Raw genomic sequence first — 67,044 nt, 5'->3', positions numbered from 1 at the left:
AAAATAAAGAAGAACTTGGTGGTCATGCCGTATGTACATGGCATTTCTCATCGATTGAAAAAGATTGCGGCAAGAAATGACGTCAGTTTGGTTTGTTCTGCGCCTTGTAAGCTTGCAAAACTTTGCAGTAGGGTCTCACAGCACAGTTCGCGAAAGATAACGTGCAATACCAAGCATGTTGTGAAGCACCGCACGTGCGACACATGTGTAGTGTACAATATCCCTTTGACATGTGGTAGAAATTATATAGGACAAACCGGTCGCTGTGTCAATGATCGCATGCGTGAGCATGCAAATCTAATACCCACAGGCACAGGAGGTAATCTTCCGCTCCATTGTAAGGAGTGCGGTTGTGATCCTATCTTCAATGACGTTTCGATCTTGGCGAAGGCGAAGACTCAGCAAGACAGAGAACTGATTGAAGCCTATCGCATCTATAAACTTGGCCCCGAGAATTGTGTAAGCGCCCCATCTGTGTTCCTAACCAAGAAAGAGCTTTTATTTCTTGATAACTGTAGACGTGTATAGATAAGGTGTTGACCGTGTTTTTGTTTTGTTGTGCCTGCGCATGTTCAGTACGGACTTGGGGGACGTTGTTTTCATGAATAAAGTTCAGTTGTTAGTCCAGCCACCTTCCTGTCTCTTTGTCTTTGTCTGCCTCTCGATTTTTTCCTGCTCTAAAGTTTGCTGGCATTCTCCTAGCATAACCATGTACCAACTAGCCCAACAAGCCACTCTCATGCATTCTATAAACAAGTGCTTAAAGAATGTTGTTTCATATTCTTGGTTCAATGTTGGTTAGATGTTGGTTGTAGAATGTATAATTTATGCATTGCAATTTTTTATTGGCCTTCAAGGACCATATGTTGCGTGCGAAGCGTAAGAATTATACATGAAGTTATTTATTGGCAGCGAATGCTTAAGTTCGGTAATAAATCGCTGTTTGCGTATGTCATATCGCAGAACATCCTCGGACGAGAGAGCGGCAACCATACCGGTGAACCTGCTGTTCGTGATTCGATCGAAGCACTAGGAGGGAGCCAGAAGTCCTTCGTTGCTGCGTGTGGGAAATGGTGCAAGCTAAGCTGCCGTGGAGCTTCATTTTACCGATTGGCAGCGAGTTTTCCATCGCCGAAGGCATGCGGGTGAGCAGTTAGCAATTTGCAGCTGCGCTGCATGCCACGCTATTGTGACGCCTATGGCACCGCCTACTATATGATATTGCATTTTACTAATGCGACGGCAAGTTCCTTTTTCTGGTTAACTTCCCTGCCTTTCTCTGCATTATCTTATTTCTCTCTCTGTCTCTTACTTGGCCAACGAAGATGTCCTATGACAGCAGCCTAGCGTGCTTTCACAGCGGCTTCAGTTTTGTAAAACTGCGCTCTCTTGGGCGCCCCGGTAAGATTGTCGCTGACGAGATGGTGACATGCGAGTATGCCTGTATTCTCGTGTTATAGCAATGATGCTGCGCTTATTCGATGACCCGCCCATACATCGGTATGGGCGGGTCATCTCGCCAACGCCGCAAGGGGATAAAAACAGCACGGGACGTGCTGCTATGGCACTGTTCACGCTGAATATAGATTACCAATCACCTGACTCATCAACCTTACTAAAGACAGCTGGCGAATGATAATGAATTCTGGATTCTGTTCTAATCACGGGCTTCACGCTGCAACAGACGGGGTGCTTTAACGTAAAGCAATTACAATCCGCCTCTATTCTTTCCCTCTCATTAGTCCTTCCCATTGGGTCAAATACATTAGGATCTTGCCCACGTCTGTCACGCGATGTCACGAAAGCTACGAAGACAGTTTTCTTATATTATGTTTCAAAGTGATTAGGCATGATGAGGCCTGAGAAATGACAAAAGAATTTATTTTCAATTCGCATAAATTAGGCAAATTAGGGATCCGCTAGCACACACAGCACGGAGACAAATGGTACATACCCAAAAGGAAATAAGGACCAAACTCACGGTACCCCCCTTACCCAAAAATATGCATCCTATACACCACAAGGGCAGGAGAAAGAGCAGGGCAAAAAACATGGCGAGAAACTACGGAAGAAACAACGACGCGTTCTATGTAGACCCTGCACGTTACAAACACAAACGCAGCTTTGTCGCAGCAGTACTTAACAACCACAGACAATGCTGCACAAGCTCGACTATAAACACGACCCGCACCGAAACGGCGGAGGAAGTGGCTATAGCGTTAGCCATAGTACAAAGCAACGCATACTATATAATCAGCGATTCCCAGACGGCAGTACGCAACTTCGCGAGCGGCTGGATCCCAGCTGAGGCGCTATATATACTCAGAAAAAGCAAACCAACAAGGGAAGACAGATGCGTCGAAATCCTGTGGATACCAGCCCACACCGCCGACTCAACGGGAGAGGACAACCCTAACGCGGGGGCACACAACGTAGCTCGAGGACTCACTTTCCGAGCTGCGACAAACGTAGACCTCTCGACCGGGCCTTCCGAAGTATAGGAATGGGAAGACAGAATGGCCATACTCAACGATATCACCAACCATTACAACATGCAAAGATGCACTCATCCACCACCCCATCCAGAGCTCACTAGATCGCAAGCATGTCCAGTGGCGACAACTACAAACCAAATCATGCAAGCGTCCTATACTAGTGCACGCCATTTATCCAGACATATACATCGCAGTTAGGTGCCACGTGTGTGGCCACGGAGCCAGGCTAGAACACATGCGATGGGAATGCCAGGGAGTAACACAGGACAATGAGAGCGAAGCCTCCATCGACAGCCTACGCACGCGATTGTAGGCTGCGCTGCTGAACTCAAACCTGGAGGGCCAACTCCGGGCAGTACAGGTGGCCAAGGAAGCCGCCGAGAGGCAGGAACTCTTGGCCGTAACCTCGGCGCATGCCGCAGCCCACTAACTCGCCGGACGCGAATCGTTCTGATTCGAAATGAAGTTTTCTCACTCACTCACTCATTATATGCCTTTTACACTCTCAGCCTTCTGCAATAGGTCAAACATTATGTGGCTGCACCCAGTTCACCTGTTTGCCACGTGACGTCACAAAACCGCGAGGACTCCGCACGTCAAAGTGACTTGTATGCTGTAAAGATGCATTATATACCAAACAAAACTACAATATTTTTAAAATAGCGGGAGGTATACCCGTTCCAGGAAGGAGTTGAAGATGGCTGCCCTTTGATTGATCTGGCACCATATACAGCTGAAACTCGATTTAACGTAGTGATTGCCACGCTCGAACTATTTTGTTAAGTAGAGAAGTTTGTAAATACAGAACTTCACTTCACTTCATTTTATTACCTTAAAAACCCCATTAGAGGGGTATTACATAAGGGGTGGTTAATAAAATAAACATTAGAAACAGGCGTTCATCTTGAGATATGGGTGACAACAGCTTCAGTAAAGGCAGATGGGCTTGTAATGGCTGCGATGGCGTGTGGAAGGCCGTTCCAGTCCCTTGATGCTCGAATAAAAAATGATGCTTGAAAAGTGGTGGTCCGGGCACGTGCGCGTGCAACTTGAAGCGGATGACCGGTGCGATGAGATATGTATGAAGGGGGCGTGATATACGGTGGGTGATTTAGGGAGCTGAAAAAAAATGAGCGGAAGAGAGAGAGGGTGGCAACCCGTCGACGGAAAGAAAGCGTTTCCAAGCCGGTTTGCGCTTTCATCGATGAAATGCTGATATCGTATGAATATGAAGATTGAATGAACCTAGTAGCGCGATTTTGCACAGCCTCAAGTGCATTTATGATATAAATCTGATGCGGATTCCAGATGGGAGATGCATATTCAAGTTTCGATCTTACAAATGATTTATAGGCCAACGCTTTTACTTGTTGTGGGGTATGACGCAGATGTCGTCTAAGAAATCCCAGTGATCTATTAGCAGCTGAGATGATGTTAGTAGCGTGCAAGCGCCAGGACAGATCACAAGATAGGATGACACCGAGGTATTTGAATGATTGGACTGATTCTATTGGAACATCAGCAATGGAATAGGTAAATGTGTGGGGGTTACGGCTGCGAGTGAAAGACACGAGTTTACATTTGTTAGGATTTAGGTTCATTAGCCAGCGATTACACCATTCTTGTACGTTATTGAGATCGTTCTGGATGAGTGTGTGGTCAGATGTGTTAGTAACTTTGCGGTAGATTACGCAATCATCTGCAAACATGCGAATGTTACATAATACATGCGTTGGTAGATCGTTAATGTAAATTAAGAAAAGAAGTGGCCCCAAGACGGATCCCTGGGGGACGCCTGATGTTACGGGGAGTCTGCTAGAATAATGGTTATTAACACAAACAAACTGAGAGCGCTTAGTCAAGAATGCTTCTATCCATTTTAGTACGTCGGGGTGTAAATTTAACTGAGACAATTTTAGCAGCAAACGTTTATGGGGAACTGTGTCAAATGCTTTTGCAAAATCCAGGAATATGGCGTCAGTCTGAAGGTTACTGTCAAGGTTAACATGCAGGTCGTGAAGGAAAATTGCCAGCTGTGTTTCGCAAGAGTAGCCCTTTCGAAATCCATGCTGACAAGGGTGAAAAAAACAGATTGAGTCTAAAAAGTTTATGATATGGGAGTATATGACGTGTTCCATGATTTTGCAGGGGACACTAGTTAATGATATAGGGCGATAATTTAATGGGGTGTCTCTGTTGCCTGATTTGAAGACTAGAACGACCTTGCCCACTTTCCAGTCGGATGGTAAGATGCCTGTAGAGAGTTACTGTGAAAACAACAAAGTTAGGTACGCAGCAGATACATGGTTAATATTTTTAAGAGCTTGGAATTAATGTCATCTACACCTGCTGACGATGAAAGCTTGATGTTATCAATAATCGAAGTGATTCCATCTGCCGAGAATATAATTGGCGACATACGCGCAGTTATGTTAGTAGATGTGGGAAGATCTGGAGTTGAAGTCTCGTTAGTAAATACAGAGAAAAAGGCTGCGTTAAAAATGTCAGCACACTCGCTGTCGCTGACCACTTCGCCATGTGCATTTAACACGCTGATCATGCGCGCCTCCTGAGGGTTTATTATTTGCCAAAATTGACGAGGGCTGTTCGTAAGCATTTTAGGCAGTTCATCGTGGAAAAAGCAGAATTTAGCTTTCCGTATAGCCCTCAGATAATCGTCCTCGGCTACAAAATATTTCTCCCAAGCAGAGGGGTGTCCGTTTAGTTTGGCTGAGCGGAAGAGACGTTTCTTTTTGTTTTCAAGTCGCTTAAGCGTTTTAGTGAACCATGGTTTGTTACGATTTCCGCGAAATGTTATTCTTGGTATGAATTTATCAACGAGATTACCTAGTTTGTTTTTAAATATTGACCAGTTTTCATTAATAGAGCGCGTAGAACATAACCTCATGAACGTAGGAAGAAATGTGCTCAGATCACTATTAATTGCATCATAATTACCTTTATTGTACAGGCGGATTGTTTTGCTGACTAAATGGCGTTTCACGGGCTGAAACGAAAATGTGGCGTGAATTACTTTATGGTCGCTGACTTCAGGTAGATATGCTATTGATGATAAGCTTTCCGGATTACTGGTTAGGATGAGATCTAAGATGTTAGAAGTGCTCAGTGCAACGCGTGTAGGTTCTGATACAAATTGGGTTAAATTAAAATTAAGGCAGAAATCCACAAAATCTCTGGCAGGCTCACTGCCCATACTTATGGGGACGTCATTGCTCCAGTCTATTTGAGGAAAGTTAAAATCACCAAAAAGGAGGATTTCTGCTTGCGGGTGTTCATTAGTAAGGTCACTCAAACTGTTATTAAGTTTAAATGAGAAATCTGGAGTATTATGCGGAGGCCTGTAGCAAACACCTAGAATTATAGTATGGGGGGAAGCATGAATAATTAGCCATATTACTTCAAGATCAGAAGTGTTTTTGGCTACGGAGCACGATAACTGCTGATGAAATTGTTGTGATGAAATTGAAACAATTCCAGAAAGGAATTGTTTGGTCCTTTGAAATCTAAAACTGTAAGGCAGAGTCACGAAAAGGCTACCGAGGCATCGTATTTGCCGCGAATCCAGCCATCTGTTGCATAAACAATAACATAACAAAAGTAACTACCGCCACCCCTAACAAGGCGGTGTTTAGTCCGCCATTCCTTGCATGGGTGCGGCGCGCACCCCCGTCAAAATAAATGTAGGGCCGCCAATAGAACACCTAGATATTTTAACGTGTTAGCTTTAGAGCGCACGGTCGAAGAAAAACCCGTCTGTATCAAATATAGAAAGGAATCACCGCTTTTTTGCTCATTTATTTCAGGAAAAAGTTCCCTAAATAGAGTTCGGCCAAGTTATTTTGGTTATTTTGGGTTGATGACAATATTGAATCCTATGTGTACCTTCCGAGGAATGGAAACTTCTTGGTTAGATTGGGAACTTCGTAACATCTGGTTTCGTTAGGTCGAGATTTACCTGTATCCAGATAACTGCATCCTTCTTCTCTGATCAACGCGATTTCAGAAAATATTTATCTTACGACACGCAATTATTGGAATTTACCACTCACTTACACTTCAGCATGGATGCCAATAAACAAACTGACTGCTTGTTCCTTGATTTTTTTAAATCCTTTGATCGCGTAGCTCACGGTCGACAAATATCCAAATTATGAGCCCTTAGACTAGACTCACTTACATTAACGTGGATCCGGAATTGCCTTTTTCTCCGTCAAGAGTTCAAAGTGGTTAATAACTTTTCCTCCCGCCGTTGCTATGTATCTTTCGGTGTTCCTCAGGGAAGTGTCCTAGGGCCCCTTTTATTTTTGATCTATATTAATTATTTACCGCTTAACATATCATCAGGCATGCGCTTATTTGCGGGTCATTGTATCATATATGGTACAATTACGGATGTCGAAGATCACATTCCTCTGCAAAATGACCTTAACATTATTTCCCATTGGTGCGAAATCTGGCTTATTTCCCTTAACCTATCCAAATGCAGGCTCATAACCTTCAGTCGCAAATGCAATTATTCTAACTTTACATATGTCTTAGATACTATACCTGTACCCCAATTTCCATCATATAAGTACCTAGGCGTGCATCTAACACATGATCTTTCCTGGGCCTTGCACATCACCACCATTTGCGCCAAGGCTTCCAGAACTTCGGGTTACTTACGTCGTAATTTAAGAAACTGCCCAACCAATGTCCGTAAACTTGCCTACCTAACATACGTCCGTCCTCAGCTCGAGTTCGCATCATCAATCTGGTCTCCTCATCAAAAATATCTAATTTCCATGATCGAAGCGATACAAAACCATGCTGCTCATTTCATCTCTCAAAAATACAGCCGTCATCTCAGCATAACTCAAATAAAAGCTGATAATACTCTCGAATCCTTAGACACCCGTCGTTCTGTCGCTATCGTTTGTTTGCTACACAAGTATATAAACTGCGCTTATCTTTCACCTTTAGCCATAGAATCCCCTATGCGCATGTCCAATCGATTAAACTACCATCGCTCTTTCTAACGCATCTACGGCCACACGCAAGCATTCAACTCATCCACACTGCCCAGAGCAATAACATTATTGAGTGGTCTTCCCAACGAAATCTTTTCAGTAACCGATCACGCATCCTTCCGCAGCCAAGCGTATCAATTTTATGCATCTTAAATACTGTAACTATGTTTCGTTGTGATTACGTGTTGGTGCATTGTCGCCAATTTGTTCTTTTATTAACGTACCAGTTTTTGACGTGCGCTTATTGCCTGCCCATGGAACATGCTGTCTCCACCCCTAGTGAATCTTACATGCTTGCGTTATCGCGCCTTTGCAAACCATATCCTTTTTGTAACTATAGTGCCCTTGTGTCATGTTAACCTTTTTTTTATTTGTACTATATAACCACATTGTATTGTTTGATACTAAGTTGCTCCTGTTACACTTTTGTTTCAGTCGCCCCCTTACTCAACGTTCCTGACGGAACTTGAATGAATAAATAAATAAATAAATAAATAAATAAATATACTAAGGTACCACAGGACGACACTACAACTGCTCGTTTGCAGTTCCACCAGACATCGCTTTGGACTTGGTTTTAGTCATTCAATTAGTGAAAAGAAAGTACTCGATAAAACTATGAAAACAGGGGGCACGCTGATTATTATTTTAATGAGGTAGTGTCTATTTCAAGAACAGATCGTACTAAAAGGACGACAGCACTGCTCGCTCCAGGTGGTGGTTCCGCGATTCCGAGGCCACTTTTGGCGAGCAGCATGTCTCCCTGTTGGGGCAGCGGACGGTGAGGCGGGCGATCATGTTAGTCACGAGAGGAACCACGGGTACCACTTGCAACAGCGGCAACTCTCGGCGACACAAGGGCCAGCTTCGGGATCCGGGAGTCGTGCCAACTGCCAGCCAGCCATTGATGCAGATGGGGCAGAAGACGTGGCGGCAGGGGCATCCCACACACCAGCTCCTGCGGAGGCCTGGGCTCGAATTCCTCCACGGAGTAGACGGCCGGCTCACTCGGCATATCGGCACACTGGGTCGCACTCCGGCTACAACGTGGCGCGGCCGGCGCTTGAAGAGCTGAATTGCCGAACCAGTCCCGTTCAGATGAACCCATTGTCCAGGTGCTGCTACATGAATGGGAGCTGCTAGACGCCGAGTTGTGCAAAGATCTGCGTATCCAATACTGCGATGCAGAGCGCAACTTACGCGGCTCTTCGTTGCCGGCGTTCCGTGGTGAGGACGTGCTCATGCGTTGGAGAGGCGCGTCCGGTCTTCGGTCGGCTTGGCCAGTTGCGGGTGCTGCAGTGCACCGCTCGTTGGACACGCCTGGTCGGACCGAACATTCCATAACAGCTAGAGCTCAGAAACGTTGCGGCCTGAAGCAGCTCTTCGTCTTCTAACCTCGCAGCTTGCAGCACGAGGCACGAGACACACGTGCCGGGGTGTGCCGTGTATAAAAGCCGGCCGATGAAGATGGCGCTGGCTGCTAAAGTGCGTTTTCCAAAAATACCCGCATGCTGGCGAATTACATAGCATGCATGCCCTGGCGAACGTAGGTTCCCGTAAGAGCCAGAGGAACACCAGAAGAGCCCCGTCATCACGGCCGCAACCTGTTAGCGCTGGTAGCGCCGACGGTGAGAGCGCGCCCAAGAAACGCGCCGTCGCTCTCGCCCTGCCAGAACTGTAAACCGAGTTAGATTAAAAGTACGCTGTCGGGGGGCGATTACAGAGAGCCTCCGCTTTTTCGGAGAGAATATGGCACACGTACAGCCAACTCTCACGGCCCACGGTAATCAGTTGGCTACAGTCGAACATTATCTCGAAAGCGTCGTAGCCTCTGCCATTGCCGCTGGTTAGCCGGTCTCGCCCCAACACCCATGCACGCCCAATCCACCCCCACACGCGGCCGCTTTCCGCCCATAGGGAGCGAGCGCCGGCCCCCGGAAGCATCAAGATGGCCAGGCCAGACGAAGTGTTCCGTAAGTGGCAGTGGAACTGCAGGAGTTTCACTGCGCGGAAAGGCCTCCCTGCAGCAATACCTACGCAACCACGACACCGAACCCCACGTATTCCTCCTGCAAGGAACTCTCACGCGCACCGCCACTTTCAGCGGTTACCAGTGGCTACCCGGCCTAGCGGAAGGACGTGGTACCGCCATGCTGGTCTCTGAAAAGCTCACCTGCCTCACGCGCGACCTCCGCACGTGTGAGGTGGACAACGTGATGACGGAGATTCTCCCAAGCGACGCGTCGCGACAAAGTGTGTACGTGTACCTCAACGTGTACATCAGCCCCAGACAAAAGAGCCAACGTTTCCGGTGCCTATTCCTGACAGCCATCCGTCTTGCAGGCTCAAACCCACTCGTATATCTGGCGACTTTAACGCTGCGCATCGCACCTGCGATTACGTGTATGACACCCCCAAGGGTACTGCGCTGTGGCAGCATGCGAACGACCTGTATCTCACCCTAGTGACGGACAAGGCATTCCACATCGGCACGTCCACGCACGTATATCTGCTTCGTAAAGTACACAGCCGAATTTCTGTTTATTATTTGAAGATGCGTTTCCATTTTTCGCGCTATATAGAATGCCTGCATCGACGAATAATCCAGCTCAAATACAAGAAATGTGCTTTCTGGCATGGGATATTTTTAGACATTCCTGAAAACAAGACGATCAGCCTGTAGATTCCAGCATTTATGTTTGATGTGCTTAATTAGTTAATAATTACGTACGCTCTTTATGAGAAATAATAGCCGCAGTCTTTCAGTGCAGCTTAGCAGCAGCGTTGACTTTTTCTAGGATATACGTTTGCACTGTATTCCTGTAATTATTTTTTGGTTATGCAAGTGAACTTGAATCCGTTCAAACTGGTTTGAACCGTTATTTTTTGCTTCGGAGTTTGACTGGAAGTGAACTGTTATATGTGAAGCGAAACGAAAACCGGAACGAAAAAGTTTCACTTCGGCATTCTGCTGCCGAAGCCCCAAAACGCGTGCTTTTCGGCGTACATGAGGGAGGCGTTTGGCGCCCAGCATGCCTCCCTTCACATGGTGTCCATCACAAATACTGGAGATGTGCTCGATCCCATCTTTGTCCGAGAAATCAGATACTTTAGACCTCTCACTTATGCATTGTACTTCTCTGTCCATCACCCTCTCCTCGTCGCCAGCAATACAAGAGATGTTGCACTGCTGTCTACTAGTGCTGTCGAAGGAATGGACATTTCGTCCTAAAGAGCACAAATGTACACAACATGCATATTCTAGGTATCAATTCAAATTGCTTAGTGCGCTAATGTTTTTTTTTAATATGTAGTTAGGCATCTACTAATCGACATGAAAATAAATTCTGCTTAGCTCGATGTCACATGTTCGATCTCCCACATTGCCACAACAATTAATTGGCGCTGTAATGCTGTTCTACATTTATTTTTTAACAAAAAAGTTACTTGTTTAACTGTATTTGAACTTGAAACAATATTCAATTTAATATACCACACAAAGCTGTCTCTGGCTTGTCGATTCCACTATCGCAAATATCCATCACGAATAAGCAGTACTTACACAAGCGTCACAAGAAACAGCGGTAATCCCATTGCCGCCACCAATTTTCTTTTTCTTTTTTGTCCTCAAGGTTCACCGTTATGGCGTGTTGGGACGGGGTAGCAAGACAGAGTGAAGGTACATGTTTATGAGAAATACTTCACTCCTTGCCATGCCAAGGCAGCGGTTGTCGATGCATGCCACAAGTGGGTCAATAAAATGCCAAGTGTAGTTTGCCCCCCTTGGAAATATAAGTTGTTTACTAGAAAGATTCACTCTCACCCGCCGCAGCAGTTTTGTGGCTGTGGCATTGCGTATATAGCGCGGCTCGAGGTCGCTGGTTCGGTCTGGCTGGCGGCAGCGACGCTTCAACGGAAGCGGAAATGCGGAAACACTCGTGTGCTTACATTTATGTGCACGGTGAAGAAGGCCAGGTGGCCGGAATTAATCCGGAGTCCCCCTCTACGACGCGCTGCAAGTTACGATCGCAGTTTGACCATGTAATATCACACCGCTTTTTAATTTAACTAATTTGGGTTTCCCGCTTGCTGTCCACGTCAATGCAGGCCCGTGACTTCGCCTTTGTGACGATGTTCTTGGACGAGCTGTTCAGGCCTCCGCCAACTGCATGCCGTAAAACACTCCGAACGAGTCGACTTAGAAGGCGAGCATTGCTTTTTTTTTTTAGGATAACGGCGGTCACCGTGCGTAAATCCTCTTGATCGACATGTCTGGCGGGTAGAAACGTCATGGTTGAACTTAAGCCTTTTTTACTGAAGACAGCGCCGATGTCATAACAGGTGGAACGTCGTGGGGAAAGCTCTATGCGATTTCTTGTTTTCAGGTCCGCATCCTCTCGAGGGCAATCGTACATTGTACTGCGCTTTGGCTCAAATTTCTTTTAAATTAGTAACATGTCTTTCTATGACAGTTAATTGCAAAGGAAATAAATTGGTGATTTCTCCGACTGTACTCATTATGAAACTCAGAATCCGCCGCTTCTGCTGTAACCTGGTTTACTTTCTCAAATAAAACAGTCCTAAAAGTGTTTCCGATAAAGCACGTTAGCAGTCAGCGCATAATTTCTTGATATATCCTTGACAGTCTTCCCAGCAGCGGTGCACTTGTGACCGTGAACCATCAAGATGCCCAACTTTATCTCTATCTATAGGGTTGGGAAGCATGATCTATGAAGACTGGATTTTGTTCACTTGTCGGATAAGGGTTGCCGATTGGCGAATAAGAAAAGGGCAAGATAGATTTTTCGTTACTTTGGTATTTCCTGCCTAAAGCGCGAGAAATGCCGCCACTTAGTGGGTCGTTATCCATTTCAAAATATTTTCTCGCGTTTGGGCCATATTTTTTCAGTAAAAGGTATTGTTGCGACTGGATTAAGTATTTTGTTCCTTTAAGGCTGACCGTACGACTAATTTCCCCTACTTTGTCCTTGGTGTCTTTGTTTGTTGGCTTCTTAAGATATGATTATTAAAAGTCAGGCCCCTCGCTTCACTTTCCTCTCGTTTATTACATAACGAGAGTCTCGAAGCCGGCAACATTGGTGTCTTCAGGTAGCATGTGTGGATTTTTTGACCAGTTTCCTTCACCCAAAAAGATCACGTACTCATGACGCCTGCGGCAGAAAGGATGTTCAATAGCCGCCGCCAGTTTGTGAGTGGTGCCGCTGGCTAACACTCCCAAGGTTAGTTGTAGTAGAAAAAGACACAAATGCCTCACAAAAGGTATGGGAAAACGGCGCCGCTGTAGCTCAGATGGTAAGGGCATCGCACGCCTAATGCCGAGACGTGGGTTCATATCCCACCCGCGGCCAGTTCTTTTTTCGTCCACTTTCATTTCCATTGCTTTGGCATTTCTTTAATTCTATTAGTAAGTAGGAGTAATTTCCACTGTGTTGCCCATGGTGTCTTTGTTTGTTGACTTCTTTTGAGTTCATTAACAACAATGGGGCGCCAGGTTTCTCTTCCTTCTCGTTCTTATATATATATATATATATATATATATATATATATATATATATATATATATATATATATATATATATATATATATATATATATATATATATATACAGTAAAAGCTCGTTAATTCGAACCGCAAGGGGAAGCCGCGTAAGTTCGAATTAACGAAAGTTCGAACTAACGAAAGTGAAGGAGAGCAACAGTACACTGCGATTTGGAAGCAGTAGGGCATGTCAGAAATTTGGCGTGTCAGAAAAAGATGGCGTTTGCCGCGGGCGCACGCCATCTTGAAGTCGAAGCTCTGGGTCCGACTGTGCCACACTACCGATGTCCACCGAAACGAACGTTAGCCGAGGCTTAACACCATAACAATGAATCGCGATGGCCGATACCTCCTAAACTGAAAACAGACGTGCACAACCGATGAAGACTGCCGAGACAAAGACGCTGAACATGTGAAGGTGGCGAAGGCCCTGATTCGTTGGTTCTTGATTGCAGGCGCAGCTGCGACGTACTTGATTCGCTGTGTTACGATGGCGCTTGCCGTGCCATCTCCGCACAACATTAGCAGCTGTACAAGATTTGCAAAGCCTCCGAGATTCGCAACGGGCATGAAGTCTCGGAGGTTACGTAGAACGGAGAGGCGGCAGCCGCCGCTGCCTTCTGGCTGACCCCGCGTCGGTTAGATTTTTTTCCGATTTTGCCTTCTCTCGCCGTTCTCTCCGTTTCGGAGGCAATACAGCCTTGTATGTAGGCAGTAGGCGCGTTTCTCTGGCCGTGTGCCAGGCGAGCGTAGTTCGAATTATCCGTGAGAGAACCTTCTCGTCGTTCGAATTAACGGACTTTTTTATACATACACTTCTGTGGAGCTTGGCCGGACCAAATCGTACAGTTCGAATTATCCATAAATTCGAATTATTGAAGTTCGAATTAACGAGCTTTCACTGTATATATATAGATTTAGAAACGAAGGTGCACACTTACGAAAATTGCATCTTTAATGTTTGTAACGTTTCGGCCGTGGCACGGCCTTCGTCAGAATAACTTCGTCAGAATTATTCTGACGAAGGCCGTGCCACGGCCGAAACGTTACAAACATTAAAGATGCAATTTTCGTAAGTGTGCACCTTCTTTTCTACATCTACTTATGCACCGGACCTACAGAACTTCTCATTTATATATATATATATATATATATAATCCTAAATTTTCAGGAATATTTATATTAAACATTTGGATTCAGAAGGAGCGTAATTAACAACAGCAAACAAAAAACACTCTAACGGATAAAAACACATTTTTATCTTGCGTTTCTGCTGATCATGCGGTCGTTGAACATGACCGGTAGTTCCTGTTCTCCTAAGTGTAATTTTCATTTCGCTCGTTTCCGAGAACATGACTTGAACGGCGCATCAACTCGATTCTTCGTCGTTTTTCGTTGAGTAAATTTGTTTCGCAGAACAGCGCGGCGGCTAAAGAACGCGTCAACCTCGCGTCACGTGATGCAGCGCCGAGACGGCGAGCTACGAGCAAGGCGTGACCTTGAACTCACGCTGACGCTCACGCGAATCGCGCGAGGTACGATCCAGCCACCGGCCCTGCTCGGTTCCAGGGATTGCGCCGAGCATCGCGTCCAAACCCAGAGGCGGTCCAGCTGCGCGACCGATGGAGGCGATGATGCCGATGGACGTGAGGCGACGGCGACACTCCAGCGACTACGTAAGTCACTTCCCTTACTCTCAGTTATGTTGCTCCCTTCGGTAAAGAAGAGCTTTCTTCCGACGCCACTGTGTGTAGCCGTGGGTCTATGTAGCTGTACTGCTGAGCCCAAGTTTGACGGTTTGACTTTCGTCCTGGATAGCCACATTTTGGTGGTGGCAGCATTATTATTTTCTTAGACGACGAAGATACTGCTACGAAATTCGAACTGCAGGCTCGAGTTCAATGTAGCATCCTCATACGAAAAGAATTAATCGGAACGCATGTCCCATCTAACCAAGAGGAAGCCACAATGTTAAATCATTCCGTAGTCAGTTGGAGCGTAATTGCGGTTGCGCGGTTGACAAAGTGTTGACAAGGTGTCAACCGCGCACCCAAATGCACATCGTGCAGCGTTAAGTAAATCATCATCATCATCATCATCATCATCATCATCAGGGCACGGCACTTGTCAAGCTGGCAGGATGGCTAAACCACCGCTCCTACCTTTGCAGGCATGGCCGTGGATTATTGCCGTGATTTCTTCGAGTAACGTACACGAGCAGTTTACACCCTTGCTGAATCATCTGGGAAACAAGGCATCTGACAGCTCATTGGATGATCTTCGATAGACGACGGTGACGTCAGCAACCACAAGCCTACTAAAGAACCGACACGACGATGGGCACAGCAGAGGGCACGGCACTTGACAAGCTGGCAGGATGGCTAAACCACCGCTCCTACCTTTGCAGGTTGGTGTACAAACGTATGCAGTTTGTTGCAAAAGCGACAACAGATTCTTGATTGTAGTGCCGTGCCCTCGCATGTGTTGGTTTATTGTGGTGCACTGTTGGTCGACATTATTGCTATTGTTAACTTCAGGGGATGTAGAGGAAAACCCGGGCCCGAAGACGGCTGAATTGTTACAACAAATTTTGGATAATCAGAAGGAATCTGATGACAAGATGAACACGATTAGAAAGAAGTCGCTGAACTTAATATGAAGACTGAAAGAATGAACAGGCATCTCATGGCCATGCAGGAAATGCAACTAAAAATTGAGAGACTAGAAAACATAGTCCAACAACAAGCTGAACGACTAGTGGATTATGAAAATAGAAGCAGAAGAAATAATCTGCTAATTTTTGGTGTTCCCGAGGCCAGAACTGAGACGGAAACAGATCTGCGGAAAGTTGTCGTAGATAACATTGTCAGAAGCTTGTTGGGGGTAGAAACTAAATCGATAGAAAGAATTCATCGCATTGGTAAACAAAGCGAAGGCCGGGTAAGACCAGTCATTATGAAGTTCATGGATTATCGCGCAAAAGAGAAAGTAATGCGCAACTAAAAAACTAAAGGGCACTTCTTTCAGTATCAATAATGACTACTCAAAAGAGACCGTTGATCTCAGAAAGAAATTATGGGAAAGTAGTGCGCCGGACCGAGCTAAGGGGGCACGGGTATCACTCGTGTATGATAAATTAAAGATAAATGGACGCATGTTTGTTTGGGATCAAGAAAAAAATGAACGGCGTCTGTATAAAAGCCGGAGTGACAAGATCGATAAAGACGTAACAACTCCAACAGCAAGTGCGCATGACCGGCATGAATCCTTTGACTCGGATAGTTCTGCCAGCAGTTCAAGAAAACCGCCCCACTCATAGCTACGAATTCTTGTGCAAAATGCCCGTAGCATCGTTAATAAAGTCACAGAACTAGAATATATTCTACTGGCGCATAGTCCCCATCTAATATTACTTACAGAAACATGGCTGCGTGAGGGAATACGCAGTGATTGCATTGTTCCTTCCGGGTACAAATTCTTTAGGTGGGACAGAGATTCACGAGGCGGTGGTGCTGCCATCATAGTTAAAAATTCCGTCCATGCTTCTACGATTGAATCTAATGTTCCCGAAAGTGTATGGTGTAAGCTTACATTCGAAAACAGAACGTACTTCATTGGCGTAGTATACAGACCACCTGCATCTTCGCCAGCGTTTCTGGAACTGCTAAGCGAATTTTTGGTTGACCATGTTAACAGGAACACGATGCTGATAATGGCTGGGGACTTTAATTTGCCGCACATTAATTGGCAAAGTTTATTGCCCGGCGAGACAGAAACAGTTAGCTCGGAAAAGCTCTTGGAAATAAAATTTTGTCATGGCTTCGAACAAATTGTTCAAGAACCAAGTAGAGTTACAGAAAAGTCAAAGTCATTATTGGATCTTGTTTTCCTATCGCACAACATAATAGATTATGCATTAGATATATTGGAGGGCATATCAGACCATAAAATGTTGTCTTTGGACATACAGACCAATGTGGGCAGTATAGGGAGACCGTTTCTACCGGTAAAAGTAAAAGACTTTAAAAATGCAGATGACACCGCCATCATAGATTTTTTAGAATTACAGTTTAGTTGCTTCGAGCAGGCATCGAAGAGCGAGTCTGTGGAACAACTGTGGCAAAGATTTAAAAGTAGCATCATAGCTTGCGTTGAGCACTTTGTTCCAACTCGTATTAAGAAAACGCGCAAACGAAACCCCTGGATAACACGCAGCATTATCCATATGAAACGGAAAATTAAAAGACTACGAAAACAGAAAGTGAGAGCGATGGAAGTTGCAGCTATAAAAATTGAGATGAAAGAAGCTCTTGTGAAATCGAAAAAACAGTTCTTTGATCACACGCTTGCCAACTTTCTTAAAAGTTCACCACACAAATTTTGGCGTTACTTCAGTGAAAGAAAGGAAAAAGTTGAACAGATCGAACATGAAGGGAAAGTCCTGACACGAGTTGAAGACTTAGCTGATGCTTTCAATCGCTTCTTTCAATCTGTTTATACGACAGACAAAGGTGATAAGATAGGCGAATACATGAACGGTGACATGAGGACCGCAATGGAATCAGTTATTGTCAGCCGTGAAGGTGTTTTACAATTGCTTCTTGAAGTAGACGCGAAGAAGGCAAGCGGACCGGATGGTCTACCAACTGAATTTTTGAAACGATATGCCGAATGGGTTTCCTTTTACTTAGAGATAATATATGCGAAGTCAATTGAAACTCGTTCACTTCCACAAGACTGGCGCAATGCAATAGTAATCCCTGTTTTTAAAGGTGGCAACCGTATGCAAGTAAACAATTACCGACCCATATCCCTGACGTCGGTTTGCTGCAAGGCTCTAGAACACGTTATTGCAAAGCATATTATTAGTTTTCTTGACACTAACGAGTTACTTTCCACAATTCAGCATGGATTTAGGAGCGGTCTTTCTACGGTGACACAGTTAACAGAAACACTCCATGATTTCTACCTGAACATGGATGCACACCTACAAACAGACGTAATAAGCGTTGATTTTAGGAAAGCTTTCGATAAGGTTTCTCACCGTAAATTACTTTTTAAGCTCGATAAAATAGCAATAGGTAAAGAAGTAATACAATGGATAGAGGCCTATTTATCTATGCGTCAACAGTCCGTAAGGATTGAGGATTGCATTTCAAATCCATTGCGTGTGTACTCTGGGGTTCCCCAAGGTTCCGTTTTGGGACCAATACTTTTTATGCGAAGCATATTACGAGAGCTCAACCCAGCTCCTCAGGCGCGGCGGTGTCGCCTTGAAACCACGTGACACCGTGACGTCACGACAGAGGAGAAGTGGCTTTGGCTCAACTCTTGCAAGACGGGCTGGGTGGGAATCGAACCAGGGTCTCCGGAGTGTGGGACGGAGACGCTACCACAGAGCCACGAGTACGATGCTTCAAAGCGGTACAAAAGCGCCTCTAGTGAATGCGGTGTTGCCTTCGAAACGAGCTGTTTCTAAGGCGTGCGTCTCTTGCTCAGGCGCACATTTCGTTGCCGCGCCGAACGCTGCTTTGCTCGACGCTCACCGCGTCCAATGCGGGGCGCGTAGTCGCTGCCCTGTAGCCCATTGTCTTTACACCCCTTGGCGGGTCGACGGGAACGCTGTCGCGTTCCACTCTTGAAGGCGAAGCAGAGTAACGCATGAGTTGTTTCTTCGTCTAGCCGAACCAAATATAGCCAAGCAACAGCAGTTCACCAGGCTAAACAGTGGTTCAACAACTAAAATAAAGGCTAGTATGCTTCGCATCCTGGGCTTAACCTTACCTAAGCCACAGCCATTTTTTTGTTGTTTGTTAATGATATCGGTGCACTAGTCGAACCTAAAGCCCCTGAAACTTCGTAAAGTAGTGCCACTCTCCTCCTCCGCCTTCACTCCTCCTCGTTTCTCCTCTCTTTCACGCTCCCTCCTCGACCATGGCACCGCCTACTTGCTCGAGCGCAGCAGACGACCTTTCGCAGAGTGAATGCACGCATAGCAAGGTAGTGCTCTTTAGGCGTTCACGTTGGCTTTCCAGCTCCGCGTAACTTCGTGTACAGCATAGAATCTTTAGTCGGATGCTTATACAAATTCGGTAACGGCAGCTTTTGTTTCATTTTTGATAACTATTTCTTTAAAAAGTATCTGACGGAGTGTTAATGCTGTGCGTTGACGACTGCGAATGTATCGCGTGCCCTACAGTTAGGTACGCAACATTTGTCAAGGGCGTGTCGCAAGATATTGTTGCGAATGGTTGTAAATAACACGTTTACCATCGAATGACAACCTCTTGGCTTCCAGGAAGCCCTCAGCCTAAAATATCCGCGCCGCCCTTACCATGTGAATTCGCGGCGCGTATCAGCTATGACGTACAAAGGCTGACGGAGATCACTGCTCCGGAGGCTCGAAAGTGTATTACAAGCTACAGTGCCGCCAACGTGCGTGCTTGCCAATCTAAGCGCGCGCAAAGCCTCAGAGGTGGGCGCTGGTGCTATTATGTTTCTCGTGTCTCAACGCCGACAGAAATACCGCGGCCGATCATCGAGTCGGGACTGTGCGTACACAAGAAAATAAAATGAGTTTTTAGCATTCGGGCGCGAAGCGGGAGCGCGATAACAAATGCTTGACCCAATCTCAAACAAGACTAATGTGGCCTTCAGTAATTTTTTGAGGTTAATGACTTATCACGAATAACACTTCATCGTGCGTTGGTTCATCCGTTTACTAAGTGACGTACTTGTCGCGAACCGAGTTGCACTGAGGTGCATGCATTGAGGACGGTTGAACTCCCTTCGAAGTAACATTTGCGAGATATGACTTTATTAGTGAAGTCATGATTGCGCAAAGAATCCCCCCGCCATGACGCGGCCGAAATTGCGGCAAGTGAAATGGTTTTTTCCATAGGTTAAAATGATATGAAACAGCATTCGAGTTGCAAGTTAACAGTTTATTTTCACATAGATGCATTACAGATTTGCTTTTGCAGTCACAAGTCCGTGTGCACCATTTATTGTCTCATTGCGTAAATAAACGCACCAGCCTAAGAGTCCTACAGCAAGCGCGTCTCAATAAGGCATAGTGACTGTAGAAACTAATAGTAGCATAGACGAGCGAGCAAACGACTAAACGAGCGTGCGAACGAACGAGCAAACAACTAAGCACGAACGACGACTAAATCAGCCAGGGAACGGGCGGGCGACCGCACGTTTTCTTTGCGAGTGCTGCACCGCCGCATCTTCAGCTTTGCACACTTTAAAGCTCACGCGAATCAGCACGTACGTCTCAATTACCTATGATGCGGTCGCTCGACGACGAACGCACCGCGTAACACTGTTTCGGGAAAGCACGCACGCTTTTCATCGGTGCCTCTGTATCGCAAATCCACCGGGTGACCGCCAACGAGGAACACGAACAAATGTGGCAAACAAAGCTAGTCTATCTAAAGAAGGCTAGTAAGTAACCACAAAAGGCAGAGAGTTGCTCTCCTGAGGCGCTTTCATGATCGAGACTGAAATTTTATCAAAAGGACTGCGCTGAATCTTAAAACTTTCGTAATCACGTTATCGCACGCAACCTCGCGTGCCCGCGAACTCAAGCCGGTTGGCGTTCAAAACGATCAAGCGCACCAAATATGACTAACACGACCACGTAGTGCGCATATAAGCAAAGCAGACGTTGCGTAAAAATCATGTTAAAGCGTGCGTACAAATGACAACATGCACAGTGAACTGTGCAATATCTACTACGTTATTGCCCGCAGCACAATACGCAAGCCTGGCACATACAATACTCTGAGAGAGTCACAACTTACATCACATAGTCGCGCGGAGGAAGTTGGTCGGAAGTTCTCCCTCCCGATTCGGTGAAGCCATGTCTTTCTTCTTAACCCGTTGCACTTACCGGACGGTATCGCGAACATATTCTTGCCTTTGCTAAAACTATATTGACATCCAAACGCGCAGCAGGTCATGGTAACAGAAAATGACGTGAAGCGACGTCGCAGTTGCCACAAAACATCCTTCAAGGCGTTCACAAGATCAAAACAACACAGAATAGGAACGGAAAGAATGCCGCCAACAAGCGCCGCTTCTCGAGCAAAGATGGCACTGAAGCGCGACTGTAAACAAACAAAGCCGGCGCAAGGGGCCACGTGATGCCATTAGGCCAATAGCGACGCGGTGTCGGCTTCGGCCAGAGCGCTGGAGGAGGAGGCGGCATTCTTCAAAGCGTGGCACTACTTTACGAAGTTTAAGGGGCTTTAGTCGAACCGCCTGTTAAAATGAAACTTTTTGCTGATGATTGTTTGATTTATTCGCCAATAGGTTGCGAAGATGACCAAATTAATCTAAATAGATGCTTACAGGCATTAGACGAGTGGTGTTTAACATGGGACATGGAAATAAGCTATAGCAAAACAACATTTACGCATATTCGCTCAAGCAGGAGCAAATTTTCCTTCATATACCACATCGGAAACCATCCTCTGAATAATGTAGCTTCTTTCAAATACTTAGGAGTCAGTATTATGCACACATTGCAATGGCACTCACACGTTGATAATATATGTTCTAAGGCAAACCAAAAACTATACTTTTTAAAGAAAAAACTGGAATGCGCTACACGGGACGTGAAATTAACAGCCTACAAAACTTTTGTACGACCAGTCTTGGAGTACGCTTGTGTTGTGTGGTCCCCTCATCAGAAAGTCCTGAAAGCAAAAATAGAAAGAATACAAAGATTGGCAGTCCGTTTCATATGCGGTAAATACCGACGCATGGAGTCTGTTACAGCCTTGTTAAAATCGTGTGAACTAGAGCCTCTGGAGGAACGCAGAAGTAAGCATAGGCTAAAGTTTCTTTTTAAAATCATGAGTGGGCGAACGAAAATAAACAAGGATCTATATCTACAACCCCCAGGACGGAGATGCGATCGTCTAAACAATAGCAGAGCTATTCAACCTTATTTAACACGTACTGATGCTTTTCGTTTCTCCTTTTTTTCTGACACAATTGAAATGTGGAACAGATTACCTGATGCAGTTGTGAGCAACGAGGGCTCTGCCGAATTTGAAAATGCGTTGGATACTTTCTTTTACGAGAATGTATACTAGATTGTTGCTGCGAGCACTTTCGTTGACTTTTCTTTGTATAACCACTGTTATTTGCTTTTCGTTGTTGCTGTTGTTAACTTCAAAGAGCGCCAGTGCATTTGTATGTTACATAGAAAGAAAATTATGTATCATGTATTCTTGACACATCACCCTCCCTGTAATGACCCCAACAACGGGGTTGACAGTATCAAATAAATAAATAAATAAATCATCATCATCATCATCATCAGCCCGGTTACGCCCACTGCAGGGCAAAGGCCTCTCCCATACTTCTCCAACAGCCCCGGTCATGTACTAATTGTGGCCATGTCGTCCCTGCATTCTGCCGCCCCCTGCTACGCTTCCCTTCCCTTGGAATCCAGTCCGTAACCCTTAATGACCATCGGTTATCTTCCCTCCTCATTACATGTCTTGCCTATGCCCATTTCTTTTTCCTGATTTCAATTAAGATTTCATTAACTCACGTTTCTTCCCTCACCCAATCTGGTCGTATACCTTAACGTTACACCCATCATTCTTCTTTCCATAGCTCGTTGCGTCGTCCTCAATTTAAGTACGACCCTTTATGTAAGCCTCCAGGTTTCTGCCCCGTAGGTGAGTACTGGTAAGACACAGCTATTATACACTTTTCTCTTGAGGGATAGTGGCAACCTGCTGTTCATGATCTGACAATTCTTCTTATTTCCGTCTCATGATCCGCATCCGCCGTCACTACCTGCCCTAAGTAGATGTATTCCCTTACCACTTCCAGTGCCTCGCTACCTATTGTAAGCTGCTGTTCTCTTTCGAGACTGTTAAACATTACTTTAGCTTTCTGCAGATTAATTTTTAGACCCAGTCTTCTGCTTTGCCTCTGCTTTGCATCTGCATGCCCACTGACCTGGAGAGGCAAAGCGTTAAGTAACTCACTGCGCACTAGATACAGGCAAAGCTAAAAAAGAACGCACGTATGCGGACTAGTTGCTTTCATACCACATCACGTGTGAAGTTGGTTGTACTTGAAAATAGCCGTGGCTGGCGCGCGGATTTGATTTACGCCGCGGCAAGGCGCGGACAAAAGCAGGACAATACTATTACTTACATAATAATGTCACTAACGTATTTAACGCAGTTACTGTTGAAATGAAAGCGTCCGACGCTCAAAAATTACGTTTCTCAGTTATCTGACAGCGGAGAGGCGGCTACAAGGTGTCCTCTAGTGCTTGATAGTGCCTGTAAGACAGAGCAAGTAATGCTCTGACGTCGATTGACACGCTGCACATGTTCATTTACATCAGCATGGTTCTCTCTCCTGATTGGCCGACCGCCAGCGGCAGCTTCGGTCCAAATGCTTCGCTACCGCGAAACACTCTATCGAGTAGATAAGCTGTAAGTTGTCATAATACAGCCGTTTTGCCGCCATTTGCAGGGCAGCCAACAAATTTTTCGACAAACTGTACACACTAGCGCTCTCTTTGAAAGCAGATGAATACACCTGAGTTCTTGCTCGAACAATACCCCGCGTGGTTGCTCAGTGGTTGTGGTGCTGGGCTGCCGCACATGAGGTCGCGAGATCGAATCCCGTCCACGGCGGCCGCATTTCAGTGGGGGCGAAAACACCCGTGTACTTAGGTTTAGGTGCACAAGGATACCGAGGTGTTCGAACTTTTGAGTCCTCAACTACCACGTGCCTGAGAAACTGGTTTTGGCACGTAAAATTCTTAAATATTTTTTTTTGCTCGAATGATGCGTATAATTACGTTAGAGATTTCCTCGCGGGCAGGCGCGCATGCGTCGTCGTCGGCGACGAGGAATCGCCGGAATTTGAGACGGGTCCGTGCGGCACGCCGCAAGGATCCGTCATATCACCATTACTATTTAATTTAGTTGTACTCGGTCTACCCGAGAAATTAACAGAAATAGAAGGATTATATCACAGTCTCTACGCGGCTGACATCACCCTCTGGGTTCCCGGGGGAGGATGTGACGGTCACTTCGAGCGAACGCTACAGGCAGGAGTAGATGCGGTTCAGAATTACTTGCGTGGAACGGGCCTCGAGTGCTCGGCTACCAAGTCCGAACTCTTACTCTACAAACCCACAAGGAGAGGTCGTAAAACCTTGCTCGAAGAGGAACGGGATTATTCCAAAATACGCATCACATTGGCAGATGGTACTCCCGTACCACACGTAGAGAAAATTAGAATCCTAGGGTTACACCTGCAGGCAAACGGCCATAACGGAGAGACGGTGCGAATACTTCGTCGTTCGGTAGATGACACGATCCGACTCTTGCATCGCATCACGAATAGACGCAATGGCATGCGTGAAGAGTGCGCGATCCGTCTCGTGCAGGCGTACGCGATAAGCCGCATAACGTATGTTGCCCCCTACCTGAGGTGGATCGGGTCCGAAAAAAACAAACTCGAATGCATGATCCGAAAGGCTTTCAAGAGGGCGGTCGGTGTTCCACTGAACGCGAGCACCGACAAGTTTCTAGAGCTCGGAGTTCACAACTCCCTTAACGAGTTAATCGAGGCGCACGACATTGCACAATACGAACGATTATCGAGGTCAAAGGCAGGTCGACGCATCCTCGAGTCGCTCAGCATCGCGTACCACACCCAGCATGGAGAGAAGACGGCGGTTCCCGCCTCTGTTCGCGACCGCCTGATCATCCCGCCGCTTCCCAAGAACATGCACCCTACGCACCACACCGGGAGACGGAACAAACGAGCAAGCGACCTACAGAAGAAGTTTGGTAACAGCAACGAGGCGGTATACGTAGACGCGGCTCCATATGGAGGAGGGAGAAGCGCACACGCGATAGCGGTTATAGACCGCTCGGGTAAGTGCCTCGCGAGCGCCACGGTGACCACGGGACACACGGAGGCGGCCGAAGAAGCCGCGATAGCCCTAGCAATCGTCGCGGTGCCGAACGCTGCGATCGTGATCAGCGACTCGCAGGCGGCAATCCGCGGCTTCGCGCGCGGTCGTGTCTCGCGGGAAGCGGCCCGCATACTCCAAATTTCTGACGACGGCGACTCGTCATCGCCCTCGCAACGCCAAAATTTTACGGTCTTCCTCCTCTGGACCCCGGCACATACCGATGTTCCGCTCGCGGGCAACGAGGCGGCCCGCGCCACGGCTCGAGGTCTCACACGCCGAGCCGTCGCTGATTATGTGGCCGCTTCCGCCCCCGAGAGCGGGGCATCGGATCTGCCGGATCGGGACACTACAACAGAAACACAACAAGAAGCAAACTGGGCGTGGGGCGATCGCCTAACCACGTTCAGAGACCTCACCCAACACTACAGACTCGAAAGACGCACATTCCCGCCACCGCACGACAAATTGAACAGGAACGAGGCCGTAACGTTACGCTTGCTCCAAACACACACCTACCCTAGCCCCGCTATCTTGCACCACTGCTATCCGCGTTTATATTCAACAGACGCGTGTAAAACATGCGGACAGAGAGCAACGCTGCGACACATGCTCTGGGAGTGTGCCGGCAACAACGGCAATCAGACCAGCTCCGTTAGCGACGCGTCCATAATCGCGGCCATTGCCAGGGTGGGAGAAGGCTCGAGCTCGCTTCTTCCCGACGCCGCCCCGGATGCGGGAGCCGCCGGGGACCTTCTCCGTAGGCGTCGCCGCCGCTGGGAGGCGGCTATCAGAAGTTCAGAGCTGGCAGAACAGCTCTGGGCCGTCCGGCAAGCCGAAGATGCCGCTCGAGTCCAAGGACTTCGAGCCATCACCTGAGGCCACCACAGCAAGCACTGCCGGACTATTCTTTATTAAAGTTTCTTCTTCTTCTTCGAATGATGCTGGCCGATGACTATTCTTCAACTAGACAAATGCCAAATAGGGCAGAGCCAGTGTATTCGTCTGCTATTTTCGCATGCACTAGTCAACGCCAGCCCTCTTTGTTAACAAACAAGCAACTTCTGGGTCTTTCAAAGAGAGCACCTTATTCATGGCCCGTGCACGCGCAGCTTGCTATTCGGGATTGCAGCACGTACCAGAAAAACTCCATGTTATCGCTGTCGAAGGCGAAAAGCAGACAGGCGTACGAGCCCGACGGATGTTTCTCCCCAGGTTTGTGAGACGACACCATGGAGAGGCCGCCTACGAGGGTACCTCTGGTCCTTGGTCGGCAGCTGTCCCAGCCTCCGCTCGTCGGTGAAACAGCTCATTTCGAACCTTCGCTGCCTGCCAATGATCCGGAGCCATCCCCGGGTGAACCTAGCCAAGTCGTGCTCAGCCAACGCGGCCGACAGCGGCTTCTTCCTTTCGGAGCGGTCCGCGTGCAACAAATCCCTGCGGGTCGTCAACATCGAGCTGCGGGAAGGACGGCTCGCCGCGGCTTGCCTGTGCAGAGGCGTTGTTCCTGCAGCATACAACTTGCAGCCCAGGCGCTCGTTCGTGCTGGTCCACTGGCTGCTGATGGACTGTCGCTCCATCAACTTCGTGGGGCTCTGCGAGTGGCACATGTCTCCAAATCAGTTTCTTTTCCAGAACGAGTTCCAATTGAGCCGAAAACTTAGGCACGCCAAGCTCTGCCACCACCTGCTGGATGACTACTCGCCTAGGAATCTGACTGACTCGCTCCGCTACTCGGTGACCGCGCTCAACATGCTGGAGACGGGGAGCGTTCGATTTTCGAACGTCGGCTTTCACGAGGCGAGTGAAATGCCCGACAGGTTCCAGGCGATGCGCGTGCTCGTCTTCCTTGAGAACAGGAACGACGTGTCCGATGGTGAGGCGCTGATACGCTGCTGCGCCACGCATCGGGGTCAGCGCGAGATGCACGACGACAAGCTGATCAAAGGGGTCAACTTCTGCTATGTGCTGTCCGAACTGGTGTTCCGTAGCGTGGTCATCAAGAAGCTCGTCATGAGCCGCTGTGCACCGGGTAAACACACTACGCCCCACGTGTTCGTGACGCTGACGGGTTCTCGTGCTATCATAGATCGGTGCGAGCTGCTCGGAAAGTTGGAGACGCAGAACTTCGAGGAGAACGACGCAGACGTCCGGAACCTATCTGGAGAACTGAGAGTCAGCGCGAACGGGAAGACACCGATGGTCTCATGCGCTGCCGCCTCCCTGGGCCTCCAGTTGTCGGTCCACTACGGAAACGCCAACATCTCGGGTCTCGTGGCTCGGATGTGTCGAGTGATCGACCATAACGTGACCGTCCTGCTGTCCACTGTGTTCGCCGAATGGCGCTACCCCCCGGGACGCAGAGCTGGCCTTCGCCACGCAGACCTCTCAAGCCGGGACGCAGCGCAGAGCTATCGGCAAGAGCCCCAGCCTCTGCTCCCTCCTCCTTGGCGGCTGGGCGTTCGACCACCGCGTGGCGACCGCCTTAAGTGACATGCTACGGAAGAGTAGCACCCTCCACCATGTCACGTTCGACGCGGTGTTGCCGGAACCCGAGAAGCCGCAGAGGACGGCCCGCGAGGCTTAGAAACAAATTACACGATCTCGCCCATCAGCAGCTACGAGTAGCGCTACCACGCGATGAGCGTGTGCCGCATTAGCGACGGGGTTCGTCTTGCCGTCCGGGTGTACACCTCTCAGATGGCAGCCCCGCTAGTGAGTAAGGTGGTCGAGAGCTGCTGACTGCTCGTAAACATGTCCCCACTGGCTGGCCTGACCAAAGCCGAATCGGCTGAGGGCATCACTCGGCGGCAACGGTGCCAGGACATGAACTTCGTGGTAATCGCTGGTGTCGCCAGGACAAACTTCAGTGCTACCGCGACCCAACCACTCGCAAGCAGAATGAAATTAAATTCCATAGGTGCACGAAGATAACGTCATAGCGGTGCCTTTAATAAATGTGCAAGATAAGACTGCGGTGATGGGCCATTGTACACCTCGCTGACATGGCATGTTACGGTTGGCCGTTCCAATAGCGCTGGAGATACCTAAGCCGCAGTATTAGCTGTAGACGAAGAGAAACTCTGAACATTAAGTGTGCCGTTTGACTTGTGATCTTTATATCGTTCTTCTGTTGTAATGCACGCTAATTAGTTTTTGTTTGACAAAAGGTTTGTGACAACATGCGCTTGAGCGGGGTTGGCTCGCGGCACTGGGAATGGCACTGGAAAACCCCGTTTCTGGGCTTTGACATTTACTGCTATGTTCATATTTGATGACACCATTCGTCTTGATTAAGTTTGAAAGCGAACGATTATTGCGTGTAAATGTGTTGCAATAGTACTGAATATTCCATAGAATCACCTACGCTTCTATTCAGTGTTGTTTTTCTCGACAATGTATCTTTAGTGTGCTTTTGGAGACGTACATGGCACCTGTAGCTGCAGATAAACTTTTTGTTGATAATTTTACACATCTCTTGGGATGCCAACTTTAATGCAGCATATCGGTCGCAGTGATGAGAGTATCTATTCAGTTTGTTTGTTTTTCGGGAAAATAACCATTCTCTTTGTTTAATGCGCGACATCTATTTTGCCCTTAGCACGTCGTTCTGCTTGACCTTAACGTGCCAGAATTCTTTTGGTGTGCAGTAACGCAAACTCTAACTGATAGTTATGATGGTATCGATAGCAGAGCTGGCAAGATTTTGATACAATCCTTATAGCAATAGGTATACCTGAAGTATAATAAAATCACTCGCAATGAAGTGTTAACAAAGAAGAAACTTTTTTTTCTGAACAAGGCCATAGCTTCACATTGTAGCTGGAAGGAGTTGAACTCGCTACCCAAAGGGCCATCACCCAAACTGATTCCTTGCCAAATGGAGTAGCTTGGCAGTTTGAGTGGGGTGCATGTGGTGTTCGCTACAGCCAGAACCAGAGCGTAGCATCGTAGGCACGCTTATTTCAGGGGCAATAGCAATTGCACCTACACAGATATAACTACGTTTGTATGTCGCTGTCGCTTTCTAACACTTGTAAAATGGCCGTTGTTGCTTGCCATGCAATTGTAAATGGCAGGCAATATCGCGGTGGCAGACGCAGGTATGGTGCCATCAAACCTGAAGTCGGGGCTTTGAACGTGCTTATGTAAAGCCTCCTCTGCACCCACACCATTGAATTCGGCAAGGATGAGAGATGTTGACAACAGCAGTAGGGCAGGGAGTAAGAAAGAATCCACAGGAGAGCACCAATACCCAGGTCCAGATAATAGCGTCGTCGACGGTGGCGTTTCGGTTGTATGAGTGAATACGTTCACCTACATAATAGCTACGTTAATGTATAGCTGCCGCTACCTAAAACTTGTAAAATGGGCGTTATTAGTCACTACGTAGTCCTTGATGGCAGGAAATTTCATGGCGGCAGTAGCAGGCATGGTGTCATAAGACTTGAAGTGGGGGCTTTGAAAATGGTATGTAGAGCAATAGTGTTACGTCGACAGAAAGTTAGGTTATTACAAACTTATGAGATGAAAGTTATTTGTTTCTATAAACTTGTGATCACAAATAAATACGACTAAAGCAATAATTCTCACTGGCGTGTCGCTACTTCCTTCGATTGTATCCAAGTGTCATTCGCATAAACATAATTCGTAATATGATGCCCAATTGAAGGCGTAATGTTGTACACAATCCTATACCAAGGCAAAAGCGAAATAATAGGATGCATTATTGTTTGCGCGTGCAGTGTGAAAAGACAACTTTGATTACACGCAGTAGTTAATTCATGCATATGTAACTTCATTTTGACGAGCGCTAGAAGTCTCATAATTCGTTCAGTCAAATCAATGCTATGTTTTTCCAGAAGTGCAATGATATAGAAGACTACGCTTTGAACATGCGTGATGCACGTTTTGGATACAATTTTTCAAGTTTTTAAAAAGTTTTTTTGTGGTTTATATTGTTGCGTGTTTAGGTGAAATTTTCTGTGTTTTATTTTTTCTGTCCATAACTATCAATTTCGTTTAGTTCATTTAGTTTTACTGCATTTTCTCCTTGTGATTGCACAATTTCCTGCGTGAGATTTATTGTAACTCCCAAATGCACAAATATATCTTGTTTTTTATGCTCTGTTACTTACCATCTTCCATGTTTCCTTGTACATGATTACAATGTCGAGGCTCCTCGTTGCTTTAGAAATAGTATATTTAAATATAACAGGAAGTCCCGATAAAGTCATCGACTACGGGGCCTGCTTCTGTATGGTATTGTTCTTTATAACCTGTAATTTATTATGAATAAATCAATTCCCATTTCAATTAATTTCAAAAGTTACAGCGCCATATATACGTTGACATGTGGGCTTTCTCCCACCCAGTAATCAAAAGCCACAGCAGGAACGTAATTGCCCTATAGTATTTACTGCGGTGACTTGGAAATTTCCAAACCCATAGGTCCAAACCGAGGTGGTAAAAGCACGCTTACCGTCTTATTACGTCTCAATTTGGAATCTACCTGCACATCTACGCTCAGGTGTAAACCAAATATATTTGCTTGCCGTAGGTCACGCACGTTCTTTGAAATCATACGAGGCTAAATGCGAGCTTCTGATAGACGCTATTGGTGTCCTCAAACGGTTAGCGTCCGATGGCCTTGAGTTTCATTCATCAAGCAGCAAAGAACTGTTTCATAGGTTCGTCGCACGCTTCAAAGGCGACGCCCTTGCAGCAAGTAATATAGTTGGGTTCAAAGAATCGTTTAGTCCGAGCGTCTATCGCTCCTGCAGAACGTGTTCCTTGCTGTCGAAGGAGATATCCAACGCCAATTATAACTCACAGTGCCCGCTGAGAGGCGAAAATGAGATTGAAAGTCAGCTGAAGACAATTGAAAGCGCTCGAGATGACAAAGAAAAAATATTAAAGATTATCTATGGAGTATGGAATCAATGGCCAATCGCTGCTGAGAGTGTTACTGCATTTTCGAGTACCTAAAGCGCTCTCGTATGATCCTATGCAGGTTCTTCTAGAAGGGATCATTCGTAGAGGAGTCACTTGGTTAGTGCGCGTCGCCATGAAGAGGGAACGTGTTTTTTCGCGACAGCAACATAATGACGCTCTAACAGAGAACAAGTTTCACTTCTCCGTCTCAACAAGCGACCACTCTATGGGCTATTCTAAGCGTGACTTGCATCCTATCGCCTCGGCGAGCGGCGCACCCGCTTTGGTTCTGCACTTGGCTCTAGCATTGCAACCGCTGTTGCCTCCCGCAGTCTGAAGAAGTTGCGAGATTACTCGTGCTTTCAGCTCAATTAACTCAAGTGTGGTTTGTCAACAATTGTCAACGCTTTAAACAACCTGTGATCTAGAAGAGCTGATAGCAGAGCACCACCAACTATACTGTTTGTGCCATGGCGCTGATGCGATCACCGACTCCGTGAAGTGGATAGCTAGAATGACGCATTGCAAGTGTTGAGCTGTGCGTAGGCACGCAATACGTGCCGTTCCGTACAACATGGAGAGAGTAGCCATTGAATTAATGAAACCTTGTCTTGCTCTTTTTTTTCATTTTTATTTGCTTACTACCTGAACTATAAACCGCATTCTGTATTCATAGTACAGATAGCAACCTCACGTTATGCTGTCACAGTGACATTTTCCATAGTTTTCCCATGTACAAGATGAGAATTGAACGTTCATTTTTGTAATTATCTATTTACTGGCGCACATCAGCGGTATATACTCTCCAAGCAGCCGCCAAGCCCATAAGTAAGCTACGGCAAATATTATCTCCTTATAGCTTTAATTTTAAGTAGTTTCTGACGGCCAGAAACGCATCTTAAGGAGCAGTAGAATGTCGCATTAAGTAAACTCCTCTCTTTCACCTTCACTCAGCGTTAGGAAGGTCGCCAGTCACGGATGGCAAGTGTGAGCGGTTAGCGTGAAAGCGCACCACGCCTGAAACAAGCGTGCTAAAAATAGCCTTCACTCACACTTCGCAAGCGTTACGCATCCCGCGAGTCATGCTTAGGAAGCGTGATTTTTTTAGCGTCAAAGCACAGCACGCTTAGAACAAGCATGCGAAAAATGCCGACGCTCGCGCTGGCTAAGTGTGAATACTTTTAAAGTGTCTAAAAAATCGCCGCCCCTTCCAGTCCGTGAAGATGGTCGAACAGCGAAGCTGTGTTTCTAACACCGAGTGTTCTACCATGCAGCTCAAACTTCGCAAGCAGTCTATTTTGTAAATCTTTTGTTTCACCATTCTTTCACCTCATTTTCGCTTTTGCTTGCTTCGCGTGGTGCGCATGCTTTGAGATGGCTTTATTTATTTATTTATTTATTTATTTATTTATTTATTTATTTATTTATTCATTTATTTATTTATTTATTTATTTATTTATTGCGCGTGAGGCCGGCCCTGCGGCAACGAGCCCGCCCACAAGCCAGCACTCTCGCCGACTCTCGCGTTAGGCAGCTTCTTCCTCATCAGTGCGCACTATTCGGCGTCTTCCCATAGTTGTAGCTCGGATAGAATGTGCGGAACCACTAATCTAAAGCTCCGTATATTGGGCGCAAGGCCCACCACTGGAGATGCGGGCGCTGCAATCGTTTTGGCGATCGATTGAATTGGTTTGACGATTGACGTGGTTGCCGGCACTCCTTGCTGTCGCAAGAAGTATCGACAGCCACGCGCTCCTATTGTATCGCGTTCCAATCGCAGTGCCCCGTTTGGCCCGCATGATCACGCGCATCTCACACAGACGCCATGGTATGCGAGAGGAGGACACACTCAAGCTGGTCAGAAGCTTGGTCGTCAGCCGAGTGGCATACAGCCTTCCATTCTACAATCCCATCAAGAGTGAGGTACAACAGGCGGACGCGATTCTACGCAAAGCCTACAAAACCGCACTCCACCTTCCCCACAACACCTCAACCGAAAAGCTCCTAGCCTTAGGACTACACAACACCTTCGACGAATTGAAAGAGGCGCAACTAGTCTCCCAACAACGCAGACTACAGCAGACCCCATCTGGCAGGGAGCTCCTGAAGAAACTAGGCTGCGCCTATCAACTTCAAGAGATACAGAGGACCGAAACAATTCCGGACGAGTATCGCAACACACTAAAAGTAGCGCCCATACCCCGGAACATGGATCCCAACCTCCACAAAGCACGCAGAGAAGCGAGGGCTCAATACCTACAAAAGACACTAGCACCCCATGAAACGACGGTATACGTGGACGCAGCCACATACGCCAGAGCAGCGGGGCAGAGCAACAGCAACGCGGTAGCAACGGTGATTGATTCGAACCTACGCGAGATCACCAGCGCATCACTACAAGGCTCTACGATAATCGAAGCTGAAGAAGCGGCCGTCGCTCTAGCGGCAGCGGAGGGATATCGGTCTAAACGGTCTCTAACAATCATTCTAGACTCGCAAACAGCGTGCCGCAACTACCTACGCGGCAGAATAGGGCACGGAGCGCTCCGCATACTCCGCTCCGGAGACCACATAACAGCACGACAAACAAAAGAAGAACGAATTAGGCATACGATAGTATGGGCGCCGGGACAAACGGGAGTGGCAGGGAACCAAGAGGCGGACAGGATAGCTCGAGGGTACACTTATTACCGAGCATCCAACGTAGGCGACCTCGAGGAGACCGAACCTGTACCCCAAGACTATTCGGCGATACTAGATTACTACAAGGGCTGCAGAAAGCGGTATCCACCACTGCACAACTCCCTTAGCAGAGAGGACTCTGTCGCGTGGAGGCAGCTACAAACGGGCTCGTACCCGAACCTAAACGTACTCAACAAAATTTATCCCACACAATACAATGACAAATGCCCCTGGTGCCACGAAACACCCACGCTGTACCACATAACGTGGGCATGCCAGAAGATAGACGTGGTACCCGTTATACCAAATCCGAGTGCGGAGCAATGGGAGGGAGTGCTCTCCAGCGATCGCCAGGTCGACCAAGAAGGTCTGATTCGGCGAGCACAACTGGCAGCAGCATCCAGCGGAGCCCTGGACTAAGGGCAACCGACCGTTGTGCTGGAAGATGGACGATTCCATCTGAAGACCGCAGAAGACCAGCGAATCTAGAGCTAATAATGTTTTTCACTCACTCACTCACTCGATAATTTCCACGCCGATCTGGCTCTGTCGCGGAAAAGGCACCGTGTGAGAACCGTACAAGATTCGCGTATAAGATAGCATTCTCACATGCGTAAATGGGACTCTGCAACCCCTTTCCCTCCGTTGAGCTCTTCTTTTTCTCTCCCGCTAGATCGCGTGGAACCTATTTAGCGCAGTCCGACAACGACGGCTCAGGGTCCGCGTAAACAGCTTCGCTGTAAAACACCTCCGTCTTTTGTAGTTCTAAACAGCGTATTTTCGCTTCATAATACGAGCAGAGGGCTACTGTAGTTCCAATCGGTACGTGAGATCCAAGATCTATAGTTACATTTTTACATAGAGTTCCCACTTTATATACGGGGTTTCACCAGCCAAAACCACGAACTGATTATGAGGCACGCAGTAGTGGGGGACTCCGGAAATCTGGACCACTTGGGGTTCTTCATTTTCGCATTTCGCCCCCATCGAAGTGCGGCCGCCGCGGCGTTTGCAGTTTATTTCTAATAATGCATCGTATGCAACGCACACCGACATCGACCTGTGCTTTTTCCTTGCACACATCTTGTCCTCTCGAAAAGGGGTAACTTCGAAAGATATTTCCTCGAATGTGATTGACGCGGGTGAGTAGAAGAAAAAGAAGAACGCAGCAGGCAGCTGTCTCGTGCACTGCGCGCCCTCCGCCATTTTCCACGCGCACTGCTGCCGTCTGCCAGCAACTAGTTTCTTGGTTCCGCAGTGCTTAATGTTAAAAAATACGCCTAGGTTGTAGGCCGGGCCCACCGGCAAGGCCAGCTTGACCGCCGAGTTATTGCCAGCGCCGAGCTGTGCTGTAGCGACGCCTCGTGTCTATCATGACGCAGGGTTCCCAATCGGACGCCCCGGCTCTGCACAAGGATGCAACGACGACTGGCCGCGGATTCCGCCACGCAGCTCAGCAAGACAACAGGTGCAGCCTCGCTCTGCGATGGGCAACAGGGTCCGCACAGGGCTACGCTCGGTCTCAACCTCCTTGTGGGCGCACGATACACGGCAGGCATCGCGGCATTTTTCGCATTGGCGGCTCTCACGTGTCGGCGTTCCTTTGGTCCGGGGAGAGTTGCCCACGCGCCTTCGTCGACGGAACGGCCGACAGGTGAGTATTCGTAGGTGTTCTGTAAGCGAAACGAAAGTCTTTCTGAGAGAGAACGTTGAAAATGTAGCCTGCAGATGCAGTGCTCTGTCGAGAGTTGGTGCTAATCTCGGTGCCACCGCACATCGAGGCCCGCAGAAACTGTCGCGATAGTGATTTCAGTAGCATTTCGAATACTTGTTTTGACTTAGAGGGTACCTGTAAGAGAAACCTGCGTGTGATTTGTACACTGGGTGCGTAGACTCCTCAAACTTGTTTCTGGGCAAGTTGAGAGTAATGTATCTGTATTTCAGTCACACCAAAAAGACAAACTCAAAAAGAGCACACTACGCAATCCTGTAACATTGCCGTGTCTTTTTGTGTGTGTGTGCGTGTGTGTGTGCTAGCCTTATCAGACTCTCTAAGACGCTTTTAAGCAGCAGTCCAGCAAGCGGCGGTTTTTCACTCGTAAGGTCGTATTTGCCATCGGAAGGCCGCCTTCGGTAATAAATAGTACGAAATTATGATCGGCTGGCATCGGCCCCCAGCACAGTTCCGGCGTAATGGTAATTTTGTGAATGTGCTCCCCGCAGTCAAGTGCCAGTTGTGCCATGTTTACAGCCGTGCTGTCTTAGGCAAATTTTCATCGTTTCGTCATGTGCGTAGGCCAAAAATGTTGGCGGCGACTACAGAGCTAGAATAGCTTAAGCATAAGGCAAATTCTGTCAGCGTGTGTGTCCCAGCTTCGTTTGAGACCAGACATGTCAAAACCGGTGATGGATGGTGGTTTGCTGCATTGCGATCTACGCAAGCAATGACAGCACGGCCATTGCACCCTATGTCTTACCGATGACGGGCCTGATCCTTTCCGTGAAATGTGCCGACTCGCGCTCCGTACTGACTGGGGACGGAATCGTTGTCGCCACCGTATACGTTCCTCCCGCAACATCAACGGCGGACCTTGAAGACTTTATAATCGACACGTTTGGGTCAGTCCTCCGGGTGGAGCCCAATAGCGCCGTCATTGTGGATGATTTACCCGTCGATGTGTCACGCCCCGACGGAAACTGGTTCCTGGCGTTTCTCTTGGAACGGTTCGGCCTTCAACGGTACCCCAAGACCAATGCCTCCACTACTCCCCACCAGTCGTGCATAGACCTAACATTCGCTAAGAACATCTCCACTGTCGTCCAGAGCCCATGAATGTCTGCCATGGCGACCATAAAGCCATAATGACTGTGGTCAGGAATTAAACGTAAATGCAAATAAACCTAACAACGCGCATACTTGTGTTATATAGTTGTTTTATTTCATTTTATTTCCTTTACAGTGATATACAGGTGCGCTGGTGATCCACCTTTACAGAGCGGAATGGTTCTGAATTTTATAACGAAGGAGACTCGGCTGTAACAAAATATTTTCAAAAAATAGTGACGATTTCATTTCTTGTTGCTTTTGTGTAATTTAGGCAGTTAATATCGAAATACATTAACAGAACCTATCTCGTTAAACAACATGATCCTATTATTAACGTGATTAGAAACATGATCTGATTATTAGGCGCGGTGGAGTGGGATACCCTACACCCCAGACCAGCTAGGGTTTCGCGCATTTTGCATTTCGCCCTTAGCGGCCATTGCGACCGGTATCAAATCTGCGACCTTGAACTCAGACGTGCAACGTTACAGCGACTGATATACAGCGGCCGGTAAAATATTATACAGCACAAGAAATTAACTTCGAATTATTCTTAAGCAACGTTGATGTTAACATCTTGATGCATTGTAAAATCTAAATATTTCAGCGGAATGGACCCCCGAGCAGACGGCCCGTGTCATAATGGTCGCGGATCGGCTGGAGCACCGACGGCGTCGCTTTTCGTTCCCGCTTCAGTAACCATGACGATGGCTCACCAGAGGAGGAACGAGAGCGCAGCTGGCACAACGCCTCATCCCAGGCGATCTCTACAACAGTGCCGTGTTGTCGAGGCCTCCGCCCACCGCCTGACCATCGCACGACCTGTGCGCAGTCCTGGCCAGTGTTCCAACGGTGGTGCTTGGCGCAAGGGCGACGTGTCTGGCCTCAAGTGCACCCACAGCTTGCGCCTGACTGCCTCCGCGCGTGGCGTCGAGGGGCCCGCCGCCATGGCCTTCGACGCGCTGCCCCGTCCCACGGCGAGCACCACGACACCTTCGACACACGTGCGGGGAGTTCCAGTTCCGCCACGCCGAGCACTGCGCCACTACACCGACCGGGGCGGAGTAATTTTCGCAAAAATTCTCGCATTTTTTCAAGCAGTACAAGGACGTCCTGGCTGCTGTTGTGGAGGTTATATAGGCTTCCATAAGATCAGCTCTGCGATCGCTGACCGGGAAGCGTGGCTTCACCGGCGAAATCTTGTCGACGGCGTGCCACTAGAGAATTCGGCGGATGACGCAGCTCTCCGTTGACGCGGACATTTCTGCATTGTCTTTTTCCGTACACTCCTTCGGGAACTAATATATCGCTTTTCGCTAATTACCGCGAGATCGTGCATTTTGTCCTGTTATCTAGAAATACATTTTCACGTATGCGATATCTTTAGTTTGGGCTGAATATCTTCTGTTCACAGGACACCATTGTTGCATTCTAGGAATATAAACATACACCTTGTGTTATAAGAAGCATGAGCTGGCATATTTTGACGTCGCATATAGCTAGGGCATAATGACCAAAGCCAATAAAAGCAGAAGAGGCGGCTCACAGTTCGTAGAATTGTGAGCTTTGTCTCCCGTCGCTCTCTGCTTTCATCCTTCTTTATCCTCTACAAAATACGTGAAGTCAAGATGTACCACCTCGCCCAAATCACCCGCCGTGGTTGCTCAGTGGCTATGGTGTTGGGCTGTTGAGCACGAGGTCGCGGGATCGAATCCCGGCCACGGCGGTCGCATTTCGATGGGGGCGAAAACACCCGTGTACTTAGATTTAGGTGCACGTTAAAGAACCGCAGGCGGCAAAATTTCCGGAGTCCTCCACTACGGCGTGCCTCATAATCAGAAAGTGGTTTTGGTGCGTAAAACCCCATATATTTTTTTTTTATCCTCGCTCAAATCGCTACACTAGTGAGGTAAATTGCTCTTTGCCTGGTAGGTATGCCATGTGACCTACTAGCTTATAGGTATGTGTGCTCTTTAGTTTTGTGTTAGGATGCCTCATCACTCTCAATTCAGGCACCAGCGCAGGAAGCGCACTTTTGAATAGGTCGGTCAGATGATCACTTCTGATGTGAGACTCATTAGAGTTACCAATTGAAAACTAAGCAAGCAGCCGCAGGGCAGACAAAATGCTGATGAAACAAAAACGAAAGAATCGGCAGCATATTGGACTCCTACAAATGTTAAGGAGAAAGCCTGCTGCACACTTGCTAATGCGTTAAGTTATCCAATCACAGGGGTCACACTTCTTGAAAGACATAGGCTGCAGTGGGAAGTAAACTTATGGCGCTGTATGTCTACCTCCTCAATGACATATGCGAGCTCCTAATGCTCTACCAAACGGTTCTTTCTTTCTTCCTTTTCGTCTTACTTTCGTTCTTTCACTCTTTCTTTCTTTCTTCCTTGCTTGGTTTGTTCACTCCTTCTTTGTTCTTTCTTTCTTTCTTTCTTTCTTTCGTTCGTTCGTTCGTTCATTCGTTCTTGCTTGCTTGCTTGCTTGGTTCTCTCCTTCTTTGTTCTTTGGTTCTTTCTTTCCTTCGTTCCTTATTTCTTTCCTTCTTTCGTTCTTCCATTTTTTCGTTTCTTTCATACTCAGCCATTGCATCTTTGCTTGGGGGTATGACCATTCCTGATGTTAATGTTTCCTTCCTCTCTTTCCTTCATTCTTTTTTCTTTCGTGTCTTCATTCATATACAACTATTGCATCTTTGCCTGCTTACGGTGGTATGAGCCACGACAGATTATTTTTTTTCTGGCATGAGCCGTTTCTGATGATGATAGTTTTGTAGCACTCGTCAACTTCTTCTTTACCACTCGACTTGAAGCTGATATATTTGAACCACTCCACTAGACGCCGCTTTTTTCGGGTATGAGCCATTCCAACGAACCACTTCAGTCTCTGGTCTGAACAATTATATGCATTGCCGCAGAGCCGAGGCGTCATGTGAATATATATATATATATATATATATATATATATATATATATATATATATATATATATATATATATATATACACGAGAAGAAAGGGGGTTATCCGAGGGGCCCGATTTTATTAGTCATATAAGAAGCCAACAAACACTGACACCGAGGACAACATAGGGGAAACTACTTGTGCGTAATAAATGAAATAAAGAACGCTACATTGATGGAAATCAAAGTGGATGACGAAACAACCTCCACTTTTCATCCACTTTAATTTCCATTAATTTATCGTTTCTTTACTTCATTTAATAAGCACAAGTAATTTCCCCTATGTTGCCCGCGGTGTCAGTGTTTGTTGGCTTCTTATGATATGGCTATATATATATATATATATATATATATATATATATATATATAGTGTCGCTCTTTATAAAACCAAGACGATTCGAGAAGGCTGGCTTGATTTTCACACTTCAACCTTCTTTATAGGCTGCCTCCTCTGCGCCGTGCAGGAAGAGACACCTACCGACGTTCAACGCTTGTCGTTCCCACAAAGCGTGCTTCACATCCAGTGTGGTTTGAATGCAACGTATAGAACAATTCGATCGTTATCGTAGTGTTAGTTGGCGGTAAAGATCGACTGCAGTACCGCCGTGCACTGATTGCCATTGAGAAGTTAGAGCTCGGTTTGTTGCTGCACCATTTATTGCGAGTGCGACACAGTCACGCTGCAGGCGATCGATGCCTGGAGTCTGCGAGTCGCCGTAGCAATTCTGCAGGTGTCCCCGTGGCTTGATTTCGTTTTCTCCAGTGAACGCCTCAGGTAACTCAATACCCCATTGGCCTTAAATAAACGCGTCGTCCGGTCGAATGGTAGACGCCTTAAGTAGCTCAATACCCAAAAAGTAGAAAAGCTATCATCATCATCATTATCGTCATCACATCAAACAAGCAAAAATAGCACTGGTTCATCCCAACTTACTGCAGGCACTAGAATCACTCAGGAAAGTGTACAGTGTATACATTCGCTGGAATTACGGATACAAAGCACAGAAACGCGGCGTCTAGTCGAAAGCTAGAACAAAAAAGAAGCACGTGACCGTCTAAACGGCTCAAACCGGTGTAAGCAATGCTTATACCCCCGTAAGGTGCAGGCTACAAACCCGAAGCAAAGTTAAAAGAACAGCGCATAGATTCATTGAAATCGCCCGTACAACACAGCACAGCATACATTCCAATCACCTGCTGAAAGCATGCAACATAAAATCGAAGAGAGACGTCGTTGGCGCGAGTCTGACCGCAGCTAAGCGTCGAAGACGAGCCGAAGGAGCTGAACCGCGAAAGGAGCAACGCGACGATGCGAGACGGCGCATTACCTCGTGTGCAGCAAGCTTTCACCTTCACGTGTTGCAGGAGCGTGACATGCTGGCGAATTTTGATTCTGTAAGGCAGCCTATGTCTTAAATTAGCGTAATCTATTATAACGAAGGTGCTTCAGACAATGTGGATTATTGTCGCCTGGTCGTCAACTCCAAGTGTGACCACCAAGTGTGTCCTAGTATGGAGCTATGCGTCACTGTGTCCGTCTTCCAGTGTTGCAGCAGTGTAAGACACGAAGCGGGATGCGTGATGCCCTTAGCGAGGATAATGTGCTGGTACCAAGTTCTTTAGCTTTAGTAGCCCTTTTCTGTAGAAGATAGGAACTACTTAAGAAAGCGGCGAAATTTTAGTCAATAACACAAATTGAGCAAAGTGCACTAGGATAAATAATTTGATTTACTAATTGTCTTAATAAAAGGTCTTATTACAATAGAGTTTGGCAAGTGCGAGGGAGAAATGTCGACGCCACCAATGCCAGTGAAAATGGGGACTTCTTAATATGACGCAGACTAGCAGTGCAAAGACGATATACATTTGAGTGGTTGCATACACAGAGTTTACTTTGATTCAGGAAGAAGAAGTGAGCTCGAGGCATACGTCCCATGAAAGACAGAAGCTCCTAAAACGTCTTGAAACGGCTACAAACGGCTATAGACGTCTTGGTCTACGATAAGACTGAAAATATAATCTCTTCTAAACATAGCACAAGTGCCTCATATACGATAGTACATATTCTATCTGACGAAACAACATACTAGTGGTGTTACCAGAGCCTGTTTTGTTAAACGCATTCAGAACGACCAACTCAAAACATTTTTTAGATGTTGTTGTCTAAAAGTGCCCGAAATGCCAAGCGGCACGTTAGAGGCGCGCTGAGTGTCGGCATTTACGAATAAAACATGCCAGGGACAAAACGATCTTTTCAGAAGCAACACAATAAGCTGGCTTCAATGTTGAATCATTTCGCACTGGATCTTCAACACTCAAGAGTATGTTATCGTGTTCAAGCCAGGACGCGCACACGACGCCTCGCAACCATTCTTCCATGCTCGCGCAGCAGGCGCTGACATCAGGAATGAATGATGAATAAAACTATATCTGCCACGGTTAGGAGAGAAACGCCGGTGTCCGAGTGATTGCAATGATCTTCAGCAGTGATCACAGCACTGTGGAAGTTATGCAGATAGGTTCTCTACCTGTTAGCCATCTCCGTCCACGCTGGGAACTCTGGGAGGCAGGAAGTTGGAAAAAACGAAAAAGATTCGGAGGACGCTTAAGCTTCGCTTTTAAGAGTGGAACGCGATAACATTCAAAGACCCCTCACTGCTTCTCACGCTTCCCGGCAACTGCAGCGTATGTAACCCTAATGTTTGCCGGGAAACGCTCGCGGCGAACGCTATGCACGAAGGCGGGCTTTCTTGTAGAAACGCGGCCTCTTCCATGGGCCGCGATGGGGTGGAGGCCAGTACCACCTGGAAGTGCCTCAAGGACGCGGGCGCGCCTATCCGTGCCCTCCCGATATATTTACCCGCAGGCGTAGGCAAAGGACGGACGCTGTGTCCGCTCTATGCGGTGTAGGGAACTTTGGAAAAGGGGTCTGTTAGAGTTTTCGCTTAGCAGAGTTATCTTTTCTTGTATATACAATTTACAATACGAGAGCTATCCCGTCTGTAGGTTGTGTGTGACTCGTAGTTTACGATTTTTCTTCGTATTTTAACAAGGGAAATTTAAATAGTTCAGTAAATTCTTTGCGTCAGATGGAAGGCCAGGGTATGCCTGGTTCGAAAATGTCTGTACCGTAGTGACGTCAGACGTCCGACGCGGGACGCCGAATGTTCTGTGACACGGTCTCGTTAACGTTATCGCGTTGAAACGGCCGCTAGCGCACGAACTGCCTCGGTGGCTTCTTCGGTTGATTGCGTTATGCTAGTTGTGTGTGGTTCTCAGCTGATTTGTACGTTTCTTGAATATTAACTCGCATCGTTTAGCTGCGCTGGGGCTGCTTGCGGTGTGTATTGCATCATTCCTTCGTGACATCGGCTGTATTGTGCGTTTTCGCCGACGTCATTCTACCACAATGGCGGGATCTGCGTTCGCCGCCTTCGTTGTTCACGATGTATGTGCGTATGTCACACCGTTCGAACAACATTTTTTTCTGGTAAGTGAAATACTTTGCACTTTGTTTTTCGCCAACAATGGTTGAATTTTTCCATGCGTTAACCGGCACAGTTATTGACGCTCGGGCTCTTCTGCCCTGTCGGTTTTCGTCATCTTTAACTTTTTAAACGAGGGTCCTGCTTGTTTGTAGCCATCTTGGTTAACGTGGCACGAAACAACCGAAGGCAGTGCACTAAAAGAGGACGCGCTTGCCGTAACCAAGGACCACATTGATGTCGTCCCATTTTACGTCCTTTTCTTCTTGCATGGGTTAAAGCGTTGCGAGCGTGGGCGCGCGTTCATATAATCGCATGCTGAATAACGGTTCTGAATCAGTTGCTGATCATGTGGCCCCGAGTCACAAGTTGGCGACGAGGTAGGCAGCGGGCCGGCGCAGGCCTGTCCAATGCGTGCGGGGCATTGCCAGTCAGCGGCTTCGAGGCGTACGTCTCGGGTACAAGCGCGTGATGGGACAAGTACGCAGAGCGACTGGAAATGTTCTGCAAAGCCAACAAGCTCTCAAAGGACGAAGAAAGCGGGTGGTTTTGCTCAGCTCCTGCGCCGAAGAAACGTACAGTCTCATCGTGACGATGGTCAAGCCCGAAAGGTCGAGAGCTGCAACCTACGATAGCATCAAGAAGTCGGTCCGCGAACACGTGCATCCGAGGCCGTCGGTTCTGGGTGTTTTTTTATTTATTTTACAAGTGTAACCAAGCCCAAGGTGAAAGCGTCAGAGACTACGTGACAGCGCTGAGAGAACTGGCTGAAAACTGCGTTTTTGGAGGCGAGACTTTTCCATTGGACGAGATGATGAGAGACCGTTTCGTCTTCGGCATCAGCAACGAGGCGGTTCAACAACGCATGCTGCCAGACGGGAACGTAACATTCGCTGTTGCGAACGGCTCGGCTGTGACAGCGGAAGAAATTCGGCGACAGCAACGAAAACTGACGACACAGAGCCACAGTAACGCGAGCTGCACGAACCCCGCGGCCGTCCACGAAACTCGCAGAAGGCAACCGGCTTTGACCACAGAATCCGCCTGCTACCGCTGCAACGGTAAGCATAGTTCTGAAATTTGCAAGTTTAGTTATGCGGCATGTCACTACTGCAAGAAAACATGCCGTAACGTCAGAGCTTGTCTCTTCGGAAAGTAAACGCAGTCAAGTCTAAAGCGGACTGCTGTACAAAAGCAAGGAAAAGAAAACAGCAAAGAAAGGAAAACCCGGCAAGCAGACCGATTCACGAAGTAGAACAGCTTTACTCCGTTTACGAAGTTCACGAGCTCACAAAGTTTATCGTCACTGTACTGATTCAAGAAACAGAAGTGCGGATGAAAGTAGACTCAAGGATGTCACACTCGCTGGTCAGTCAAACGTTTCGAGCGATTGAAGGCAGCAAAGCAAAATTTCGCTTCAGAGTACTGAAACGGAGCTCGTGACTTGGAGGAAGGATCCACTTGAGATGCTGGGAAAGGCATTGACTATTGGTGTTGTGTGGCATTGACTATTGCAACAAGGAAAACCCGTCGTGGTTGCTCAGTGGCTATGTTGTTAGGCTGCTGAGGACGAGGTCGTGGCAAAATGGGGGCGAAATGCGAAAACACCCGTGTACTTAGATTTTGGTGCACGTTAAAGAACCCCAGGTGGTCGAAATTTCCGGAGTCCTCCACTACGACGTGCCTCATAATCAGAAAGTGGTTTTGGCGCGTTAAACCCCAAAATTAACAAGGAAACAATGCCATGTTTCCTTGTATGTGATTTTAATGTTGTGCTCGTCGTTGCTTTAGTCAAAGTATATTTATAAATAACAGGAAGTCCCGATGCAGTCATTGACTATGGGACCTGCTTCTCTACATCATTGCTCCTTATAACCTGTAATCTATTATGAATAAAGAAATTTCAATTCAATTTCAAAAGTTACTTTAAGAACACACATATACACACAGTTACACACACACACACACACACACACACACACACACACACACACACACATATATATATATATATATATATATATATATATATATATATATATATATATATATATATATATATATGTACACACGCCCATATAAAGCCAAGACGCCAATGAAGCCAAGGAAAGCGTTGGGGTGATTAGCTGTGGTTGAAGTTGAAATGTAAGCAATAATGAGGAAATAGGAAAATATGTAAATGTGGACGAAGAGATAACTAGTCGCACTGCTCAATGCTAGCCGCCATCTCTTCCGTTGTTCTTTCGAGCGCTGGCTCGCTCGCTCGATATGCCACTCCGTCTCAAACCAGATCAGTGAGTTGGCCGTTCCTGTTGTGCACTTCGCAGGCCTTCCATCACAGAGTAACCTAGTAAACGACAAGACTGGACACTCGAGCCGTTTCGCGGCCGGGCTATGGAGCTTCGCCGATTCCGCTAGGTGGCAGAGCACATCAAGAAAAATGCGGCTGCGGTAGCCACCCTAGCTGCGGCTAGCAGCTTGACAGGCGGCACGACCACACGATATGTTCATTTGAGGGATCGCCATCCGTCTTTGCGCAGGCGCAAGTAAGAGCGGGCGCGAGAGCGTAAACCTGGGGGCTTTTGTTTCTTGAATATGATTCTGCCTAGGCACTGCGGAGGAGGTTTCTTAGCGCGTGTTGTAGGCGTTTGTCCCTAGGCGTGCCGTCATTGCGGAGTGGGGTCCAGTTTGTTTACGCTCGGACGCTGGCTGCCGGCACGGTAAAATGGGTGAAGCAGCAGGCACGGACGCCCGATGCGGTGACCGCTGTGTCAGACAGGCTTGCTCGCACCTGCGGCGCTCGGGATAAGTCAGTCGTGGCGGATCATAGCTTGCGACTGTAGTAGAGCCCGGGCCGCATATATTGAAAACCTAGAAGGCAGAACGCATTAGCAACCGCGGTTGAACGTAAGCGGGTGAAAGGCCACCGGTGACGATGACCGACTCAGCACCAACGCCGCAGGTGTGAGAAAGTCTGTCCGACGTATTCAGAGCGAAAGTTAATCTGACTGGTGTGGCAGAAATCGCGGGGCACGGTAGTGCTCAACTTATCGTCACAAGTTGGCGGCTGGACGTAATTATACTTATTCAGTCCTCTTTTTTACTAATTGTAACAACCTGTCATCATTTCGCATTATTGGCGGCGCCTCCAGAACACCAAAGCGGCAACGGGGCACCAAATCTAGAACCCGGACCAGTCCGTGGGTTGGGGCTCGCCGAGACCTGCGCGTACCAGGGGTGTATAAGATCGGCTGTCCGCGGTAGCGGACAGCCAGTTTTTATGCGAACGCCCCCTGGCACGCTTCGGCCACCGCGGCCCCAGCCCGCGGGTCGCCCTGCTTCCAGCTTTGATCCCCCCGCTACCTCTTGGGTGCCCCGGAGATCTTGCGCCGCCTGCTTTATTATAACCTCAGGTGCTCTAGTGAGGCCTCCGTTTGGCGGTTACATGTGCCCTCCTGGAACAGTGCTTGCAAAAAATCTAATCTTTCGTCGCGACGAAAAAAGCGACCCGTGACTTGTGCAGCACCAGTCAGAACCTTGCCCCTTCAGACACAGGGGAGTCCGTGCCCAATGCCTTACTGCGCAGGCAGCCAGCGGCGGAGCGTAAAGTCGACCGCACTCCGCAATGCCGGCTTGGCTAGGAGACAATCGCATTCAAGACGAGCTCAGAAAACTCCTCTGTATAGTGCCTAGGCAGAGGAGCAACAGCCCCCAGATTTTCGCTCTCGCGCCCGCTTTTACTCGCGCCTGCGCACAAACGGCTGGCGATTCCTCAAATGAACGTCTTGTGCGCTGTGCCCACTGGTGTGGACCAAGGTTGCTGTTACCGTCTGTATAGCTCCTACGGGGGGTGGTGTTCTTCGCAACCTTATTGCTTTTAAGAGTTATGATGGGATCTGCCCGCCAATCGCGTCCTTCCGAGGTGTGAGCGCGGTGGAGAAATTGAAGCTCGAACACCTCTGTGGCGTGAGATGGCCACGTATAACCACCGGGTCTGCAGGGCAATTCGGGCTCACCATTGCAGAAGGTTACGCACGAATCGGTGGTCCTAACTGGCTGAGCGGCACGATCGACGAAGCAGGAGTCATGGTGCCACTATAGTTCTTGAAACCTCGTTATAGATATCGCAGTGTACAAATTAGATATTTGGGTTCATGTTTATGGCAACAATGTCATGCTAAACAGCCAGTGATACAAGACAATGTCAACATGGGGCAACAGGAGCATTTCACTCCGTTTTTGGCTTTGCACGATATACAACCGTTCTGTGATAGAGGACGGCGATGTAGGCGCCATCTGTACGCACCGCAACTTTCCAGGCCGTTTTGTAGATCCAAGGTCAACCCTTTTCTTCATCTTCTGGGAGGCGATAGTTCTCAATGTATACAAGATCGGCCTCCGTCATCTGTGCGTTGTCTAGCCGAAGCTGGCGCATCTTACGCTGCCTTCGAACGCTCATAGATTCACTTACGTATTTTAATTCAGGGGCAATTTGCGGGTTGGCTTACCTGGCAGCATGGTGAAAATAGAGTAGCCTGTGACCACCAAGATGAGTATGTTGGTGATGAAGCTGCATGCCGGGGTCGTCTTTGATGATGTGCATGTCGCATGATACTCTGACGGTATATTGCGCCTTGTTACCGCCGTCAGAAGACGAAGTCACATGATCTGTGGCCTTATACTCGGTACTTTCGGTCACGCGCTCGCGAAGCGCAGCGCGTAGCTTTTCCACATGCTGCATCAGCGTGTTGTAGAGGGCACACGTATTCACCGTCAACTGGGCGTTCTGTGCCTTTAGTAAACGTACATACATCTGCTTCTAGTGCTGCGATACGTGCCTCTTGATCGGCAGAAAGCGGCGCGGCTGGCTAATGTGGTTGCACAGGTTGTAAGGGTTGGAGTCGGGCATGAATTACGTGGTAGCTGGCCCATGCCGTCGTCCAACTCATCCACGCTGAGGACGTTGTTGAAGATAGACTTGTTCTCATCGAGAACGAGGAATATGGGTTTATTTACAGTATCTACATAAGGACGTTGCAGTTCATCAGTCTAGCATGACTGCGAGAGAAAGCACTCTCAGCAGCCGCACAACAGCTGCTTAAAAACATTCTGTCCTCCCTAGATGCCTAGGTGAGGGAAAAACGGCCGTTCAACCTGCTACAAACTCGCAGCTTCAAAGCCATCGTAGCCGACCCGCCTTTAAAGGGAAGGGTTACACACACTTCTGCACAGGTTTCATTGACCACGCCGAGGTGAGTGGTTTCTTGGAGACATGGTGCTTGACCCGAGCACGATCATGGGCAGATCGGGCTCGGGTCAAGCACCTCGGCGTGGTCAATCTATGCCGACGACATCTGCATTTGGGCGTATGCTATAACACGAGTGCAGGTAAGAGCACGGCTACAAAAGGCAGCTACCTTAACATCACTGTACTTGCGAAAACGGAACTTAGAGCTGTCTCAAGGATTAAGAGGTGCGGCCTCTTAATCCTCGAGCTTTCCTCGCACAATGGCCGCCGCGGCTGTCCATTGTCTGGCGTCTTCAAAGCTGCTTACACCGGTACCGCAAAGCATCTCGTTCCGGGAATTCCCTTCCTCAAATCTAACCGTGAAGACTTTGGCGATTCCACTACCGCCGACCGGGATTAGTCATAGCGGCGCCGAGGGGGTGTTGATGCTGCACACCACCTTCCCTACAAAACGAGTCGCCGCGGTAGGTGGGGAAAGCTTCCATAGTCGCTTCAGGGAAGCTCGCCACCCTTGCAGCTGCGGTTGGCTGGGAAAATTTCGTAGGTCGGTTCCCTTGCAGGCCGTTCAACGAGTCTTGGTGCAACGGTTTGGTTCCACGTGAATGGAAATGCAGCCGCTTGGTTCCGCTTACAAACCTGGTAAATCACCGTTAGATTTGTCATCGTACCGCCCCATCGCTCTGGCCAGCTGCAAAGGAAAAATAATGGAAAGAATGATTTTGACTCGCCTGGAATGGTGCCTGGAAAATTACAACGTGTACCCAGATGCTATGGCTGGCTTCCGGCGTGGGCGCTCATCCATAGATAATGTCATCGATTTGGTCACGTTTGTTCAACATAAAAAATGTCTGAAACGACTCACTGCGGCATTATTCTTTGACATAAAAGGCGCCTATGATAATATAGCACATTATGCCATTACAGAGGCTCTGATTGAAGCTGGAATCGGTGGCCGCACTTTTCACTGGCTGTGCAGTTATTTGACCGACAGGAATTTCTTCGTGATGACCGAGAATGGCGCCACGACTCAACACGAAACGTTCCGTGGAGTACCGCAAGGTGGAGTGTTGAGCCCGACGCTATTCAACCTAGTGCTCGTTGGCCTAGTCAGATGCTTGCCCAACACAGTTCAAGTATCAATCTATGCCGACGACATCTGCATTTGGGCGTATGCTGTAACACGAGTGCAGGTAAGAGCACGGCTACAAAAGGCAGCTACCTTAACATCACTGTACTTGCGAAAACGGAACTTAGAGCTGTCTTCAAAGAAATGCTGCCTTGTTACTTTCACTCGGAAGGCAATGAAGCGTTACTCTGTAAGCGTCAACGGACAAGCAGTTGCAAATGCACGCAAACACCGCTTTTTAGGGGTAATTATCGACCGCGACCTATCATGGAGCCTGCACGTTTCATATCTAAAGAAGAGGTTGATGACAATAATACTTCTCCTCAAATTTCTTGTCGGAAAGTCATGGGGCACATCGGTGCGGTCAATGCTGCAGCTTTATAACGCCTTGTTCCTCGGTTTCGCAAGATACAGCCTCTCTGTGCTTGGTAACACCTGAAAAACAAACCTGCGTGTACTCCAGGGACTACAAGCTGAAGCCCTAAGGACGTGCCTCGGTCTTCCGAGGTGTGCGTCTACAGCGGCAATGATTGTCATAGCTCGAGATCACCCAATATCGACGTACTTGATAACCGACGCTCTCCGAGAGCATATTCGCCACGTTGCCCGACTACCTTCTCACCATCTTGCCGCTCTACCCGCAGAAAGGCCACACGCAACTATCAGTCGTATAATTGTTGCCAATCGTTCCTCATTGCCATCGAACTACATGCCTGCAGCAAGACCATCCTCACATTTATGGTGCCTGCACAGACCTGAAATACGCCTCACCATCCCAGGAATCACGAAAAAGGCTAACATGCCATCGTTTGCCCTGAAGCAGACCACATTAGAACTTTTACATGAGGCGCACAGTGGCCAGGTGCACGTTTACATCGATGGCTCAGTCACATCTGCAAGTTCAGCTGCTGCTGTGGTGATACCAACAAGATCCGTCAAAATACAGCTAAAAACGTCACATGTATCATCAACAACAGCTGCCTAACTGGTAGCTTTGCGTGCGGCTCTTCATTTAATTCAGGAGGAACCACCCCATGTATGGTCAGTCTTCTGTGATTCCAAGGCAGCCCTACAGAGTGTACTCTCAGCACTGCGCCATGGATCACATGAACAGCTCGTCGCAGAGATCAGAGAAGCACACCATCGCATAGTTGGCGAAGGACACGATATCATATATCAGTGGTTGCCTAGTTACTGTGGCATACATGGCAATGATCGAGCAGACGCAGCTGCCCGATCTGCCCATGACGGCGTCAACTGCGTTGCCATTCCTTTTACGAGAACCGACGCAGCGAAAGAACTTGCCGTACTTGCACACGACCTGACATTAGCTCAGTGCAATTCATCCGATTTCACAAGGGCACATCTACATACCCTGGACCCTAATTTACAACTATGTTCGTTCTATGGCTTGGAGTAGCATTTTCAAATGCGTACTCCTTTTTTATCGGAATGTCCAACAGCCCACTTTGTGAGTTCTGCGGGTGCAATGAAGCGATCGCGCACCTTCTTTGACAGTGCTCTCGTTTCAACCCGCAAAGAGCAGTCCTCTCAGCCACCCTAGACAAACTGGACAAGCGCCCAATGACAGAAAACAAGATACTTGGAAACTGGCCTACGCGAACATCAGCGCGATCGGCTATGAAGGCGCTGCTGCGGTATTTAAAAGACACTGCACTTTCTAACAGATTGTAACTTCACAGTGTGACGCAGGGATGTACGGTAAAACTGCATAACACTAGGAACGCCTTTGCGGGCTGCGTGACAGTGCTCACAGAAACAGTTTGTGTGTACGTCCGTGTGTTTAGTTTTTTATTATTTTTTTAATCCTTCTCTCTCACCTATCGCATCCCCTTGATCATCCCCCAGTACAGGGTAGCCAACCGGAGATAATCTCTGGTTAAACTCCCTGTCTATCCTTTGCCTTTCTCTCTCTCTCTCTCTCGTAACAAGGTACTACCGAGTCGGCTGGACAGGGTATCGGCGTGGTATCGAAAAAAAAGTTGTCACCGAGGTCCTCAGCTGTCACCGATGAGCCTACGAAATTTCTAAGGCTTCTTGCGGTCGTTTATACCATGTGCTTACCGCAGTTCCGGGTCGGCTGAGCCCGGCCGAGCAGGTCAACCGACTCGCACAGGGAGAGGGAACGCACTAACTGTATCTCATCCTTAAATTGCTCTACCATCGAAGGGTATCAGTGAATGTGGGTCATGCGAGAGCGCGAGCGAGGCTTCCGCTTCTGCCGCACATTGTCCTTCTTCATCCGCTTGTCCACCGCCTTGACCGCCTTGCGTGATCCCTTACAACCACTGGGTGACGCAGCGCCCACGCCTCCCCGGCGCGATACCACGTAGACCTTCTCGCGCTTGTCCGTAGCAGCACGTTGCACTTTGAAGAGCAGCTTCTTCGCACTGTCCGATTTTGCGGTATCGCTGTTCTGCAGCGCCTCTACGCGAGGAAGGATAATCCTGAATTTGCGTTCCATTCGCATCTTGCGGCGTCCGCGTGCTTCTAGCACCTTACGGATCGAGCGATTTTTCAACTCGTATAGTTTGGCCTTGTAGCGTTTCATCAGATCCTTCGTAACAGGCACCTCGTAGTTGCTGTGCTTCTTTTCATCCTCGGCAAACCCTGATGGCAAATCTCCATCGTCGAACGTACTCCGATTGTACGCACCATCTATCAGTGCCATTCTTGTACCCTTGTTGACCAAGAGAGAGCCCATGGCTTCAACTTCCGCGATGGTGGCCTTGTCCCGGGTCAGTTCACGTTCGACCACATCACGCAGTCGCTCACCAGCGTCAGCATCTGATACAGCCGGAACCACGACAAAGCTTGGTTCCTTCTTCGATGCCTTTGCCTTTTTGGGTTCCTTGTTCTTTTGCTTCCTGGCAGTCTCCCGGGGCTTATTATGGAAGATGTCCTGGTCGGACCGACGGTAAACCATCACATCTTCCATAGCTTATTTGGCCTTCTGCTCAGATTCAGTCACGGTTGCCTTTTTAGAAGCGTCTTTTTTTTTTTTTGACGCTGGAGATGAAATAGCGGGTATGCTTGGCCTCTGTAATGTCAGAGCCGACGTCCGATGCGAGATACTGCCTCGCTGTCCTCAGACCCATCATCATTATTTTCAACGTCTGAAACATGGCTTTCATCACCGTCATCATCCGTATTATCGCCTTCCGAATTATCATGATGAGGTGTTTCCTCACCATCCTCCGATGCCTCGCCCTCGTCTTCAGCCTCAGATTCTTGCATCTTCTGATGCGCAGTCAACCGTGCCTCGTACTGCATGCTCTCAAGTAGCGATGACAGTTCAGCTCCGCGTTCAAGGTTAACACGCTGCCTACGCGTGAGATTTTTGGCCGGCTTCGCGCGTTCAGCCTCAGCGAGGTTCGCCATTTCGTGTTGTACTTCGAGATCGACTTCCATGGCGAGAACATCGCCCGTATCGATGTCTTCTTCGGCTTCCGAGTCGGTTTCAAACTGTAGATCCATGTAATCGGCATCTTAATTGTCGGCATCCGAGTTGCTGTCGTCGGAGGTGATGGCATAGGGTCTAGCGACTGCAACACTGGGGGTGGTGGCCTCAGTGCCTACCGTGGTGGCTGCCTCGGCATCGAATTTGTCTGAATCAGATCCCGAGTCATCGTTCTGCTCCTCCAGTTCGTCAAGGTCACGCCCCTTCAGTATGCTGAGAGAGAACAGTTCCGGGTCGTTACCGAGGATAACTGAATTACCTGCCGTCACCTTCTTATGCTTCATTAGAGCCCTGCGCTTTTTGCGCTCCGACCGGCGCTGGTCCTTTCGCAGCCGATCGGCAAGTTCCATTTGTTGCTTTCGCAGCGCATCCTCCTTACCTTCGGTTTACCCATCCGCTCCTCGCCAGCGTCTTTGACGACAATAGCGTCTCCACCTTCGTCCTTCGCGATAATGTCGGCCTTCGGTGTCTTGGATACTTTATCGGTAGGAAATATTTCGCGGCATATTTTCTGTCGCTACTTGAGCAGGTGCTGCAGGTCCGCTCGTGCGGCAACCTTAAGGTCAGAACAGAGTAGCTTCACCTCCTCGGTGGATAGAGTGCTGGCTGCCACTGCCTTGAGCAGGGCAGCGTGCTTTTTAGATTCTTCCTCATCTAAGCCGTTTAGTGGCTTGAAAGAGAAGCGATGTGTTGAAACTAATATTTGTGGCGGGTTATCAGAGGTCAGGAAGTCGAGAACACTGTGCTCTCGGAAGTCATCGCCTCCTCGTACCCTTGCTTGTTCACTTTCTTTCACTGCCACAGCAGCTGGCTCAACGAAGTTACCTTCGCCGGTTCGTTATCCTCATTCTCTTTCGCTGCCTGACGCTGAGATATGAACACATATTCGCAGTTGAACAGTTTGGGGTCGAGCGCCTTGAGAGTACGGAATCTGATGCATACAGCAAAGATTTCCGCGGAAACGTTCCTACTATTGGACGGTTTCGTGACCTTGACACGTTCGAAACCCTTTCCGAGCATCCATATGAGTGAATTGTAATCCGCCAACCTGTGCAAAGTCAGATACTTTTTTGCGGTAGTGTGACCCACCTGAATATTTTGACCACGAATACGCCACCTTTCCGCAGCCCGTGTGCCGCCAGCTTGGCAGCCTCTAGCACAAGTACATTTTGGTTGAATGCGTCAAGGTTCCAGTTGGCACCGACGTTGCGTGCGCCATCATGTAGCACGACATCGACCTGGGCCCCCTGAGGCAGATGACCTGGTGGTCCACAACTTTACCCTGAGATTATGCGATATGAAGTTTCGACACCTCGTCGTGCGTATATCTGCTTGTATCGTGATGACACCATTGATGGGCCGGATGGGTACGAGGTCGGCACCGGTAATGACGCTCGAGAGTGGCAGGTGCTTGGTTGCGACCTGCAGCCAGCCTCCGGGTGCGGCACAGATGTCAACCAGTACACTGCGTCGGCGTCAAATTATTCAGATGCTCTAATGGCGGCGTAGAATGTAACGTACTTGCTGCTTTCGAAGAAGCTGAACTTTTTGGCCAGCTGCAGAACCTTGAACGCGGACCTCATGCGGTATCCCTGTTCCTTGGCCAAGTAGTAGTACTTGTCCTGGCGCTCCTTGCCCTGCTTCGCCTTACTGCTCATTTTGGTACATGGAAAAATAGAATGTGGTAGCTACTCAGCCGGCGGTTGCAAAGGAGGTGAGGCACACCCTACTACTGCGTAGGCCGATAGGGAACTATGAGTTAGAGCTGTGCACGGGCTCGGGCCGGTCCGAAAGCCCGGACCCGGCCCGGCCTGCGGGCTGGGCTCCGGCCATTTGGAGATTCTCTTACTCGGGCTTGGGCCGGGCCCGGGCAATGCTTTCTATGTCTCGGACGGACTGGTCGGGCTACCCGATCTCGACTGCGTACCTTATGTGAAAGTATGCTTGTCGTCTCGCATGTAGGTACAGCAGGATGTGCAATGTATTTATTAATCAAAAATGGAATCTACAGGGACGGGAGAAAAGTACAAACGCTAACAAAAGGCAAACGAAAGCTAACGGAGGCTCGGAATGCGTTTTCGGTTCTACCTAGTACCGACGCTTTGGAAAAAACGCCGCTTGCAGGCGCCTCCCAGTAAAAAGGCTGAGAAGGGAAGCGTTTGGGAAGCGAAGATAATAGATTGTGATTGATAACAGATAACAGATTCCAACAGATTGTGCGCACAATCTGTTGGAAATTAAGATACTGACGCGTACATTCTATGCAGACGACGACGACGATGGGAGCACTAACGGACTCCGCCTAGTGGGTCAGAGCGAGATTAGGTGATGACGAAGAAGACGTGTCTCTGCTCTGTTTATTTTTTATTTTTGAACAGAGTACACTCATTCACCAAACTTGGGCTATCGCTAACCTCACCAACCATTCTTTCTTTTGGTGCGACCTCACTGGGATCAAGCCACAGGGATGCTTTTCTTGCAATTTACAATTTTATTAGAGATACAAAAAGAGTACCTTGCTGACTTTCTAAAATTATCAATATTTTCTATTATTTCATTTATTTACGTTAACTTATTTCATCAAAATTCTTCACAATATTTTCATCGTATACGTCTAAATTACAGTTCTAGTCTCACGCTCCACAATTTAAATCTAGTTTGGCTTTACTTCTAAGCATACGAAAAACCGCCTGCTTCTTGGCCGATCCCCCATAGTGGGTATGCGCCACTGTCTGGGACACAAGACAAAACAAGATTGTCCGGTTGTTCGTGAAGAACGTCTTCCTGTGTTCTGTCCGCGTTGCACCGCGACACTGGTGGAGGTGCGGGGTACTGATCGCGTCTGATGCGTAGGAGTCCTTATGGGAGTTCATCTAGCCTGGACGCACTGTCACCAGTTACGACACCCATGCATCGCTTTAGCCGTCGACTGCTAGGCCTTGCCCCGGAGTTCTCCGCTCTTCAACCACCTCTTTCCAGGAGCTGCACACATATCGCAATGGCCGAAACCAGTCCACCACAAGCACCCCAAACCAGTTGGTTTCCCACTCCACAACAGGTAACCGTTCTGCATCCACTGGTTCCCGATCGCTATCGCGGTGCAGTCTTCGAAGACGGTGAAGAATGGCTGGACAAGTACGAACGCGTCGCACAGATTAATCAGTGGACTGAGCAGCAAAAGCTCTCCCACGTCTATTTCGCCCTTGACGACAGTGGCCGTGGTTCGAGAACCGCGAGGGTAGCCTCACGAGCTGGCATGACTTTCGGCAGTGGATCACGGAAACTTTTGCAAGTGCCGACCGACGCGACCGCGCCCAGCAAATGATGGAGCTACGCGTGCAACAGCCTAATGAGCCAGTCACAATGTTCGCCGAGGACATGGCCCGCCTCTTTCGTAGAGCCGACCCGAACATAACCGAAGATAGGAAGTTGCGCTACCTCATGCGGGGTGTAAAAGAGCAGTTGTTCGCGGGGCTTGTGCGCAATCCACCAGTCACTGTCGCTGAGGTTATCAAAGAGGCTAGGGCTATTGAGCGGGCCCTTCATCAAAGATGCAGGCAATACGATCGACTGTCCGCCAGCACTACAATCAATGCCACCGCAGTGACTGCCGAGGATCAGAACTCCTTGCGTGAGCTGGTCAGAGAGCTCATCAGAGAGGAAATTCAAAAGATCATGGCACCGACCCTTGATAGACCCGTCGCGTCAATCTCCGAAGTGGTGAGTGACGAAATCCGGCAGGCGTTCCCGGTAACCGATCTTCAAGACCACCAGCGACCCCTGAGTTACGCCGCCACTGTCCGATGTCCACCACCGGTTGCAACCACATCGCCGTACCACCAGTCTCCGACAGCCGCTCCTTGGTGGCCGCCACACGGGGAGGCTTCGAAGCGCGCAGGCGTTACGCCGCTCCAGTCATACCGCCAACCGTCGTTCGCCGCGTCTTGGTCACCGCCGCAAAACGACGCTACTGGACGGCCGCAACTTCGGAGAACCGACGTATGGCGCACTGTCGATAGGCGCCCACTCTGTTTTCACTGCGGAGGCGCCGGCCATATTTCGCGTCATTGCTGGCATCGTGACACATCATTTCGACCTCTACGTCCGTGCTGCTATGGTCGACGTGCAAATGATGACGCCATGCTACGCCGCGACGACGCTGCTTTTCAGGGACCCCCAGTAGCCACCCGAGTGACGAGTCCATGCCTAATGATCGGTCCGATTTCGGCCGTCGGTCGCGCTCTCCAACCCCTCCACGTCAGATGGCTTCATCTACTGGACGTACTTTTGCGGAGCTCCGAGGACGAAGGTCGCCCAGGCCCCGTCGGGGAAACTGAAGGCGGCGACTTCTCGGGGCAAGGTTGCAGGCCCACCGCAAGACACTAAAAAGCCCCCAACATTCTCGCTGCAGAACGACGTGAAGCCGATAAACACTGAAGAAATTGTGAGCGCCAACATTGATGTTTTCGTGGATGGGCAGCCGGTGACAGCGTTAGTCGACACTGGTGCTGACTTCTCTATAATGAGTCAGGAATTCGTCCTCCACCTGAAGAAAATAAAGACGCCATGGAGAGGCCCTGACATAAGGACGGCAGGCGGCCAATTACTGATGCCTACTGGAAAATGTACTGCTAGAGTTAACATCGGGGATTCTTCTTTTGTGGCCGCTTTCATCATCCTTCCTGTATGCTGCAAGGATTTGATTACTGGAATGGACTTCCTAAAAGAATATGGCGCTGTAATTACCATCCCGGACCACATGGTGACGTTTTATGTGAGCTCCGGTTTGGTCCATTGCTTATCGCCGCAACACAACTCATTTCGTCTAACAGAAGACGACGTCGTCATCCCCCCTCGATCGTGTGCCCTTGTTTCGGTAGCATGTGACATACCGTTCCGTTGCGAAGGAGTTGCCGACCAAATACCCACGTTGTTGTTTACTCACGGTATCTCGGTCGCACGAGGAATCGTGAATGTCACCGACGGGCGCACAAACCTGTTGCTCACAAATTTTAGCACAGAACGACGGCACCTTCCCAAGGGCACGGCTGTGGCTTATTTTGACGCCGTTGCGGATGGTCGTGGCTGCTGTTCACTACTCGAAGAAGCGTCTAGGCAAGACCCAGCTCCTGTACTTGACGTTAGCACTGCTTTCTCGCAGGACGAACGAGAGCGCCTTCTTACGCTATTGGCCAAGTTCAACGACTCCTTTGCGTCGACGTCCAGCGTCGGCCGGGCGCCTCTAACCAAGCACCGAATAATTACAGAGGATACGGCAAGACCAATACACCAACATCCATATCGTGTGGCTTCTAGAGAACGTGAAGCCATCAACAAGTGACAAAAATGCTTGAAGATGACGTGATACAACCATCAACGAGTCCCTGGGCATCTCCTGTAGTTCTGGTCAAGAAAAAAGACGGCAGCTTGCGTTTCTGTGTGGACTACAGAAAGCTAAATAAGGTGACAAAGAAAGACGTATACCCACTTCCCCGTATGGATGATTCACTCGACAGGCTTCAACAGGCACGTTACTTCTCTTCAATGGACTTAAAAAGCGGATATTGGCAAATCGAAGTAGACCCGAGAGATCGTGAAAAAACTGCTTTCGTGACGCCAGACGGCTTATACGAATTTAAAGTCTTGCCTTTCGGCTTGTGTTCTGCCCCCGCTACGTTCCAACGCCTCATGGATACTGTACTTTCCGGTCTGAAGTAGAAAACCTGCTTAGTGTATCTCGAAGACGTCATCGTGTTCTCCGCAACGTTTGAAGAACACCTAGAACGGCTTGAAGCGGTTCTGCAGTCCATACGGTCCGCCGGCCTCACTCTGAAGCCGCAGAAGTGCCACTTAGGCTTCGCGGAACTGCAGTTTGTCGGTCACGTCGTCAGCCACGCAGGTGTCCGGCCGGATCCTGAAAGAATTGCAGCCGTCGCACAGTTTCCCGTACCAACCGATAAAAAGGCTGTCAGGCCCTTTCTCGGCCTCTGTGCCTATTACCGGCGGTTTACTGCAGACTTTGCGCGCATTGCGTCGCCGTTAACTCGCCTGACGAGAGACGACGTTGCTTTTGTATGGGGTGACGAAGAGCAAGGTGCATCCAATGACTTCCGGCAACGTCTCCAGACACCTCCAGTGCTTGCTCACTTTGATGAGACCGCTCCTACATTGCTCCACACTGATGCTAGCAATGTTGGCTTGGGAGCTGTTCTTGTGCAGCGGTAGGACGACACAGAAAGAGTGCTTGCCTATGCAAGTAGAACACTCTCACGTACAGAGGCTAATTACTCCACAACTGAGAAAGAATGCCTCGCCGTGGTATGGGCGGTTATGAAATTTCGCCCATATTTGTATGGCCGCCACTTCACAGTTATCAGCGACCACCATTCACTATGTAGGTTGACAAACGTTAAAGACCCTTCTGGACGACTGGCCGACTGGCACGTTGGAGCCTAAGGCTGCAAGAGTTTGACATGACTGTCACGTACAAGTCGGGGAAACGACATGCGGATGCTGACTGCTTGTCTCGATCGCCGATAGAGTCACCTGCTCCGCCCGAAGAAGACTCAGCATTTCTTTGTGTTATGGACACATCCGCCATCGCGCAACAACAACGGAACGACCCTGAGTTGCTTGAACTAATCAATTACTTGTAGGGAAGATCTGCGAAACCACCTAGAGTTTTCGCAAGAGGACTGTTGTCGTTTTGTTTACGGGCCAAGGTCCTTTACAAAAAAAAACTTTTCTTCGACCGGGTCCCCCTATCTGCTTGTCATTCCTGCAGCTCTTCGTACGGAAGTACTTCAAGCTTGCCACAACGAGGTGACTTCTGGTCAACTAGGCTACACGCGAACGTTAGCCAGAGTGCAGCAAAGGTACTACTGGCCGAGACTTATCACCGCCGTGAAACATCACGTTCGCACTTGTCTCGACTGCCAGAGGCGCAAGTCGCCTCCGACGAAACCAGCCGGCCTCCCACAACCCGTCCAGGTCCCTCGAAGACCATTTGATCAAATCGGAATGGATATTTTGGGCCCACTTCCTACTTCTACTGCAGGCAATCGCTTTGTTATCGTCGCAACCGACTATCTCACACGTTACGCTGAAACGAAGGCAATCCAGAGCAGCACAACAGCCGAGGTACCGCACTTTTTCATTGAGCATGTGGGTGTTGCGACACGGCGCGCCAACCGTCGTAAGAACAGACCGAGGAACCGCATTTACGGCTGCACTTTTAGATCACGTCTTGCTACTGAGTGGAACGGCCCATCGAAAGTCAACCGCCTACTATCCAGAAACCAATGGGTTAACAGAGCGCTTAAACAAAACCATTGAAGACATGCTATCAATGTACATGGATGTCGAACATAAAAATTGGGACGACATCCTACCGTATATCACCTTTGCATATAACACGGCGAAACAAGAGACGACGTGCATGACTCCGTTCACCCTTGTTCACGTACGAGAAGTACGAACGATGCTGGATGCGATGCTTCCACACGACTTTGACGACGCTGCTACGGACGCCGATGTGTTTACGCAACGCGCAGAAGAAGCTCGGCAGCTCGCGCGCTTGCGGATCTGCCAGCAGAGAGACTACGACGCAGGCCGCTACGATCTTCACCGTAGAATAGTTACCTATGAAGTCGGCGACAGAGTGTGGGTTTGGACACCCGTACGGAAACGAGGCCTCTCCGAGAAACTGTTAAGGCGATACTTCGGACCATATAGGTATTGCGGCGACTCAGTGATGTCACCTACGAGGTCGTTCCCGATAATCCGAACTGTACGCGGCGCCGCACACACCGTCCTGAACTTGTGCACGTTGTCTGCATGAAGCCGTATGTGAGCGAATAACTATGCTAGCGGCCTTTACTTCCGCAACTGACATTTCTTGTCTAGCATCGGGCCGATGCTCTTTTAGGGAGGGACTAATGACGCGTGTATTCTATGCAGACGACGATGGGAGCACTAACGGACTCCGCCTAGTGGGTGAGAGCGAGATTGGATGATGACGAAGAAGACGTGTCTCTGCTCTGTTTGGATTTGAACAGATTGTCCGGTTGTTCGTGAAGAACGTCTTCCTGTGTTCTGTCCGCGTTGCACCGCGACAATATATTCGATATTATATTCAATATTCAAGTCTGTGTACGGCGCACGCGGGGTCGCCTTTGCCACACATACAAATTAGCCAAGCGGCGGCCTATAGGGGGCTTTTCCAATGGGCAGTGGTATTGCTTGAAGACTGGTCGTTGACTGAAGTCGGTAGGCAGCACACGTCGTCACTGCGCATGCTAGAAATGTCACTGTTTTCTTTCAGCAGCACCTTAGAAATGGGTGAACTTTTTCAACTCGCCGTTGTCGGCACCTAAAGAAGGGGACGATCGGGTGTTTTGTGGCATTCGCAGGACGAGGCTTCACAAACCTCCGAAGACGCGCACCCGGAAGCGCTTGCCTCATCTCTTGTTCGTCTTCCCGGTCGGAGCAAGTATAGCTAGTTGCACGTCCGGGCGCGAGGAGCGGAAAGCGCGCGCCGCCGCTCCTCCAGTCCGGCCATGCTAGTTGCGAGTGGCCATGTCAGTGCTAGTGTCCGGCCATGCTAGTGGCCATGCTGCATTCATAATGCAGGAGCGCCGCACTTGCCTTAACCCTTCATCAATGGACAACTTGTTGTTTTTGCACAATAGGGGCGCTATAACGTAAAACTATTCCAAACTTTTCTATTCCAATTCTGCAATCAGCCCACCACGATTGGTCAAAAACTTTTTTGGACCACACCCACTTCACCTGTCTGTCATGCGACGTCACGAAAACTGCGATAGCTCCCCATCTGATATGACGTGTACGCACTCATTATGCATAATTTGACCGAACAAAACAAAAATAGTTATTTCTGATTCGACGCCTTTTTGCAATTAGGCCTCGGCTATTGGTCAAAAGTTTTCGGGCAGCACCTACTTCCCCTGCTTCTCATGCGACGTCACAAAACCACAAAAACTTACCGCGTCAAAGTGACGTGCACGCGTTAAAGATGCATTATTACGCCGAACAAAACTGAATTTTCTTCTGAATAGCCGCAGGCTGCCCCGTTCCGAAAAGAATAAACGATGGCGGCCGCCGATCGTTCCGGCACTGACTACTCGCCTCTGCCGGAGAGCATGGGTTTATTTTCGTGTAATAAAACTTCTTGCGTGGCTGTGTAACGTTTTCGAGAACTTTCGGCACGTTTACGACCTCATTCTGCCCACTCTTCTTTGCTGAGGATCCGTTTTAGCGTCATTCTTAAGCTTCCGTTGCATGCCGCCGCGATTGTCGATGAGCCACCGCAAGCTAAGTAAGAGAAAGCGCACCAATCGCAGACGCCGGCACCACCCTCTTCATCCGGTTATCGATATTCAATGCAGTGGCTCGGCCCTACGAATCCCTCGCCCTTTGAGCATGCTCCACGCCTCTGGTGAGCCAATTAGATAAGACAAGCCGCTCAGTTCAGGCAATATTATTCGTTTTTCAAGCAAACAAAAGTGACCTCCTATGAACGAGGGGAGCATTTGATTGGCATTTCAGACAACCCTGCGGGTGACCGCCTGATGCTTGCGTCGGCGGTTACGCAAATTTGACGTCAGGAGATTGGAATAAAAGCATATTGGAATAGTTTTACGTTATACGGCCCTAGCTTAGAATAACAATTCTGTGCGCGCGCTGCAACTGTATATATTCACGATTTTGTCATGTGGAATGCAAGAGTTCAACATTATCAGATCATTTAAATAAACTGATTTTCCTGATAATGTTTCTTTTTGTGTCGGCGTCGCCGTATTGCAGGTCGGGCGCGGCCCGGGCCAGGCTTTAACCCGGCCTAAGGCCGAACCGGCCCGTGCCGGGCGAACTCAGACTTCTTTAGCGTCGGGCCGGACCGTGCCGCCTGTGGTAGTGTAAGGCCCGGGCCGGGCGTGGGCTCAGAATTGCGGCCCGTGTACAGCTCTACTATGTGTTACGTTATTCGCGATGTGCTGTTAAAGAAGTCGGGCCTAAGGTTCTGTGCTGATGAGCACAACTCCAGGGATGACTCCGAAAAGGCCTAGGGCGGATTGTGAGATGCATGGTCGTCGCGATCTACCCAGAACGCCGGCGAATATATCCATCGTGAGTATCTTCACGAACAGCTGTGGCTTCTGAGCATCCGCGAGCGTGCAAGAGCTGCGGTGCCAACTGCCACCCCGTTGACGTGTGACTTTGTTGCTGTATGAGTCACTTACCGGCAAGCGAGGTTACCCGCAAGCGGCGGCGAACATGCAGTAGCAGCGGCATACCTCGAATAGTACTTCTCGGTAGTAGCTATACGTCGGCTTTGATGTCCTTGGGGCACTCGATGGCGGTGAAGTCCAGTGACGCGTTGATGAGCAGCACGGCAACGACAAGACCGTATCGCAGAAAATACAAGGTTCTTGACAGTGATCCGCAGCGCCTTGATGGATCCGCCCATGATCGAAGGGCCGCAAACAAAGATGCTTCTGCACGTAAGTTAGACTCTGGCGCGTTGTTGGCACGGTTACGTCCGAGGGTCAGGCGGACCGCGGAGCAGCCGCCGCTGTTGCGTAAATGACGCTAGCAGCCGCCAATTATGGTCATCGTACTAATCAGCCTGGTTACGCCCACTGCAGGGCAAAGGCTTCTCCCATACTTCTCCGAAAACCCCGGTCATGCACTAATAGTGGCCATGTCGTCCCTGCAAACTTCTTAATCTGATCCGCCCGCCTAACTTTAGCCGCCCCCTGCTACGCTTCCCTGCCCTTGGAATCCAGTCCGTAACCCTTAATGACCATCGGTTATCTTCCCTCCTCATTACATGTCCTGCCAATGTCCATTTCTTTTTCTTGATTTCAACTAAGATGTCATAAACTCGCGTTTCTTCCCTCACCGCATCTGCTCTTTTCTTATCCCTTACACCCATCATTCTTCTTTCCATAGCTCGTTGCGTCGTCCTCAAGTTAAGTAGAACCCTTTTTGTGAGCCTCCAGGTTTCTGCCCCGCACGTGAGTACATGTAAGACACAGCTGTTATACCCTTTTCTCTTGAGGGATAATGGCAACCTGCTGTTCATGATCTGAGAATGTACCAATGAGTACCAATTATGGTACTGACATGTTAATCACACGCGTAGCGCCGGTTGACCGGCGTTCGGAGCAGATACCTTAGTGTCGTCGCTGCTTTGCCGCGACCCACCGGCTGATGTGCAGCAGCCTTCGCTAAAACGTGGCGCATCGCCCGCTACGTACGCACAACCTACCACGCGGTGCCGAACACTGAGAGGCCTAGCGACACGAAGATGCCCTTGTGACCCCAAAAGTGCGGCGGTATACGCGAGAACACGTCGGACCAGGACATCCTGCCAGAAGATGGTCTCGGGTGTCGCGCTGCTGCGATGTGAGAGTGTGACAGGGTCGTGTGGATCGCGTGCTAAAAAATGGCTGTGCTGGCTGGCGGGCGGGGTCCGAGGCGCACTCGCGGCCGGCTGATGGGGAGCGTCGGCGTCCAGTATAATTCGTATACACACCGGGCGCAGCCGGGGATTTGGGCACTACCGGCTGCGGTGCAAAATGGCGGAGTTCGACGTGCAATCGACAAGCGATCAGCATTTGAAGACGTTTCAACGGCACGAGGCGGGGTCGCGCCGTGCCGCCTCTCCTCCGGATGAGTCATCGGAGCTCTCCCAGCTGTCTGGGCTGAAGGGTGGTATCGACACCGCGTTCGCACGTGTGCAGCAGAGCCTGCAGAGCAAGTCCCTCACGTAGGCGGATTGGCAGAGGGTCATCGATCTGCGTCAGGGCGTTCGTCTCAAGCTTGACTCTGCGAACGTGAGGATCAACGAGCTGATTAGGATGGTCCACGGATCGCGTGCTTGCGCTTCAAGTTCAGCGCTACCGCCGTATTTTCGACCGGCTAACTTACGAGTTCAGACTACAGAGCAAGCAGGTCGACCAGCACTAGCAGAGTTTCACTTTGTTCGGCGACAATAGGCACACATCGCAGCCGCGTGATATCGCGGCAAACTCGGCCCAAGTTGTCGTTGAGGCTATGATGGACGTGGAGTCGCTGACTGAGCAGGCAAGCCTGAACCTGGGCGTCCTGCGTAGCGGTAACGATCGCATGGCGTGCATCTACACGCGGGTCAATACTATGGTGCACGAGCATTGGTTCGACATCCACAAGTTGCAGAGGAACATCAACTGTGCCATACTTCGCAACCACACGGCCGGGATTTGCAGTTCTTTTTGCAAAACGGCTCTGCGTCTGGTCTACGGTCGCCTGCAGACGCTCACGCACTGCGGCACCCTGCTGTACGAGGGTAACTCCGACGCCATTATCGTGAATATAATCGCAGTGGAGCTACCTCATCTTTCTAGGTAATTTTACGATTGCATTTGGCTGCACCGTGCGTAGGAGTCGGCAGATTGTCTTGACGCGTGGGCTGCGTCACGTTACGGACGACATCCTGGGTCGGGCCAACAGCAACCACAGCAGCCCATCGCAGCAGGACAGAGCTCATCTGTGGCGCGTGATAGTCAGGGGTATCGACTAGCCTGGTGTGTTTCGGCGTGCCGCAACGACAAGTTATTGCAGGTGTGCCAAAGTTGACGTTTGAGGACCCGGAGTTGCTGTGGTCCATCCGCGCCTTCGAACGGCACGTCGAGATTCGCGGGCTTGCCGCAGTGCTGACTCAGGATATCCGCAGCCATTACAACTACCTGCACGACTTCCAGCGTAACCGCGACCTAGCGGGAGTTCTGTGTGCCATGCGCAAGCACGGCATCGCATTCGAGTTTCCCGATACATTTAACTTGACGGAGGGCCACATTGGCACGGTGCTCATGGAACGGCATCTCTTCCGATTCAAATGCAGCTCCAAACAGCAGAGAATTACATGTATATATTGTTAGTGAGAATCCTATAAAGAGGCGTACACCAGGCGGGACTCAAACCCGCAAGCTCCGCTTTAGGAGAGCGATGCGCTAATTATTGCGCCACTGGTGCTCGCTGTAGGCTTGTAATTTTGCTTCAATTCCAGCAATGCGCACTGCTAACGATGCCCGCAAGTTGCGCAAAGTAGTATTACAAGACGTCAACAAAAATCATGATTCCTGTCGCACACCACGGAACCGCATTCGTCGGCAATGGTGCCATTATACTTGGGATTGCGACCTCTAAGTGTCCGTATGCAGGTGACAGTAATAAAATCGCGCGGCGCGATGCGGAAGGCACCGCCACCGTAGTGGCCACGTTACATCACGCATGTGCGTAACAAAAGACCTGTGCCCGGGGGTGTTGGGCAATGTGGCATCTATGACATTTCTAAATAGGGATGGCATTGAGAGGCCTGGTCGGCAGTGAGTCATCGCGCTTTCAGGCGCCGGCCGCCGCGCGTCGTATGCACACCCCAACAGCGCAACGCGGTGCAGGGCGACGCCCCGCGCCTGAAGAAGTTGAATGCGGCTAAAGACAGCCGGGAGACCTAATTCCTGTCCGCGTTGACAAGGTTACACGCGGCATTCATCGGACCGGAGCAATGCAGCGGCTTGCACACGGTTCTGCAGTGGCATTCGCGGTAGGAACAGGCCGGCGCCGCGGTCCCCAATATATCGCGCTCCCGCGAGTCCCGCGGTTGATGGCTTGCACTGTAGTATATGTTATCCTGCATATTTCACGCCTCTGCATTACAGCGCTCTCGCGCAGGCTTTGGCAATGTGAATCACGTTATTTCATCACACTAGACACCGGACAGCCGAAATCCGGAGCTCCGCCCACCGCCAAAGGGCATCGAAGTTTGTGACCGCCGCTTTCAACATGAGGGCCAATTTCGTTCTTTAAATAGTACAGTAAATCGTTAATCAACAGCGGCTGCCCAAAATCGGTGGACTGGCTGGCGCAAGGCACATTCTCCACGGCACTCAACGCGGCAGGTGCCGAGAAGCGGAAGCGAGGCTACAATTTTTCACCCCCATTTCGAAGTTCGAGACCGAAGAAACCATCGGCCACTCGGACCGCGCAGCGACATATCAACGCATAATTTCCCGGAACTCCTTCGACGTCCTCGGCACCGCAGCCGCGAAATATGCCCATTAACACGCGAGCCCAGCTGTTCCGACATACACCAGGGGCGTTTGTATATTTAAAGAAAAATTAATCTAGAGGATCATCAGCGGAAAACCGCTGGACGCAAATTGCCGGGGCGAA

At 48.9% G+C, this 67,044-nt stretch overlaps 2 protein-coding genes and 1 pseudogene across 2 annotated transcripts; 2 read left to right on the top strand and 1 right to left on the bottom strand.

The window, feature by feature from the left end:
- Positions 1–14,566: 14,566 nt before the first annotated feature.
- On the top strand, positions 14,567–29,887 carry LOC139052118 (uncharacterized). The gene is made up of 3 exons (XM_070529214.1): positions 14,567–14,761; positions 15,256–15,492; positions 26,272–29,887. The coding sequence occupies exons 2-3, from the start codon at positions 15,463–15,465 to the stop codon at positions 27,547–27,549; spliced, it is 1,308 nt and encodes a 435-aa protein (XP_070385315.1). The 5' UTR covers positions 14,567–14,761; positions 15,256–15,462; the 3' UTR covers positions 27,550–29,887.
- A 5,004-nt stretch (positions 29,888–34,891) lies between these two features.
- Positions 34,892–37,879, top strand: LOC139052120 (uncharacterized). The gene is made up of 2 exons (XM_070529218.1): positions 34,892–35,326; positions 37,107–37,879. Exons 1-2 carry the CDS (start codon positions 35,046–35,048, stop codon positions 37,750–37,752), a joined length of 927 nt encoding a protein of 308 aa, XP_070385319.1. The 5' UTR covers positions 34,892–35,045; the 3' UTR covers positions 37,753–37,879.
- Positions 37,880–51,522: 13,643 nt separating this feature from the next.
- LOC139052190 (uncharacterized) lies at positions 51,523–54,467 on the bottom strand (annotated as a pseudogene).
- Between the last annotated feature and the right edge of the window lie 12,577 nt (positions 54,468–67,044).

This window comes from Dermacentor albipictus, unplaced genomic scaffold, assembly GCF_038994185.2.
Source record: "Dermacentor albipictus isolate Rhodes 1998 colony unplaced genomic scaffold, USDA_Dalb.pri_finalv2 scaffold_19, whole genome shotgun sequence".
Classification (NCBI taxonomy): domain Eukaryota; kingdom Metazoa; phylum Arthropoda; class Arachnida; order Ixodida; family Ixodidae; genus Dermacentor; species Dermacentor albipictus.
This window is presented reverse-complemented; position numbering and strand designations above follow the sequence as displayed.

What these genes read in the sequence shown, in the direction of transcription:
- LOC139052118 (XM_070529214.1), top strand. Translation starts at nt 15,463, where the DNA reads ATGGCTAAACCACCGCTCCTACCTTTGCAG. An exon ending in CACCGCTCCTACCTTTGCAG is followed by an intron (nt 15,493 to 26,271) that starts GTTGGTGTACAA and finishes GTTTCTCCCCAG; the next exon opens with GTTTGTGAGACGACACCATG.
- LOC139052120 (XM_070529218.1), top strand. Translation starts at nt 35,046, where the DNA reads ATGACGCAGGGTTCCCAATCGGACGCCCCGGCTCTGCACAAGGATGCA. An exon ending in GTCGACGGAACGGCCGACAG is followed by an intron (nt 35,327 to 37,106) that starts GTGAGTATTCGT and finishes TAAATATTTCAG; the next exon opens with CGGAATGGACCCCCGAGCAG.